Source organism: Ovis aries, chromosome 3 (assembly GCF_016772045.2).
Source record: "Ovis aries strain OAR_USU_Benz2616 breed Rambouillet chromosome 3, ARS-UI_Ramb_v3.0, whole genome shotgun sequence".
Classification (NCBI taxonomy): domain Eukaryota; kingdom Metazoa; phylum Chordata; class Mammalia; order Artiodactyla; family Bovidae; genus Ovis; species Ovis aries.
Genome location: NC_056056.1, coordinates 165248615 through 165320703, shown reverse-complemented (window position 1 = coordinate 165320703; position 72089 = coordinate 165248615). Strand labels below are relative to the sequence as shown.

At 37.7% G+C, this 72089-nt stretch overlaps 3 protein-coding genes and 1 pseudogene across 3 annotated transcripts; all 4 read left to right on the top strand.

The window, feature by feature from the left end:
- LOC101118264 (olfactory receptor 9K2-like) overlaps positions 1–418 on the top strand; it is a 971-nt pseudogene extending 553 nt beyond the window's left edge.
- A 20809-nt stretch (positions 419–21227) lies between these two features.
- Positions 21228–22226, top strand: LOC101118011 (olfactory receptor 9K2). Its single transcript, XM_012174817.3, has one exon. It carries the CDS (start codon positions 21285–21287, stop codon positions 22224–22226), a length of 942 nt encoding a protein of 313 aa, XP_012030207.2. The 5' UTR covers positions 21228–21284.
- A 16604-nt stretch (positions 22227–38830) lies between these two features.
- Positions 38831–39829, top strand: LOC101117750 (olfactory receptor 9K2-like). Its single transcript, XM_012174816.3, has one exon. It carries the CDS (start codon positions 38888–38890, stop codon positions 39827–39829), a length of 942 nt encoding a protein of 313 aa, XP_012030206.2. The 5' UTR covers positions 38831–38887.
- Positions 39830–55712: 15883 nt separating this feature from the next.
- Positions 55713–56648, top strand: LOC101117494 (olfactory receptor 9S13-like). Its single transcript, XM_027965961.1, has one exon. It carries the CDS (start codon positions 55713–55715, stop codon positions 56646–56648), a length of 936 nt encoding a protein of 311 aa, XP_027821762.1.
- Positions 56649–72089: the final 15441 nt, after the last annotated feature.

Here is a 72089-nt window from a genome sequence, read left to right as displayed (position 1 = left end):
GGCCATTGACCATTTTTACTGTGACACTTGCCCACTTCAGAGACTATCTTGTTCCGACCTCTTCATCCTGAGTATGGTTTCTTTCACCTTGTCTGGCCTCATTACCTTCCCTACCATCATAGTTATTATTGTTTCTTATTTGTATATTGTGTCCACAGTTCTAAAGATACCGTCCACCAAGGGACGTCAGAAAGCCTTCTCCACTTGCAGCTCCCACCTGGGAGTCGCAAGTGTACTGTATCGTGCTGTCTTTTTTATGTATCTCACTCCTGACACATATCCTGAGCTCAGTAAAGTGGCCTCCTTGTGTTACACCCTGGTCACTCCCATGTTGAATCCTTTGATTTAATCTCTGAGAAACAAAGACGTCAAAGAAGCTCTATACAAAATTTTGGAGAAGAAAAGTACTATTCTGTGATTATTATTTCTCTTCCACTAATGAGTGGTGTCTGTTTATTTTGTATTCCTCTGGTCATCAATGAAATTATTCTCCTGAGTATCATAGAAATATTATAAAAATCTTTTTAATGGTAGTGTATTATTTCCATACGGTACTTTTTTTTTTTTTTTTCCATCTTAGCATTGTCAATGGAGAAGGCAATGGGACCCCACTCCAGTACTCTTGCCTGGAAAATCCCATGGATGGAGGAGCCTGGAAGGCTGCAGTCCATGGGCTCGCTGAGGGTTGGACACGACTGAGCGACTTCACTTTCACTTTTCACTTTCATGCATTGGAGAAGGAAATGGCAACCCACTCCAGTGTTCCTGCTTGGAGAATCGCAGGGATGGGTGAGCCTGGCAGGCTGCTGTCTATGGGACTGCACAGAATCGGACACGACTGAAGTGACTTAGTAGCAGCAGCAGCAGCAGCATTGTCAAACATAAATATCTTGGATTTTGGAGATGCTCTGGACATTGCAGATACATTTTTCAAGATGAATCTTCATACTAATCTCAAATAACATTTTATTTTAAAAAACTAATATTTTTATGGCATACTGCAGAACACTGCTTTTATATATTATTATAGTTCTTAAGCAATTATTTTGTCTAGTTTAGTCTTTGGAATGGCTTCTTCTCTTACACACAGTTCCTAGTGGCTCAGACGGTAAAGAATCCCCCTGCAATGCAAGAGACCCTGGTTTAATCCCTGGGTCAGGGAAATCCCTGGAGAAGGGAATGGCTACCCACTCCAATATTCTTGCCTGGAGAATTCCACTGACAGAGGAGCTTAGCATGCTACATTCCACGGGGTCACAAAGAGTTGGACTTAACTGAGCAGACTTTGGGATCCAGACTTTGAGCGCAGCAGATGCCAGAGTTGGACTTGACTGAGTAGACTTTGGGACTTTGGGATCATCAGAGAATTGAAATTTGTGGTCTGTATTCATGGTGAGCCACATCCAAGTCTCTGCATGCCAAAGGAAGGAGAACAGTTCTATAAGAAGGAAGAGGAACTTCCTCTTGTGCACAAGACCATGGCTTTTCACTGGCTGAGACTTTGCTAGGTAAGAAGAGTAATCTTCTTGTAGCCCTTCAAAAGAACTAGACAAAAGGCTGAAAAGCCCAACATTGTTTCACAGAAATAAAAAACCTCTGTTCCTGAATGAATGGATTGAAGGCTAGCCACCTTAGAAGGAGCAGCCACTGTTCTGCAGAGTACAGGCTGAAGGCTAGTCAGTTTCATGAAATAGTCTGATCTCAAATCACATCAAAGTGCCAAACAACTACTAGCCTAAAAGCAACACCTTAACCAGAAAGGCAAAGTTTTAAATAGATCCCAAATAATGCCAGGAGAGCTTCAAATGCAAAGAGGGTGAAAGCTCAGTTCCAGAAGTAAGACATCCTTCAAACCCCAGGGTTGGTGAGAAAAACAGTAAACAACAATGACTCAAATGAGGATATTGGACCTATTTGCACACCAGCCCTAGAACTGTTGGGAGTCTTCTCAGGCCCCTGTGGAGTCCACTGAAATGTTGACCTGAAACAAATAGACTGGCAGATATTTCTCCACCAAACATGGAGGAGAAGCACAGAGTTGCAATTCAAGGTCTGCCACTGTGGCAAGACACATGCAAGTTCCCGAATGACAAGGGAAGGAGAACTCTTCTAGAGAAGAAAAAAGAAAGATTGACCATGTCAACTACAAACTGGCATTTGCCATCTACCTCTACAAGGGTTAAATCATATGCTGGTACAACTGTTGATTTTTAATACCCCTGAAAGGAGTTCAGGGTAGAGAGCAGAAATGAGGTATTACGTGCTCTGGGAAAAACTGGCAGAACAAGTCTTAAGATACTTTGATATTTTCAGGAGCTAATTTGATGAGCCCAATTCTTGTATCTCCTCATATCTAGAAAAAGCATTAAAATCCTTCATGGTGATGAATGTTCCTTGTGAGTAGTAGAAACCTTCCTCAAAGAATGTGTGCTTGATTGCATGTACTCCTGCTTCACCAAAATCACGTATATACTGACCATCTTTGGAGTAGTTTCTCAGAGCTATCTGAGATGTTGTCTCTTGGACTACAGTCCTGATTTTATCCCAAATAAAATTTGTCTCACGAGTCTCATGTTGTGTATTTTCTTTAAGCTTTGATCGGTGCTGTAGTGAAAAAAGTGCCCTTGACTTTTCATTGGCTGAGTCCTCGACAAGAAAGAAGAGTCTTTTTCCTTACAGCTGGGCTCTGCTTTTGTTGTAGGTGTGAAAGTCCCCCACTTTTACTTTCCAACTTTATCTCAGAGGTTTCGGTTTACTAATTTTTACAATCATTTTTGAATTTTCACTTGAAGCAACTATTTTATACATGTTCTATCAAGAGGAAGTAATAATAAGAAGAAACAAGCAATAAATAATCTTCATTACATACATGAACTTGCAAAATTGTATATTGAGTTTGTCAGGCATTGGGGAGTGCTCTGAGGACCTGCTTGTTTCTGGACACTAATAAAAAAAAAAACAAAGTGGGAGTCAGAGATATCAATTTTTTTTGAGGCAATCATTCCCTTGAATGAACTTTGATAATTGTTCCTATATTAATTATTTAAGAAATATTTAACAAAAGAATAGAAGATAGGTAATCACTAAAATTGGAGAAGGCAATGGCACCCCACTCCAGTACTCTTGCCTGGAAAATCCCGTGGACAGAGGAGCCTGGTGGGCAGCAGTCCATGGGGTCACAAAGAGTCAGACACGACTGAGTGACTTCACTTTCACTTTTCACTTTCATGCACTGGAGAAGGAAATGGCAACCCACTCCAGTGTTCTTGCCAGGAGAATCCCAGGGACGGGGGAGCCTGGTGGGCTGCTGTCTATAGGGTCGCACAGAGTTGGACACAACTGAAGCGACTTAGCAGCAGCAGCAGCAGCAGCAATCACTAAAATAGAAGGTGACCCAAAATTTACATGCCATGCCTCTGTATCTTCATTTATTCTATTAATTTTATTTAATGCCTATAAACTCCAGGAGATGATGAGGGACAGGGAGATGGTGAGGCATAGTAAGGCCTGGTGTGCTATAGTCCATGGGGTCACAAAGAGATGGATGCGACTTGGTGACTGAACAGCAACAGCATGTTCTGATCTTGTGGTAGCTGTGGGTACAGATAACCTTATTGTTCAGGAAACATACAATTTAATGTTGGAATCAGATCATTGGACATACAATTAAAATACAGAGATTTTCTTTTACTGTTTATTGTATGCAAGCAGTAAACATGGAGGTTGTAAGGTTGGATGCCTGAGAGTGGGTGTTGGTGATCAAGGAAAGTCTTAGGGATACACGGAAAATATATTTGAAGGACGTAGAATTGTAGTCTGGGAAACTGCTTTATCAGTTTATGTTATTGGTGGGGATTGAAATATGTCAATGTAATTTTAAAAAGCTTTACATAAAAACTACAAATAGGGGTTCCATTTCAAGATGGTGGAGTAGAAGGGGAGAAGGACATGCGCTCATACCCTTCTGCAAGAGCACTAAAATCACAACTAGCTGTTGAACAACCATCGACAGGAGGACACTGGAAAATACCAAAAAAACAGATACCCCACGTCCAAAGACAAAGAAGCAGCAGCAGTGAGATGGCAGGAGGGGCACAATCCTGATACAATCTAGTTCCATTCCCATCGTGGGGGTGACCCACAAACTGGAGAACAATAACACCAAGGAAGTTCTCCCACTGTTGTGACTATTCAGAACCCTACTTCAGGCTTCCCAGCCTGGGGACCTGACAAAAGCGCTGGGAACTCCCAGGGACTCCGACCTTGAAGCCCAGCAGGATTTGATTATAAGGCAGGACTGGGAGAAACAGAGACTCCATACTTGGAAGGCATAAACAAAACCTTGTGCGCACCAAGACTCAGAGGAAAGGAGCTGTCACTCCACAGGAAACTGAACCAAAACTACCAGCTAGGCTTGGAGGGTCTCCTTTGGAGGCATGGGTCAGCAGGGGTTCACTGCAGGGACCAGAGGACTGTCAGCAGCTGTCAGGGAAGGTTACCTTGGGCATAAACACTCTTGGAGGTCACCATTAACTTGACCACAGACCCTGGGTTACCTCAGGCCAAAAAAACTACCAGGCAGGGAGTGCAACCCTACCCAACAGTAGATAATTGGATTAAAGCTTTACTGAGCTAGGCCCTGCCCACCAGAGTAAGACCCAGTTTTTCTCACCACCACTCTCTCCCATCAGGAAGTTCTTATACAAGCCTCTTAGTCTTCTCCATCAGAGGGCAGACAGAAGATGCAAGAAGAACCACAATCCCACAGGCAACTGAAACAAAATTATATTCATTTCAGTTCAGTTGCTCAGTCGTGGCCAACTCTTTGCGACCCTATGGACTGCAGCATGCCAGGCTTCCCTGTCCATCACCAACTCCCGGAGCTTATTCAAACTCATGTCCATCAAGTTGGTGAAGCATCCAACCATCTCATCCTCTGTCATTTCCTTCTTCTCCCACCTTCAATATTTCCCAGCATCAGGGGCTTTTCCAGTGAGTCAGTTCTTTGCATCAGGCCAAAGTAGTGGAGCTTCAGCTTCAGCATCAGTCCTTCCAATGAATATTCAAGATGACTTCCTTTAGGATGGACTAGTTGGATCTCCTTGCAGTCCAAGAGACTCTCAAGAGTCTTCTCCAATACCACAGTTCAAAGCATCAGTTCTTCAGTGCTCGGCTTTCTTTATAGCCCAACTCTCACATCCATACACGACTATTGGAAAAACCATAGCTTTGACTAGACAGACCTTGGTTGGCAAAGTAATGTCTCTGCTTTTTAATATGCTGTCTAGGTTGGTCAGAGCTTTTCTTCCAAGGAGCAAGCATCTTTTAATTTTATGGCTGCAGTCACCAACGGCAGTGATCTTGGAGCCCCCCCAAATAAAGTCTGCCACTGTTTCCATTGTTCCCCCATCTGTTTGCCATGAAGTGATGGGGCTGGATGCCATGATCTTTGTTTTCTGAATGTTGAGTTTTAAGCCAACTTTTTCACTCTCCTCTTTCACTTTCAACAAGAAGCTCTTTAGTTCTTCTTCACTTCCTGCCATAAGGGTGGTGTCATCTGTGTATCTGAGGTTATTGATATTTTCCCCAGCAATCTTGATTCAAGCTTCTGCTTCATCCAGCCAAGCATTTCACATGATGCACTCTGCGTATAAGTTAAATAATCAGGGTGACAATATGCATTCTTGACATATTCCTTTCCTGATTTGGAATCAGTCTGCTGTTCCATGTTCCGTTCTAACTGTTGTTTCTTTACCTGCATACAGATTTTCAGGAGGCAGGTCAGGTGGTCTGGTATTCCCATCTCTTTCAGAATTTTCTAGTTTTTTGTATCCACACATTCAAAGTCTTTGGCATAGTCAATAAAGCACAAATATATGTTTTTCTGGAACTCTCTTGCTTTTTCAATGATCTAGCAGATGTTGGCAATTTGATCTCTGGTTCCTCTGCCTTTTCTAAAACCAGCTTGAACATCTGGAAGTTCACAGTTCATGTGTTGTTGAAGCCTGGCTTGGAGAATTTTGAGCATTACTTTGCTAGCACGTGAGATGAGTGCAGTTGTGCGGTAGTTTCAACATTCTTTGGCATTGCCTTTCTTTGGGATTGGAATGAAAACTGACCATTTCTAGTCCTGTGGCCATTGTCTGAGTTTTCCTAATTTGCTGGCATAATGAGTGCCACACTTTCACAGCATCACCTTTTAGGATTTGAAATAGCCCGACTGGAATTCCATCACCTCCGGTAGCTTTGTTCATAGTGATGCTTCCTAACGCCCACTTGACTTTGCATTCCAGGATGTCTGGCTCTAGGTGAGTGATCACACCATTATCTAGGTCATGAAGATCTTTTTTATATAATTCTTTTATGTATTCTTGCTGCCTCTTCTCAATATCACATTAAAACCACATTACAGAAAGTTAATCAGCATGAAAAAGCAGAAAGCTGCCTCCCAGATGAAGGTACAAGATAAAACCCCAGAAAAACAACTAAATGAAGTAGAGATAGGCAACCTTCAAGGAAAGGAATTCAGAATAATGATAGTGAATATGATTCAGGTTCTCAGAAAAGGAATGGAGGCAAAGGTTGAGAAGACACAAAAAATGTTTACCAAAGAGCTACAAGAACTAAAGAAGAAGCAAACAGAAATGAATAATGCCCTAGAAGGAATCCAGAGCAGAATAACTGAGGTGTGAACAGAGATAAATGACCTGAAGGACAGTTTGTTGGAAATCACTGCCACAGAGTAGAATATAGAATAAAGAATGAAAAGATATGCAGATAGCCTAAGAAACCTGGAACAACATTAAAGGCATGAACATTTGCATTATAGGGGCCCCAGAAGGAGAAGAGAGAAAGAGAGAGAAGACCTAAGAAAATATTTGAAGAGATAATAGCTGAAAACTTTCCTAACATTGGAAGGGAAATAATCAAGTCTAGGAAGAAGAGAGAATCTCAGGCAGGATAAACCAAAGGAAGAACACACCAGGACACATAGTAATCAAACTCACAAAAATTAAAGACAGATAAAATATTAAAAGCAACAAGGGAAAAATGACAACATACAAGGGAACTCCCATCAGACTGATTTCTTTCTTTCTTTTTTTCAAAATTTATGTATTTTAAGTGAAGGCTAATTACTTTACAATATTGTAGTGGCTTTTGCCATACATTGACATGAATCACAGGCTGATTTCTTATCAGAAACTCTATAAGCCAGATGGGAATGGCATGACATATTTAAAGTGATGAAACAAAAGAAACTTACAACCAGGAGTACTCTATCCAGCAAAACTCTTCTTCAGATTTGATGGAGAAATCAAAAGCATTCCAGATAAGCAAAAGCTAAAATAATTCAGCACCACCAAATCAGCTTTACAACAAATGCTAAAGGAACTTCTTTAGGCAGAAAACAAGAAAATGGAAAGCCCTATCCACAGAAAATAAGCCACAGACAATTAAGAAAGTGGTAATAAGTAATAGGATAATTACATTAAATGTAAATGGATTAAAAGCACCTATCAAAAGACACAGACTGGCTGAGCAGATAAACATGTGCATGTATGTGCTTCTGCTTACCACATCCTTCTGCTTGGTCCACCTAATTGTATGTAATTATTTTATATTGTTAGGCTGATTATGTTTCCTCCATGACTTGCAATTATAATTATCTTTTATTTTTTGTCTGGTTATTGATTGTGAAAACTGATCAACATCTTTTACTACTGTCGCAACCCAGGGATCGAACCCTGGTCTCCCGCATTGTAGAGAGATGCTTTACCTTCTGAGCCACCAGGGAAGTCCAATTATGTAACTATTACCCACTTAATACCACTGTATCATGACTGGTCAACAGAAAAATTATAAAATTCTATATAACCAAAACCACCATTGAATAGAAAAATATGTAATTGCTTTTTAAAATCCAGATGCATATCAGACTTACCTTGAAATTTTTTGAAAAATACAATTGCCCAGGTATTGCTTATTATTATTATAATTTTTTTGGCCAGGGCTCCAGATATGTTTATAATGAGCAACCATGTTAAAAACAACTGGACTATGTGAGGATATTTTACTTTTATCTAGTTTGTTTCACTTTTTCTATTTCATATTCAGTGCTCCTATTTCATTTAGGTTATGTTTTCCAATTTCTCCATCTCCTTTTTTATTGATATTCTTTCTCAAGCCTTCACAAGTGTAGTAGAAAAGTTTTAGTATACAGATATATAAATAATAGGTACAACATATATATTTTAGAAATGTATGGATTTTTGCCTAACTAAAAATTTATGACATTTTGATTCCATTTGTTTGACTTAGTATAAGTAGAATGCTAGATTCCTAATTAAAAAAAATTGATATGAAACAAGCAGAAAAGGTTTATTGTATAGCACAGGGAACTATAGTCAATATTTTGCAATAACCTATAATGGAGAAAAATATCATCTTTGTATATGTATAACTGTACCACACATAAAAAAAGAATTTTACTTTTTGAAACGTAGTAATTACTTTGGTCACCTCATGCGAAGAGTTGACTCATTGGAAAAGACTCTGATATTGGGAGGGATTGGGGGCAGGAGGAGAAGGGGACGACAGAAGATGAGATGGCTGGATGGCATCACGGACTCGATGAACGTGAGTCTGAGTGAACTCTGGGAGATGGTGATGGACAGGGAGGCCTGGCGTGCTGTGATTCGTGGGGTCGCAAAGAGTCCGACACGACTGAGCGACTGAACTGAACTGAACTGAACTGAATGCTTATCTTTTTGCCAGTTTTTCTAAATGTCCTACGGACTTCTAATAACACATGAGATACAAAATTCTAAATATATTTATGTAGGATATTGCCGGGGTCCAGCCCTGGTGGATCCAGGGTGATTCGAAGGTGGGGATGGAGTCAGCGTCCTTGGAAATAACTTATTTAATTACAGATAGAGAGGGATTAGAAAATTAGTGGAGAAAAGGAGGCTGAATAACTTGGTTTACATGGAATACCAATCACCACCTTCGTAGGCTGCAGGCGTCTTCCCGTTCTCCCTAAGGAGAGGAGGCACTGAGGCCCGCCCCCCCCACCCCCCCAGTCCGATCTTAGAAGCCCAGCAAAATTAGCAGGCTTGGTGGGTACCCATGCACCAGATAGGAATTCAGCCAAAAAAACGGAGAGCAAGAAAGAAGTGACATGGGAGAATCAGTCTTTCCAGAAACTGATCCCATTTCTTTATTTTTGGGTTTGCTTATATACCTTTTGTTACACATAGGGATGAATACAAAGTCACCTGGGGGTCAGCAGTCCTGACCTTTATCAAAATCAGGTGCTTCACATAAATGTATAAAAAAAGGTCTTAGGGGTTTTACATCATCTTCTGGCCATAAGACCTGCTGACATTTTATGATCCTTTCTTTCTGATAACCAAAAAACTTATTTTTTTCCAAGGGTGTTTTTTCTTAATACAGGCACCACCCTCCAAATAAAGTTGCATTCCTATAGGGTGAGGGTGTAGTGAGTTACAATCAAGAAAGGAATTTATTTAACCCAAGGTTAAAATGATTAATCTTAAAGGTTAATACTTATTTCTCCTATATGCTTAAAGGTTAATACTTATTTCTCCTAATATGTTAGTTATATTCATTATAAGGGCAGGGAACATGGAGGTTTAGTAGCAAACATCAGCCCAACAAATGAAAATCCTTTCACCAATGTTCCCCTTAAGATCTATTTAGTCTTAAGATAGTGATAAAGCTACATTTTTACATAGCAAGGACACAGTGATTTATAACAAAGTACAGTGATCTATTACAAAAGAGAAAATTCATTAACTCAAAAAGTCTAGTATTGCTAACCTTAAAAACGACTACATTTCCTTTTCTATATTCCAAATACATTGATTAATATATTCCCAGGTGCCTAAGGATATGGAGGCCTGGCGGCAATCATTGACTCAACAATGAGAAAAGCCCTATGCTAATTAAGACTCTCAAAATACTCCAAAACTCTCTGTGCTGTTTATGGTTGAGAGGTAGTAAACAATCATGTGCGTAGTGGCAGGAGTATGGATAATCCTGTCACACAAGCTAGTCTGTCATTAGAGAGGTTTGACCTGAGACACGCTTGTCACACTCAGGGCAGGGAATTAGCAGTAATTATTGGCACAACAAATGAAAAACCCTTCACCAATATAATTCCTAACCAGCCCACTATACTAATAATTTCTAACTTCCCAAAAGAATTTGCCTTTAGTAAGTCTAAAACATCTCATGGTCAGGAGGCTGTAAACAATCACATGTGGCCGGACAAACCTATACAGGCAGGCTAGATAATCTTCAGAGGAGTCCGTAAGTTGAAACAGTCTTGTCATGCCCAGGAATTTTTATTGACTTGAAGCTGCACGTTTACTCCTTCTCTGAGAGAACAGGTGGGGAACAGCCCCTCATAAAGTCAGAGGTGTAGGCGAGAGCATGAAACAGTAAAGTAGATAGACTCTGGTTTTGGGGGTAGATGCTTGGGAACAGGGGGTTTCCTGAGGCTTGATCATGCCTTTGCGTATGCAAAGCCTCCTTCCTCATGACCTTTGCCATGGGCGGAGTTCCTCATGCTGGCTCCTGGCAGGATATGATTCAGAGAAGGCAATGGCAACCCACTCCAGTACTCTTGCCTGGAAAATCCCATGGACGGAGGAGCCTGGTAGGCTGCAGTCCTTGGGGTCGGGAAGAGTTGGACACGACTGAACGACTTCATTTTCATTTTTCACTTTCATGTATTGGAGAAGGAAATGGCAACCCACTCCAGTGTTCTTGCCTGGAGAATCCCAGGGGTGGTGGAGCCTGGTGGACTGCCATCTATGGGGTCGCGCAGAGTCAGACACGACTGAAGTGACTTAGCAGCAGCAGCAGGATATGATTAATACAAATTAATTCCATAAATATATATTATATTAAATTATTAATGACATCCTTCAGAATCTCCTATTCTTGTTTTTTCTACAGTTGATAAAATATTCTTAGAGAAATGTTAATATGTCTCACTATGATTATATATTTTTGTTCTTTTTTTCTTATGTTTCTCCTGTATTTGCTTTATGAATTTTTGTTTTTTTGTTGTCAAGGGGTCTAATGGTTTATGATGTCTATCTTTGTGAATTGCACCTTTTATCATTACAAACATTTATCTTTTCATTTAAAATAAATAAAGTTAATAAAAATTATGAGTAAAATACGTAGAACATAATAACTTATTAGTATGAGACAGATACAGCAAAGAAGATGAGTCTCATCATTTTAAATCTGAATAATATGTGTGGTGATGGTACAAACACATAAAAAGTAAAGGAGCTCTTAGCAAGCGAGGAATAGAGAATTTCCTTAACTTGAAAAGTAACATCTACCAAAAGTCTAGAGCTAAGATCATATTTAAGGTGAGAAGCAGAAGCTTTCCTGATAAAATTAGGAACAAAGCAAGGAAGTCCCCATTGCAAAACCTTTTCAACCTTCAACTACAGTTGAAGTCTTAGCTAAGCAATAGACAAGAAAAGAAAGCGTTATGGGCTGAATTATGTTTTTCAGAATTAATATATTGAAGACTTAACCCTGGTATTATAGTGTATGACTATAGAGTTGATCCTTGAACAACAATAGTTTTAAATGTGCAGATTCACTTGCACACAAATTGGTTTTAATAAATGTATTAGAAGTTGTTTTTGAATATTTGCAACAATTTGAAAAAACTTGCAGATGAACTATGTAGCCTAGAAATATTGAAAATAATTAAGAAAAATTTGGTATGTCATGAATGCATAAAATATATATAGATACTACTCTAGACCATACCTGGCACCATTTTCAGTTGAGAGAAATTTTAAAAATGTAACATTGGAGTATTAAATAATAATTACAGGAAATTGATTGTAGTACATATTGTACTACTATAATATATTTGTAGTTACCTCCTGTTGCTATTGTGGTGAGCTCAAGTGATGTGAGTATCCACTTAAAACACTACAGGACACTAATCATCTCTATGTGAGCTATTAATCTTTCCGAAAAACTGGGTACCACAATAAAAAGTGATCTCTCCCAGTTCTTGTAAATTTTTCATTATGTTTAGTGGAATACCTTACATAACAACATCTCAGGACTCCTATGAAGTGCCACTAATGATGCAGGAAGTGCTCCTAAGAAGCAGAGAATAGTCATAACCTTATAAGAAAAAGTTGAATTGCTAGGTATCTACTGAAGATTGGGGTCTACAGCTATGGTTGCCTGCCACTTTAAGATGAATTAATCCAGTGTAAGGACTCATTTTTTTTTTTTTTAAGAATTTGTGAAGCTGTAGCTTGCTGTGGCTACACCAGTAGGTATGAAAATTTTGTACTTTTGTGAATACTTTATCTCATATTAAGAATGCATATTTTACTGGATGCAGGATTGCTGGTAGAAAGACATATCTATATATTCTAATATGATTTGAGAAAAAGTAAAGTTATATGCCAACGTAAAACAAAAACAAGATGAAGGACTAAAACTGGAGAATTTGATGAAAGCAAAGGATGGTTTGATAATTTTAGAAAGAAGTTTGGCTTAAGAAGTGATAAGAAAATTGGGGAAGCAGCTTCTGCTGATCAAGAGGCAGCAGATAAGCTCCCAAATGCCAGTAAGAAAATCTTTGAGGAGAAAGGATATCTGGCTGAACCAGTTTTTAATGCATAAAAAAAGTGCCCTATTCTGTGAAGAAACTGTCATAGAGGATACTTATTAGAAGGGGAAGGAAGTGAGCCCCAGGATTCAAGGCAGGAATGGATAGGCTTACCCTACTGTTTTGTGCAAATGTGTTTAGGTTTATGATCAAGAATGTCCTTATTTATAAAACTACTAATCCCCAAGTTTTAAAGGGAAAAGATAAACTGCAGCTGCTAGTCTCTTTTTGTAAAGCAAGAAAGACTAGACAAGTAACCTCTTTCTCCTGAATTGGTTCCACTGATGCTTTTGGAAGCACCTTGCAGGAGAGGTCTGTCTTAAATTTTTTTTTTTTTAATATTGGACCATGTTCCTGGCCACCCAGAACCCCATGAGTTAAACACCAAAGGTGTCTACTTGTCCCTGAACACAACATCTCTAATTCAGCCCCTAGATCAGGGGGTGTAAGGATCTTTAAGGCTCATTACACGTGATAATTTAGGGAAAGATGGTCAGTGATATGGAAGAGAAATCTGATAGAGAGATCATGAAAGTCTGAAAGATTATACCATTGAAGGTGTCATCATTGTTACAGAAAATCTGTGAAAGCCATCAATCCTGAAATAGCAAAGTCCTGCTGAAGAACTGGTTCAAGATGTTGTGCATGACTTCACATGATTTAGAACAGAGCCAATCAAGAAAATCATGAAGATATGACAAAAAAAGGTGGTGAAGTGGTAAAGTATTTCAAAATATGGATGTTGGAGAAATTCAAGAACTGATAAATACCACAACAAAAGAATTAGCAGAAGATTTGATGGAGATGAGTGGCTCTCAATCAGTGCCAGATGACTAGGAAGAAGATACAGAAGCAGCAGTGCCAGAGACAAGTGACATCAGGCAATTTGGCAGAAGGACTCCAATTATTAAAGACTGCTTTTGATTTCTTTTATGACATGAACCCTTCTACTACTGGGCTGACCAAAAATTTCGTTTGGGTTTTTCTGTACTCTGTTATGAAAACCTGAATAAACTTTTTGGGCAATGCAATACATTATGAATTACACTATGGTATAGTATTGGTGGGCTTCCCAGGTGTCTCAGTGGTAAAGAATCTGCCTGACAATGCAGGAGATGCAAAAGACGCAGGTTTGATCCCTCAGTTGGGAAGAGTCCCTGTAGTAGGAAATGGCAACTCACTTCAGTATTCTTTCCTGGAGAATCCCATGGATGGAGGAGCCTGGCGGTGACAGTCTAGGGAGTGCAAATAATGACATGACTCAGTGAATTAGAATGCATGCATTGTATGTGCATGTCACTCTCCAATAATTAGAGAAACTACATGAGAACATCATAGGTAGGTGGGTTTTAAAAAAAAATAACAATGTTTCTAATGCTGTATTGTGAATATGATTATAACACTCTATGTAACAAAAGTCTATAATGATTCATTCATTAATTGTGTAGGTTGCACTACCATGAAGCAATTAAATTGAGTACACAGTTCTCATAAAGCAATCACATTGCTACTTCTTAATTATCAATACAAGAATCCTTATACCAGTAAATAAATATGAATTTCTTTTTCTCATCATTTCATTTTTTGTATCTTTTTATATTTTCATTTTTGATGTCTAGTGTTAGCAATATGTATAATATATACAATATTTTGTATTATGTAAGATGTATTGATATAGGCACTGACAGTTGATTTGACAGATGGTCTTGCTTCTTGGAAGAAAATCTATGACAAAGCTAGACAGTGTATTAAAAACCAGAGACATCATTTGCTGACAAAAGGCCATATAGTCAAAGCTATAGTTTTTCCAGTAGTCATGTATGGATGTGAGAGTTGGACCATAAAGTAGACTGAGTGCTGAAGAATTGATGCTTTTGAATTGTGGTGTTGGTGAAGACTCTTGAGAGTCCCTTGGACTACAAGGAGATCAAACCAACCAATCCTAAAGGAAATCAGCTCTGAATATTCATTGGAAGGACTGATACTGAAGCTGAGGCTCCAATACTTTGGACACCTACTGCGAAGAGCTGAATTATGGAAAAAGACCCTGATGATGGGAGAGACTGAAGACAGGAGGAGAAGCGGGTGACAGAGGATGATATGGTTGGATGACATCATTGACACAATGGACATGAGTTTAAGCAAAATCCAGGAGATGGTGAATGACAGGGAAGCCTGGTGTGCTGCAGTCCATGGGGTCACAAAGAGTTGGACAAGACTGAGCGACTGAACATTTGTTGACTGTGAGATTCACTACTCAGCAAATTGCCTCCAGTAATTCTTGTTGTATCATTTTCTAAAAATTCTGGAACATATATTATCTACATTCTAATCTAATTAAATTTGTCCTTTTGGTGGAGAATATCCACATATGTGAATGATGCATATAACTCAACAATAAAAAAACCAAACAACCCGAATAAAAAATGGGCAAAGAGACAATCAGGACTTGTGGACACAGAGGATGAGGGAGAGGGAGACAAACTGAGAGAGTAGAGTTGACATATATACTCTATCAAGTGTAAAATAACTAGCTAGTGGAAATAGTGGAAAGTGGCTGTTTAGCACAGGGAACCCAGCTCCATGCTGAGAGGGCTGGGATGGCGGGGGTGGGAGAGAGGTCTTGAAAGGAGGGGATATATGTGTACTTATAGCTGGTTCATGTTGTACAGCAGAAATCAACACAACATTGTAAAGCCATTATTCTCCAATTAAAAATAATTCTTTAAAAAAGGTAAGCTCTTTAAGGGCTTACTTTTTCTCTGCTTCCATCACTGATTTTTCTTTTACATTTACAACAGTGTGTGTTTCAATAATAAATGAGTGAAATAAGAAAAGTGGTCAAAGGACTTGAATATACATTTTTCCAAAGGAGACAGACATATGGCCAACAGGCTCATGAAAGACATTCAACATCACAAATTAATGCAAATCAAAGTCACAATGAGATACCACCTCCTGCCTGTTAGAATGGCTATTATCAAAAAGGCAAGAAATGACAAGTATTGGTGAGGATGTGGAGAAAAGGAAACAGAGAGTTTCGGTGAGAATATAAATTGGCTTAGCCACTATAAAAACAGTCTATGTCTGATGCAGGATGCAGCATGCTTGGGGCTGGTGCATGGGGATGACCCAGAAAGATGTTATGGGGAGGGAGGTGGGAGGGGGGTTCATGTTTGGGAATGCATGTAAGAATTAAAGATTTTAAAATTTAAAAAATAAAAAAGAAAAAAAGATGAAAAAAAAAATAAAAACTATGCAGATGACACCACCCTTATGGCAGAAAGTGAAGAGGAACTAAAAAGCCTCTTGAAAGTGAAAGTGGAGAGTGAAAAAGTTGGCTTAAAGCTCAGCATTCAGAAAATGAACATCATGGCATTGGGCCCCATGACTTCATGGGAAATAGATGGGGAAACAGTGGAAACAGTGTCAGACTTTATTTTTTGGGGGCTCCAAAATCACTGCAGATGGTGATTGCAGCCATGAAATTAAAAGATGCTTACTCCTTGGAAGAAAAGTTATGACCAACCTAGATAGCATGTTCAAAAGCAGAGACATTACTTTTCTGACTAAGGTCTGTCTAGTCAAGGCTATGGTTTTTCTGTTAGTCATGTATGGATGTGAGAGTTGGACTGTGAAGAAGCCTGAGCACCGAAGAACTGATGCTTTTGAACTGTGGTGTTGGAGAAGACTCTTGAGAGTCCCTTGGACTGCAAGGAGATCCAACCAATCCATTCTGAAGGAGATCAGCCCTGGGATTTCTTTGGAAGGAATGATGCTAAAGCTGAAACTCCAGTACTTTGGCCACCTCATGCGAAGTGTTGACTCATTGGAAAAGACTCTGATGCTGGGAGGGATTGGGGGCAGGAGGAGAAGGGGACGACAGAGGATGAGATGGCTGGATGGCATCACTGACTTGATGGATGTGAGTCTGAATGAACTCCGGGAGTTGGTGATGGACAGGGAGGCCTGGCGCGCTGCGATTCATGGTGTCGCAGAGTCAGACACGACTGAGCAACTGAACTGACTGACTGACTATAAAAACTTATGGATATTTCTCAAAATATTAAGAACAGAGCCAGTATATGATTCAGTCATTCCACTTCTTGGTATTTACCAAAGAATATGAGAGTACTAATTGTAAAGATATATGCATCCTTATGTTCATCACAGTACTATTTACAATAACCAAGATAGAAAAACAACTTAAAGGCCCACTGATCGATGGATAAAGAAGATGCGGTGTATATATAGAATAGAATTATATTCAACCATATAAAAGATGAAACCTTGCCAGTTGTGATAACACGGATGGACTTCAAGGATATTATAAATTAGACAGAGAAAGACAAATACCATATGACTTCACTCATACATGGAATACAAAAAACAAACAAGCAAAAATCAAAATAAGTAAGCAAACCAAACCAAACAAAAACAAACATGTAGATACAGAGAAGAGAATAGTGATTATCAGAGAGAAAGAGGTGGGGGAGTGAAGGGTGAAATAGGTAAAGGAGGTAAACTATATGATGATGGAAATGAAATTTTCAGTGGTGAGCACTGTGCAGTGTATACAGGAGTAGAAATATAATGTATTCATGAAACTTGCATAATATAAACCAGCGTTCCTTAATAAACAATAAATTAAAAAATAATATATCTTGAAATGCAACAGATATCAAAAAAATTTTTTTTGGTCTCCTTTACAAGGATCGTCTTTAAGGCCAGTTTTTTTTTTATGCTTGTTCAAAAGTAGAGAAGGCATTTCTTAGCTGTCTCCTTCTCTACTTCTCTCTGGTAAATTTCTAGTTGGTCGACAGTTAGCTTTTTGCTCTTTTGGAGCTAACCATCTCTACTCCATTGCTTATCACCAAATTATTTTTAAGTTTCAGAATTCACTTATACTTGAACTTTTCCACGCTTCTAAATACAGTTCACTTGGAGCTCTCTGTTACAGTACACTTTTCATTCTAAGAAAAACCTGTGGTTCAGTTCTCTGAGTGACACCTCTGATTTAGGAGCAGGTTTCTGGGTACGGTCAGTAGCCAATGATATTATCACTCTTGGTGTGCCAAGACCAAACTTCATGCTTTGAACTGAGGCTACTTAAATCAGAGCTCCAGTAGTCTTGGTGTAACATGACAGAGGTCAAGCTTCTACCCTATGAATGGAGGCTGGATAAAAAGAGAGATCTTCAAGATATTTTAGCCTGCTTTGAATAGACCTTCTGCATTATTTATACCTTGGGGATAAGATATATTTGCTGCCTGATACTCTCAAGGTGATGGGCTTCCCAGGTGGCGCTAGTGGTAGAGAACTCATCTGCCAATGCAGGAGACAAAAGAGTGGTTCAATTTCTGGCTTGGGAAGATCCCCTGGAGGAGGGCACAGTAACCCATTCTAGTAGTCTTGCCTGGAGACTCCCATGGACAGGGGAGGTTGGTGGACTATAGTCCATTGGGTTGCAAACAGGTGGACATGAATAAAGCAACTTAACTCTCAGGGCAATATGATAGCCTTTGTCTGGTACCTAGGGGAAGAGAAATCTGTGTATTTTTTCCTGCACTTGCTTGAGTGTAGGAAAGTTATGCTGCTCTGAAAGAGGAGAGGAAGGAAGTGGGTCCTTGATCAAATAAGTGTGTGTGAATATTTATATTGACTTTATTCACAATATCTGAAATCAGAAAACACCTCAATTGCCCAAGATTTAATAGTATCAAAATTTGGTACATATGTAAATGGAATACTCATCAATAAAAAGAATGAGTTACTTATAGATATTACAAAATGAATAAATCTCAAAATCATTTTACTCAATGAAAGAAACCTGAGAGGAAAGGGTGCATACTATATGCAAACATATTTATATGCAAAAAAAATCATATCACTGATTAGCTGAAAATGGAGTTGGAAGCAGGCATGGTTAAAAAAGGGCATGATAAGTCTCATGGAAATGCTCTGTATCTTGATATGGTGATGGCTTCATCGATGTATAAAACTGGTAAAAACTCACAGAAATGTGTACTTGGTGAATACAGTGTATTTCACACTAATTATTTCTCAATAAAGTGTTAGAGAAAAAATAATGAGTAGAGCTGCATTTTTAGATGCAAGGAATTGTGTTTTAGGACTCTGACTCAGATATGTCTCTTTTTGGATTGATGATTTTAAAAAAGACCTTTTTGGTCCTTCCCAAAGGATTCTCACAAGAAAATAGCTCTTGTATGTATGCTGACTCCTATTAGACTCAGGCTGCTTATATACACTCCCACCTCTAATTTCTTTCTTTTCTTCTTTTCTTTTTTAAGTCTGGAGTTCCTATGTTCCTCATGGATCTTGACTCTGGAGTCTAGACATCTTAATAATAAATTTATACTTCTTTCTTTCCCAGGAGGACTATATCCCAGAAGGTAAAGAAAAGCTCAATGCTGCAATTATAAAAATTTATACTGTTATGCCAAAGCCATTATGATAACTGTTGCTTTTATTTGAGCAGATTATCAGAGATTCCAGATGACTCAGGACCTCTACTTGGATGTCTAAGACAATCTACTTTTGCTTCTTAAAAGCAGTCAAGCACTAGAAAATGCAGAAGAGGAGCTATCCTATTGATTGATTCCTCAGATTCATTTTGCATAACTACAGAATATAATTCCTGGAAGCATTTCAGAGTTAACCAAGTATCACTGGAAAATACACTTGTTTGTCTTCTACAAAGGACAATGACTTTTTCCAATGTTAACCACTAAAGGAAAGTTCAGTAGTTTACATAGAGCAGTAAGAAAAATAAGGCTATTTTCTCTAAGGGAAGAATATAAAACTGGGAAAATGAACATGTATCTGGAAATTTTGAGAGGAAGGGTTCATTTTATTTTGACACAAAGATTTTAAAAATTATTTTTGTAACATAGTCATTAAATTTGTTTACTCTTTCCAAAATTAAAACAATAACAAGACAAAACATTAGAATTCTGCTGCTTATTTTTACAGAACATGACAAATTACCAAACAATATAAGGTAAGAGTAAATTTGAAGGCATGTGAGTTTTTGACAAATAATAAATCACCAACTGACTACTTGTCTATTGGATACTCTGGGAAAAACACTCTCATTTTTCCAGATATGTGTCTTTAGCTGTAAACTTATTAACATTAGAATGAGTTTGATAGGAATAAATCTCAAAAATTAAAGTAATCTGGTCCCTTGGTTCTAGGCAGGATTTTAAAGAAATATAAATAAGATACATTATTTTTCAAAAAACATTTTACAACTACTACAGTGTTTCCTTTCACTGTTTAAATAATGTATTCTCCCAAGACCCTAACTCTGATCTATTTAAAATCTTGCCCCTTTATAATTATCTTCATATTTAATTTTTGATGTATCTGGTGGATAACAAAAATATATCAAGACAACATCATACCATTTTACTGAAAGTCATCTGTTCCTCACCAAAATATTAAACTTCTCTCATATTTCTTTATCAAAGAAAAAGGTGATAGATATCACACAGTGATTAGAGCATGGGTTCTGGAACCAGATTTCTTGGCTTCAGATTTAAATTCTGACCCTAGAAGATGTCTTTCAACATATTTTATTTCTTGGTACTTCATTTTCCTTACTGTAAACTGGGGAATACAATAACACTCACCGCCTATTGTTGTTGTATGTATTAAATGAGCTATTATGAAAGCATTTAGAGAAGTGGCCTATAAAAGATGCCGCATAATGTTTGCTATTATTGTTGTCTACACAGATTCATGTATATAAAGCTGTGAGGAAAAGAGTGATCTTATTTGAAGTGTCTAGTAAATGGACTAATGATGACTGTGAAAGTTATATTCCAGGTAAATAAGAATGCAATCAACAATTTCTTTATGTATCTTTTGTTCAGTATCCATTTCTAAATAATTATATCTAGAGAGAATAAGTCTCTTTCTTTACTATGAGCTGTCAGTTGAGGAAATGAAGGAAAATTGTTTTTAGGAAAGAAATTTTGAGGCTCATCTGGAGAAATTCTAGCATACAAGTGCTGATAATTTTTGTGTTTGGTTGTGCACAACTTTTTCTTTGTGAGTATACAAATTATATCAGAATCCATGGTTTCCATTACCCACAAAAAAGAATGGCATCTTTTTGGTATCTTAAAATTCAAATTCATTTCCTTTGTATCTGCTGGTACTCTATGCTTGGCAAGCTAAATTTTCCTAAACTAGACTACTGAAGACCTTATCTCCAAACCCAGACTTCAAAATTACTTCCAAAATATTATTTATTGAAATATTTGTGCTCTCCTGTAATCACTATTTTCTGGCATTACATTTATTGCATAAAGCATGAGTTGGAAATATATACAGAAGTGATACATGCACTGTGAAAGGTATTTGGGGGAAAGACACCGTATTAGATTCAGAAGGAAAAGATCTAATTCCACCACTTGTATAAATTAGTAACTTTTAAAGTTAAAATAAATAATGATTTTAGAATAGTTTTGTGACTCCTAATACAGTAAGAGATGATTTGTAACTAGGATGACAGCCAAGAGTTAATTTGCTTATTTTGCTTTGTGCCTCTCCGCAGGTTTCTGCCATGGGTGACAAGGGAACAAGCAACTACTCAGACGTGACTGACTTCATTCTTGTCGGCTTCAGGGTCCGCCCAGAGCTCCATATTCTCCTCTTCCTGCTTTTTCTTCTTGTCTACACTATGATCCTTCTAGGGAATGTTGGCATGATGGTCATTATTATAACTGATCCCCGGCTGAACACACTAATGTATTTCTTCCTAGGCAACCTCTCCTTCATTGATCTCTTCTATTCATCTGTTATTGCACCCAAGGCTATGATCAACTTCTGGTCTGAGAGCAAGTCCATCTCATTTGCAGGCTGTGTGACCCAGCTCTTTCTCTTTGCCCTCTTCATTGTGACCGAGGGGTTTCTCCTGGCAGTCATGGCTTATGACCGCTTCATTGCCATCTGCAACCCACTCCTCTACACTGTCCAGATGTCAACACATCTCTGTGTTCAGTTGGTGGCTGGTTCCTATTTTTTTGGCTGCATCAGCTCAATTCTTCAGACCAGCATGACATTTACTTTATCCTTTTGTGCTTCTCGGACCATTGACCATTTTTACTGTGACACTCGCCCACTTCAGAGACTATCTTGTTCTGACCTCCTCATCCTGAGAATGGTTTCTTTCACCTTATCTGGCCTCATTACCTTGCCTACCATCATAGTTATTGTTATTTCATATTTGTACATTGTGTCCACAGTTCTAAAGATACCCTCCACTGAAGGACGTAAAAAAGCCGTCTCCACTTGCAGCTCCCACTTGGGAGTCGTGAGTGTACTGTATGGTGCTGTCTTTTTTATGTATCTTACTCCTGACACATATCCTGAGCTCAGTAAAGTGGCCTCCTTGTGTTACACGCTACTCACTCCCATGTTGAATCCTCTGATTTACTCTCTGAGAAACAAAGATGTCAAAGAAGCGCTATACAAACTTTTGGAGAAGAAAAGTACTGTTCTGTGATTATTATTTCTCTTCCACTAATGAGTGGTGTCTGTTTATTTTGTACTCCTCTGGTCATCAATGAAATTATTCTCCTGAGTATCATATAAATATTATCAAAAGCTTTTTAAAAGTAATACATTCTTTCCACATAGTACTTTATTTACATGTGAGCATTGTCAAACGTAAATGTCTTGGATATTGGAAATGCTCTGGAGATTGTCCAAGCATTGTCCAAGATGAATCTTCACACTAATCTCAAATAACAGTTTATTTCACAAAATTGATTTCTATTTGTTTTTATGACATTCTGCTGAACACTGTTTTTTTTTTTTTTTTTACATTATAATAGTGTTTAAACAATTATTTTGTCTAATGTTAGTTTTGGAATGGCTTCTTCCTGTATACACAATCCCGGATGGCTCAGACTATAAAGAATCTGACTGCAATGCAGGAGACCCAGGTTTTTTTTTTTTTTTTCTTTATTTTGCTTTACAATACTGTATTGGTTTTGCCATACATTGACATGAATCAGCCACGGGTGTACATGAGTTCCCAATCCTGAATCCCCCCTCCCACCTCCCACCCCATATCATCTCTCTGGATCATCCCCGTGCACCAGCCCCAAGCATCCTGTATCCTGTATCGAACATAGAATGGCGTTTTGTTTCTTACATGATAATATACATGTTTCAGTGCCATTCTCCCAAATCATCCCACCCTCTCCCTCTCCCACAGAGTCCAAAAGTCCATTCTATACATCTGTGTCTCTTTTGCTGAGACTCAGGTTTAATCCCTGGGTTGAGAAGATCTCATGAAGAAGTAAATAGCCACCCACTCTAGCATTCTTTCCTGGAGAATTCCATGGACAGAAGAGCCTGGAGGGCTACAGTCTATGGGCCACAAAAAGTCAAACACGAGTGAGTGAACAGCACATTTTACACACCATCATTAGATATTGACAAAAATGTCCAACTTACTTTTTAAAAATAAATGATTCCTGAATTATCACTAATTTCTCTAACATGCTAAATGGTTTTGACCTGAAACAAACAGACTGCCAGGTCTTTTTCTAGCAAATATGGGCTTATTTGGGATCAGCAGAGAATTATAATTTATGGTCTGTAATCATGGCGAGCCATATGCAAGTCTCTGCAGGCCAAGGGAAGGAGAACCATTTTATAGAAGAAAGAGGAAGTTGGGAACTCTGTAGTGAACACAGTCCTTGGTTTTTCACTGGCTGAGTCTTTGCCAGGGAAAAAGAGTAATATTCTTGTAGCCCTTCCAAAGGAATGTATCAAAGCCTGGAAAACCCAGCATTGTTTCAGAGAAAAAAGCCCTCCTGTTCACATTGATGTATGGCAAAAACCATGACAATACTGTAAAGTAATTAGCCTCCAATTAAAATAAATAAATTAATTTTAAAAATGGGTTGAAGGCTAGCCACCTTAGGAGAAGCAACCTCTGTTCTGCAGGGAACAGGCTGGTCAGTTTCCATGGAAGAGTCTGATCTCAAATCACACCAAAGTGCCAAATGACTAATAGCCTAAAGAACCACATATTAATTCGAAAGTCAAAACATTTAAATAGATCAAAAATAAAGCCAGAGTGCTTCAAATGCAAACAGGGTGAAAGCTCAGTTCCAGGATAAACACATCTTCACTCTCCAGAGTTGGTGAGTAAAACAGTAACCAACAATGGGCTCAAAAGAGGGTACTGCACCTGTTTGCACACCACCCCTCGAGCTGTTGGCACTCTTCTCTGGTCATGTGGGGGCCACTGAAATGTTGACCTGAAACAAATAGACTGCCAGACATTTCTGCAGCAAACATGCAGGAGAAGCACAGAGGGGCAATTCAAGGTCTGCCACCATGGCAAGACACATTCAAGCTCCCGAATGACAATGGAAAGGGAAATCTTTTAAAGAAGAAGGAAAGATTGAGCATGTCAACTATAAATTGGCATCTGCCATATACCTCTACAAGGATTAGATCAAGTACTGACACAGCTGCTGATTTTCAACACTCTCTGAATGGAGTTCAGGGTAGAGAACAGAAATGAGGCACTCTGTGCTCTGGGAAAAACTGGGAGAACAGGTCTTCAGATAGTTAGATATTTTCAGGAGCTGATTTTATGAACTCAATTTTTGTGTCTCCTTACATCTAGAAAAACACTAAAATCCATGGTGATAACTGTTCCTTGTAAGCAGCAGAAACCTTCAAAAAACGCGTGCTTGATTTTTGAACAAAAAAATATGTGCAAAAAATATGTACACGCCTTCAACAAAATCACATATGTACTGACCATCTTTGGAGTAGTTTCTCGGAGCTATCTGAGGTGCTGTCTCCCAGACTATAGACTTCATTTTGCCCCAAATACAGTTCGATTCTTGACTCTCAGGTGTGTAAATTTTTTTAAGCCAACAGGTGCTGCAATGAACAAAGAGTCCTGATTTTTCATTGGCTGAGTCTTTCATAGGAAAGAAGAGGAGTCTTTGCTTTTCCCATTGGGCTCTGCTTTGTTGTAGGTGTGAAAACTCCCGACTTTGAGCCTTCTATTTTAATTACTTGAGGTTTCTGGTTACTAAATTTTTATAACCATTCTTAAATTTTCACTTGAATCACCTATTTTATATATGCTGTATCAAAAGGTAATAATAATAAGAAATAAACAATAAATAATCTTCATTTTATACATCAATTTGAGAAGTTGTGTGAGTGTGTCAGCCATAGGGGAGTGCTCTGAGGACATGCTTGCTTCTGGGTCCTAATATAAAAAACCAAAGTGGGAGATAAAAATATACAAATTTTTTGAGCAATCATTTCCTTAAATGAACCTTCATAATTTTTCCTATATTAATTATTTAAGGAATATTTAATAAAAGAATAGAAGCTAAGCAGTTGTCAAAATAGAATGTGATTCAAAATTTTCTTACTTGCCTCTGTATCTTCATTTATTCTATTAATTTTATTTAATCTCTAACATCATCTGATCTTGTGGTAGGCTTAGGTATAAATAACCTTATTTTTTAGAGAACTTACAATTTAATGTTGGAATCAAATCATTGAACATGTAATTGAAATCCAGAAATTTTATTTTATTGTTTAATGCACACAAAGAATAAATATGGAGATTGTAAGGTGGGGTGCCTGAGAGCGGGTGTTGGTAATCAAGGAAAGTCTTCTTAGGGCTATATAGAAAATATATTTGAAGGATGTAAGATTGGAGTCAGGGATACTGCTTTATCAGTTTATGTTATTGATGTGGCTTGAAATATGCCAATGTAATTTTAAAATGGCATATTTAAAAATATAAGTATAATACCCAGAACACAGTAACTGATTAGTATGAGAAGGATGCAGCAAAGAAGATGTGTCTCATCATTTTGAACCTGAATAATACGTGTGGTGATGGTACAAATCATGAAAATAAAGGAGCTCTTAGCAGGCTAGGAATAGAGGAGAATTTCCTTAACTTGAAAAGTAACATCTACCAAAAATCTAGAGCTAAGATCATATTTATCATGAGAAAGCAAAAACTTTCTTGCTGGAATTAAGAACAAGGCTAGGGAGTCCCCACTACTAAACCTTTTCAACATCCAAAAGTAAGTCTTAGCTAATATAATAGATAAGAAAAGGAATGAAAAGTGGTACGGACTGAATTATGTTTTTCAAATCTCAAATGCTTAAGCCCTAAATCCAGTACTATAGCGTATGACTATAGTGTTGACTCTTGAACAACAATGATCTGCACTGTGCAGGTCCACTTACACATAAACTGCTTTCAATAAATGTATTATAATTTTTAAAAATATTTGCAACAATTTGAAAAAAAAATTGCAGATGAACTATGTAGCTTCAATTCAGTTCAGTTCAGTCGCTCAGTCATGTCCGACTCTTTGCGACCCCATGTATCACAGCATGCCAGGCCTCCCTGTCCATCACCAACTCCCAGAGTACACCCAAACTCATGTCCATTGAGTCGATAATGCCATCCAGCCATCTCATCCTTTGTCGTCCCCTTCTTCTCCTGCCCCCAATCCGTCCCAGCATCAGAGTCTTTTCCAATGAGTCAACTCTTTGCATGAGGTGGCCAAAGTATTGGAGTTTCAGCTTTAGCATCATTCCTTCCAATGAACACCTAGGAATGATCTCCTTCAGAATGGACTGGTTGGATCTCCTTGCAGTTCAAGGGACTCTCAAGAATCTTCTCTAACACCACAGTTCAAAAGCATCAATTATTTGGTGCTCAGCTTTCTTCACAGTCCAACTCTCACATCCATACACGACCACTGGGAAAACCATAGCCTTGACTAGATGGACCTTTCTTGGCAAAGTAATGTCTCTGCTTTTGAATATGCTATCTAGGTTGGTCATAACTTTCCTTCCAAGGAGTAAGCATCTTTTAATTTCATGGCTGCAATCACCATCTGCAGTCATTTTAGAGCCCCCCAAAATAAAGTCTGACACTGTTTCCACTGTTTTCCCATCTATTTCCCATGAAGTGATGGGACCAGATGCCATGATCTTAGTTTTCTGAATGTTGAGATTTAAGCCAACTTTTTCACTCTCCTCTTTCACTTTCATCAAGAGGCTTTTTAGTTCTTCATTTTCTGCCATAAGGGTGGTGTCATCTACATATCTGAGGTTATTGATATTTCTCCTGGCAATCTTGTTTCCAGTTTGTGCTTCTTCCAGCCCAGTGAGAAATACTGAAAAAATTAAGAAAAATAAGGTATGTCATGGATGTATAAAATGTATGTAACACTGCTCTATTTTGTCACTTATTAACATCAGTTCAGTTCAGTCCCTCAGTCATGTCCAACTCTTTGTGACCCCATGGACTGCAGCGCGCCAGGCTTTGCTGTCCATCACCAACTCCCAGAGCTTGCTCAAAATCAGGTCCATTGAGTCAGTGATGCCATCCAATTATCTCATCCTCTGTCATCCTCTTCCCCTCCTGCCTTCAATCTTTCCCAGCATCAGGGTCTTTGCCAATGAGTCAGTTCTTCAGCTTCAGCATCAGTCCTTCCAATGAATATTCAGAACTGATTTCCTTTAGGATGGACTGATTGGATCTCCTTCCTGTCCAAGGGACTCTCATGAGTCTTCTCCAACACTACATTTCAAAAGGATCAATTCTTTGGTTCTCAATTTTCTTTATAGTCCAACTCTCACATCCATACATGACTACTGGAAAGACCATAGCTTTGACTAGATGGACCTCTGTTGGCAAAGTAATGTATCTGCTTTTTAATATGCTGTCTAGGTTGGTCATAGCTTTTCTTCCAAGGAGCAAGCATCTTCTAATTTCATGGCTGCATTCACCATCTGCAGTGATTTTGGAGCCCCCCCCAATATAAAGTCTGTCACTGTTTCCATTGTTTCCCCATCTATTTGCCATGAAGTGATGTGACCAGATGCCATGATCTTTTTTTTTTGAATCTTGAGTTTTAAGCCAACTTTTTCACTCTCCTCTTTTACTTTCATCAAGAGGTGCTTTAGTTCTTTACTTTCTGCCATAAGAGTGGTATCACCTACATATCTGAGGTTATTGATATTTTCCCCAGCAATCTTGATTCCAGCTTGTGCTTCACCAAGCCTGGCATTTCCCATGATGTACTCTGCATATAAGTTAAATAAGCAGGGTGACAATATACATCCTTCCTTGAGGTACTCCTTTCCTGGTTTGGAACCAGTCTATTGTTCCATGTCCAATTTTCTAAATGTTGCTTCTTGACCTGCATACAGATTTCTCAGGAGGTTTCCTATCTCTTGAAGAATTTTCCATGGTTTGTTGTGATCCACACAGTGAAACAGTCAAAGGTTTTGGTATAGTCAGTAAAGGAGAAGTAGATTTTTTTCTGGAACTCTCTTGTATTTTCCATGATCCAATGGATGCTGGCAATTTGATCTCTGGTTCCTCTGCCTTTTCCAAATTCAGCTTGAACATCTGGAAGTTCTCAGTTCATGTACTGCTAAAGCCTGGCTTGCAGAATTTTGAGCATTACTTTGTTGGTGTGTGAGATGAGTGCAATTGTGTGGTAGTTTGAATATTCTTTGGCATTGCCTTTCTTTGGGATTGGAATAAAAACTGACCTTTTCCAGTCCTGTGGCCACTGCTGAGTTTTACAAATTTGCTGGCATATTGAGTGCAGCACTTTCACAGCATCATTGTTTAGGATTTGAAACAGCTCAACAGAATTCCATCACCTCCACTAGCTTTGTTCATAGTGATGCTTCCTAAGGCCCACTTGACTTCACATTCCAGGATGTCTGGCTCAAGGTGAGTGATCACACCATCGTGGTTATATGGATCATGAAGATCTTTTTGCATAGTTTTGTGTATTATTGCCACCTTTTCTTAATATCTTCTGCTTATGTTATGTCCATACCATTTCTGTCCTTTATTGTGCCCATCTTTGCATGAAATGTTCCCTTGGTATCTCTAATTTCCTTGAAGAGATATCCAGTCTTTCCCATTCTATTGTTCTACTGTACTTTGCATTAATCGCTGAGGAAGGCTTTCTTATTATCTCTCCTTGCTATTCTTTGGAACTCTGCATTCAAATGGGTATATCTTTCCTTTTCTCCTTTGCTTTTTGCTTCTCTTCTTTTCTCAGCTATTTTTAAGGCCTCCTCACACAACCATTTTGCCTTTCTTATTTTTGGGGATGGTCTTGGTCACTGTCTCCTGTACAATGTCATGAACCTCCATCCATAGTTCTTCAGGCACTCTATCAGATCTAATCCCTTGAATCTATTTGTCATTTTCATTGTATGATCATAAGGAATTTGATTTAGGTCATACCTGAATGGTCTAGTGGTTTTCCCTACTTTCTTCAACTTAAGTTTGAATTTTGAAATATGGAGTTCATGATCTGAGCCACAGTCATCTTTGATGATCTTTTTTTTTTTTTTGCTACTGTATGGAGTTTCTCCATCTTCGGCTCAAATATTACAATCAATCCGATTTTGGTATTGACCATCTGGTGATGCCCATGTGTAGAATCTTCTCTTATGTTGATGGAAGAGGGTGTTTGCTATGACCAGTGCATTCTCTTGGCAAAACTCTATTAGCCTTTGTCCTGCTTCATTTTGTACTCCATGGCCAAACTTGCCTTTACTCCAGGTATCTCTTGACTTCCTATTTTTGCATACCAGCCTCCTATGATGAAAAGAATTTCTTTTTTTTTTTCTTTTTCTTTTTTTGGTGTTAGTTCTAGAAGGTCTTGTCTTCATAGAACCATTCAACTCAGATTCTTCAGTATTAGTGGTTGGGGCATAGACTTGGATTACTGTGACACTGAATGGTTTGCCTTGGAAACAAACAGAGATCATTCTTTTGTTTTTGAGATTGCACCCAAGTACTGTATTTCAGACTTTTTGGTTGACTATGAGGGCTACTCCATTTCTTATAAGAGATTTTTGCCCACGGTTAGTAGATACAGTGGTCATCTGAACTAAATTCACCCATTCCAGTCCATTTTAGTTCGCTAATTCCTAAAATGTCTATTTTCACTCTTGCCATCTCCTGTTGGATCACTTCCAATTTACCTTGATTCATGGACCTAACATTCCAGGTTCCTATGCAATATTGTTCTTTATAGAATTGGACTTTACTTCCATCTCCAGTCGCAACTGAGCATTGTTTTTGCTTTGGCTCCATCTCTTCATTCTTTCTGGAGTTATTTCTCCACTCTTCTCTAGTAGCATATTGGGCACCTGCCAACCTGGGGAGTTCATCTTTCAGTGTCCTATCTTTTTGCCTTTTCATATTGTTCATGGTGTTCTCAAGGCAAGAATTCCAAAGTGGTTTGTCATCCCCTTCTCCACAAGACCACGTTTTGTCAGTACTCTCCACTATGACCTGTCTGTCTTGGGTGGCCTTACAGGGCATTGGTCATAGTTTCATTGAATTAGACAAGGCTGTGGTCCATGTGATCAGTTTGATTAGTTTTCTGTGATTGTCATTTTCATTCTGTTTTTCCTCTGATTGATAAGGATAGGAGGCTTATGGAAGCTTCCTGGTGGGAGAGACTGACTGTGGGGGCAACTGGATCTTATTCTGATGGGCGGGGCCATGCTCAATAAATCTTTAATCCAAGTTTCTGTTGATGGGCAGGGCTGTGTTCCCTCCCTGTTGTTTGACCTGTGACCAAACAATGACAGGGGTAATGAAGATAATGGTGACCTCTTTCCAAAGGTCTTTTGCATGCGCTATTGTATTCAGTGCATGCAGAAGGCCACTGTCGAACCACGTCTCCGCTGGAAATTCCTGGACATTCACAGACAAGTCTTTATTAACACAAAACAAACACAAACCTATCACAAGATGTTAAAATTTCCCAAAACCAATGGACACAAATCCTTATAGACCATACCTGCCTGGTACATTCCAAGTTGAGAGACATGTAAAAACCCTAATAATGCAGTATTATAAGTACAGGACATCGACTGTAGTGCATACTGTACTACTGTCATAATTTTGTGCTACCTCCTGTTGCTGTTGTCATGAGCTCGAGTGCTGTGAGTATCCACTTAAAACACGACATGATACTAATCATCGCCATGTGAGTTGCTAATCTCTCCAATAAACTGAGTACCACAATACAAAGTGATATGTCCCACTTCTTGTATATTTTTTCATCATATTTAGTGCAATACCTTGAATAGTAACACCATTAGACTCCTATGAAATGCTACTAGTAATGCTGGAAGTGCTCCTAAGAAGCAGAGAATAGTCATGACCTTAGAAAAAAAGTTGAATTGCTAGGTACCTACTTGGTAGACTAGGTCTGTAGCAATAGTTGCTTGCCATTTTAAGATGAATGAATCCAGTGTAAGGACTATTAATTTTTTTTAAAGAAATTCGTGAAGCTGTAGCTTGTTGTAGCTATGCCAGTAGGCATTAAACTTTGCATTTTTGTGAAATACCTTATCTCATATTAAAAATGCATTTTTTCTGGGTGCAGGATTGCCAGGAGAAAGACATATCTATACATTCTAATACGATTTGAGAAAAAGTAAAGTCATTATATTACAATTTTAAGCAAAAGGAAGGTGAAGGATCGAAAACTGGTGAATTTGATGACAGCAAAGGATGGTTTCATAATTTTAGAGAGAGGTTTGGCTTAAAAAGTGTCAAGATAACAGGAGAAGCAGCTTCTGATGATTAAGAAGGAGCAGAGGAGTTCCAAATGCCAAGAAAATCATTGAAGAGAGAGGATATCTGCCTGAACCAGTTTTTAATGCAGATAAAAGTACCCTATTCTGGGGGAAAAAAATCACAAAGGATATTTATTAGTGAAGAATGGAAGTGAGAACCAGAATTTAAGGCAGGAACAGATAGGGTCACCCTACTGTTTTGTGCTAATGTATTCAGATTTATTACCTATAAAACTACTAATCCCCAGGATTTAAAGGCAAAATGTAAACTTCAGCTGTAAGTCTTCAGGGTGTACAGCAAGAAGAACTAGACAATTACCCTTTTCTGCATTGGTTTCATGGATGCTTTGGTGCTAAAGTAGGAAGTACCCTGCAGGTATGCCTTAACCTTTTTTTTTTTTTTTTAATTGGACAGTGTCCCTGGCCTCCCAGAACTCCATGAGTTAAATACCAAGAGTGTCTACTTGCGTGTCCCTTAACACAACATCTCTATTTCAGCCCCTAGATCACGAGGCATATTGATCTTTAAGGCTCATTTCACATGATACTCTACAGAAAATATTGTCAATGATATGGAAGAGAACTCTGACAGACAGAACATCCTGAAAGTCTGAAAGGATTATACCACTGAAGATGTCATCATTGTTATAGAAAAAGCTGTGAAAGCCATCAGGCCTGAAACAGTAAATTCCTGCTGGAGAAACTGTGTCCAGATGCTGTACATGACTTGACATGATTTACAGCAGAGCCAATCAAGAAAATCATGAAAGATATTGAGGATAGGGTAAGTGGTAGAGTGGGTATTTTGTTTCAAGATATGGAAGTTGGAAAAATTCAAGAACTGCTAAATACCATAACAAAGGAATTAACAGAAGATTTGACAGAGATGAGTGGTTGTGAATCAGTGCCAGATGACAAGGAAGAGGATGCAGACCTTTGAAGCAGTGCTAGAGACACGTGACATTAGGCAATTGGGCAAAAGGACTCCAATAATTTAAGACTGCTTTTGACTTCTTTTATGACATGAAGTTGGCTAAAAAGTTCATTCCGGTTTTTCTGTACACTGGTATGGAAAGTGGAATGAACTTTTTGGTCTACCCAATACATTATGAATTACATTCATAATGAATTACACTCATAGTGAATTATACAATGGAGCTTCCCTTGTAGCTCAGTTGGTAAAGAATCTGCCTGCAATGCAGGAGACTCAGGTTCAATTCCTGGGTCAGGACAATCCCCTAGAGAAGGAAATGCAACACATTCTTGTATTCTAGCCTGGAAAATCCTATGGACAGAGGAGCCTGGCAGGCTACAGTCTGTTGGGTCACAAGGGTCAGACACGACTTAGCGACTAAACCACCACCACAGTATATGTGGGCTTCCCAGGTGGAAGCCCTGAGTTGAGAAGATCCCCTGGAGGAGGAAATGGTAACCCACTCTAGTATTCTTGGCTGGAAAATCCCATGGACAGAGGGACATGTGGGGCTACAGTCCACGTGGTTGCAAGGAGTCAGACATGACTTAGCAATTGAGTATGAATGCATGGTATGTGTACTGTCTCTTGTAATTAGAGAAACTGCATATTACCATCATAGGTAGGTGGGTTTTAAAAAATGTAACAATGTTTCTGATATTGTATTATGACTCTGTCTATAATACTGAATGTCTTAAAAAGTTTATAATAATTCATTGATTAGTTGCATAGGTTGGGCTAGCATGAAGCAATTATACTGACTACAGAATTCTCATAAAGCATTCATATTGTACTTTAGTTAATAATACACCTGCACTGATACAGGTGTAAGAATCTTTACACCTGTAAATAAATGAAATTTCTTTTTTTACATTATCATTTTTATCTTTTTATCTTCTCATTTTTGATGTCTAGTGTTAGTAGTATGAATAATATATACAGTGTTTTGTATCATATGGAACTATACTGATGTAGAATTGAGAGATTATTTGACAGATGATCATTTGTTGATTAATGTGCATCTATAAGTTTCCCTACTTGGCAAATTGCCTCCAGTAATTCTTGCTATAGCATTTAAAAAATATTCAGGGGCATATTTTGCTCTACAGTCTAACGCAATTACATTTGTCCTTTCAGGGGACAATATAAAGAATGCATGAAATTCAACAACAAAAAACAAACAAATCGATTAAAAAATGGGCAGAGGCATAGAAAAGGACTTGTGGACCTATCAGGGAAAGGAGAGGGAGACAAACTGAAAGAGTAGCATTGACATATATACACCACCATGGGTAAAATAGCTGGAAACAGCTGTATAGCATAGGGAACCCAACTCGGTGCTGAGAAGGCTGGAATGGGGAATTGCGAGGGAGGTTCCAGAAGAAAGGGATATACATATACTTATAGCTGATTCATGTTGTTGTACAGCAGAAACCAACACAACATTGTAAAGTAATTATCCTTCAATTAAAAATAAACTTTTAAAAAATGTAAGCTCTTTAAGGGCTTGCATTTTCTCTGCTTCCATCACTGATTACTTTGCATTTACAAACAACAGTGTGTGTTTCAACAATAAATGAGTGAAATAAAATCATGAGTAAAGGATTTTAATGTACATTTTTCCATAGAAGTCATACAGATGGTCAATCGGCACAAGAAAACATGTTAAACATCACAAATTATTAGGGAAATGCAAATAAAAGCCATAATGAGATACCACCTCATGCCTGTTAGAATAGCTATTACCAAAAAGGCAAAAAATAAGAAGTGATGGTGAAGATGTGGAGAAAAGGAAACTCTCATAACATTCTTGGTGAGAATATAAATTGGCTCAGTGAAGATAGAAAAAAGTATGGAGATTTCTCAAAATATTAAGAATAGAGTTACCATATGATCCAGCTATTCTGATTCTGGGTATTTATCCAAAGGATATGAAAATACTAATTTGAAAAGATAAATGCACCCCTGTGTTAATCACAGCATTATTTACAATAACCAAGATAGAGAAACAACTTAAATGTCCACTGATGGATGGATAAAGAAGAAATGGTGTATATAGAGAATAGAACCATACTCAACCTAAAAAAAGATGAAACCTTGCCATTAGTGATAACATGGGTGGACTTCAAGGGTATTATTCTAAGTGAAATAAGTTAAATAGAGAAATGACTTATTCATATGTGGAATACAGAAAACAAACAAACAAAAGCCAAAATAAGTGAGCAGACCAAACCAATCAAAAGCAAGCATGTAGATGCAGAGAACAGAATAGTCACTATCAGAGAGAAAGAGGTGGGGGAGTGGAAGGTGAAATAGGTAAAGGAGATCAACTATATGGTGATGGAAACTAAATTTTCAGTGGTAAGCACCGTGCAGCATATAAAGAAGTAGAAATATAATGTACTCATGAAACTTGTATAATATAAACCAGTGTTACCTAAATAAACAGTATATTAAAATAATAATAAATCTTGAAATATCAGCTATCACAGAAAAAAAAAACTTTTTGGTTCCCTTTGCAAGGATAGTCTTTACAGCCAGTTTTTTATGTTTGTTCCAACTCAAAGAGTGCGTTTCTTATTTGTCTCCTCACGTTTTCTCTGGTGTACTTGCAGTTGGTCTACAGCTAGCTTTTTGTTCTCATGGAGCTAATGGTCTCTTCTTCTTTGGCTATCACCAAATTATTATTACATTTCAGAGTTCACTTGTGTTTGGACTTTCCCACACTTTGTTTCACTTGGATCTCTCTGTTACGGTACACCTTTCATTCTGGGCAAATCCTGTGTGTGGTTCAGTACTCTCAGAGTGACCCCTCTGCTTTAGAAGCAGGTTTCTGGGTGAGGTCAGTAACCTAATGTATTATCTCTCTTGTCATAGAACCTCCATCCTTTGAACAGGGGCCACTGAAACTAGTTTATCATGCCAGAGGTCAAGCTTCTACCCTATGAATGAAGGCTGGTAAAGAAAGAGATCTCCAAAATATTTTAGCCATTCTTGCTTTGAATAGAGCTTCTGCATGTTTATATCCTAGGGAGTGAGATACGTTTGCAACATACTACTCTCAAGGTGATGGGCTTCCCAGATGGTACTAGTGGTTAAAAACCCACCAGTCAGTGTAGCAGACATAAGAGATATGGGGTTTGATTCCTGGCTTGGAAAATCCCCTGGAGAAGGGCATAGCAACCCACTCCAATATCCTTGCCTGGAGAATCCCACGGACAGAGGAGCCTGGCAGGCTACAATCCATTGGGTTGCATAGAGTTGGACGTGACTGAAGCGACTTAGCATGCATGCATGCAGTCTCAAGTTGATATGGTAGCCTTTGTCTGGTACTGAGGGGAAGAGGAATCTGTATATTTTTTCTTATACTTGTCTACAAGAAAATCATGTTGTGCTGAGAGAGGAGAGGAAGGAAGTAGGCCTTGGATCAAATAAGTATGTGTGACTATTTATATTGGCTGTATTCACAATATCTGATAACTGAAAACACCTCAACTGTGCAACAATTTAAGAGTACCAAAATTTGGTACATATGTAAATAGAATACTCATCAATAAAAAGAATGAGTTACTTATAGCTATTACAACATGAATAAACCTCAAAATAGTTTTACGCAGTGAAAAAAGCCTGAGATAAAAGGGTGAATACTGTATGCAAACATATTTATATCCAAAAGAAAATCACATCACTGGTTATTTGAAAATGGATTCGGAAGGAAGCATGGTTAATAAAGGGCATGATACATCTTTTGGAGGTGATGGAAATGATCTGTATCTTGATATGGTGATGATTTCACTGATGCATAAAACTGGCTAAACTCACAGAAATGTATACTGAATGAATACAGTTCATTTCACACTAATTGTTTCTCAATAAAGTATTTGAGAAAAAATCATAAGTAGAGCTTCATTTTTAGGTGCAAGGAGTTGCGTTTTAGAGCACTGACTCACATATATCTTATTTTGGATTGAAGATTTTAAAAAGATCTTTTTGGTCCCTCCCAAAGGATTCTCACAAGAAAACAGCTCTTGTATATATGTTGACTCCTATTAGATTCAGTCTGATTTTCCCCCCATTTTCTTTCTTTTCTTTTCTTTTCTAAGTTTGAAGTTCCTGTTCCTCATGGACCTTGGTTCTGGCGTCTAGATATCTTAATAGCTAATTTATACTTCTTTCTTTCCCAGGAGGACTGTTTCCCAGAAGGTAAAGGAAACCTCAATGCTTCAATTATTAGAAAAATTTATATTGTTATGCCAAAAGCATAGCTGTTATGAATAACTGGTGCTATTTTGGCAGGTTATCAGATATCCCAGATGACTCAAGGCCTCTACTTGGATATCTAAGACAATCTATTTTCCTTCTTAAAAGCATTCAAGCACTAGAGAATGCAGGAGAAAGACTATCCTGCTGATTGATTTCTCAGGTTTGCTTTGCATAACTACAGATTATAGTTACTGGAAGTATTTCAGAGTTATTCAAGCATCACTGGAAAATTCACTTCTTTCTCTTCTACAAAGGATATCACATTTTTCAGTGTCAAATACTAAAGGAAATTTCCTCATAAAGGAATTTATAAGCCAATAAATATCCTTATTACATAGTGTGATAAGGAAAGTAAGCCTATTTTCTCTATAGAAAGAATATGAAACTGAGATACTGAAAATATATTTGGAAATTCTGAGAGGAAGGGAGTTCATTTTATTTTGACATAATGATTTTTTTCAGTACTTGTAGTTGTAACATAGACATTAACTTTGTTTACTCTTTTTAGAATGAAAACAATAAAAAGGCAAAAACATCAGAATTCTGAGGCTTCTTTTTACAGAATATGCAAATTATCAAACAATATAAGGTAAGAGTAAATTTTAAAATGTATGAGTTTTTGACAAATAATAAATCACCAACTATTTATCTATTGACTACTCTGGGAAAAACACTCTTCTTTTGTCAGATCTAAATGTCTTTAGCTGTAAACATTAATATTAGAATGAGTTTGTTAGGAATCATTTCAGTTCAGTTTAGCTGCTCAGTCCTGTCCAACTCTTTGTGACCCCATGGACTGCAGCATGCCAAGGCCTTCTGGTCCATCACCAACTTCTAGACCTTGCTCAAAATTTAAAATGATCTGGTCCCTTGCCCCCAGGCAGGATTAAAGGAATATAAATAAGATACATTATTTTTCAAAAAACATTTCACAACTATTATTGTGTTTCCTTTCACTGTCTAAATAGTTTATACTTCCTCAGATCCTAAGAATGATCTATTTAAAATCTTGTCCCTTTAATATAATTATCTGCATAGTTAATTTTAATGGAGCTGGTGAATAACAAAAATATATCAAAATGACATCATACCATTTTACTGAAAGCCATATTTTTCTCATGTAAAATATTATATTTCTCTCAGATTTCTTTATTAATGAAAAAGGTTATAGATTAAGAGCACAGATTTGAGAGCCAGATTTCTGGGCTTCAGATTTCAATTCTGACCCTACTAAGGTGGCTTTCAACATATTTTATTTCTTGGTACTTCATTTTCCTTACTGTAAACTGGAGAATACAATAATACTCACCTCATATTATTGTTGTATATATAAAATGAGCTACTAGGAAAGCATTTAGAAAAGTGGTCTATAAAAGATTCCACGTAATGTTTGCCATTATTATTGTTGTCTAGGCACAGTCATGCACATAAAGCCTGAGGAGAAGGAGTGATCTTATTTGAACTGTCTAGTAAATGTACTAATGATGACTGTGAAGTTTATATTCAGGATAAATAAGAATGCAGTCAACAATTTCTTCATATGTATCTTTTGCTCAGTATCCATTTCTAAAGTAATTCTACGTAGATAGTATAAATCTCTTTCTTAAACACTATGAGCTGTTAGATGAGGAAATGTGAGAAAATTGCATTTATGAAAAAGAATTTGAGGCTTATCTGAAATTTGAAGAATTTGAGACTCATGCATGAAATTCCAGCATGCAAGTGATAACAATTTTTGTGTTTGGCTGTTCACAACTTATTCTTTGTGAGTGTATAACTTACATCAGAATCCAAAGTTTCCATTACCCACAAAAAGTAATCGCAACCTTTAAGTAGTCTTAATTCAGTCATTTTCTTTGTATCTGCTGGTAATCTAAGTTTGCCAAGCTAAGTTTTACTAAACGAGACTACTGAAGCCCTTAACATAACCAAACTAAGATACCCAAATTGCTTCCTAAATGTTATTTATTGAAATATTTGTGCTCTCACAATTGGTCTCATGACATTGCATTTATTGCATAAATCATGAGTAGGAAATATATACAGAAGTGATACTTGCAAACATGAAAGGCATTTGTGTTTGAAGTCACTGTATAAGTTTCATAAGGAAAAGATCGAATTCCAGCACTTTTATGAATTAGTAATTTTTAAGGTTAAAATAAATAATGATTATAGAATAGCTTTATGACTCCTATACTAAAAGAGATTATTTGTAGCTAGGATGACAGCCAAGAGTTCATTTGTTTATTTTGCCTTGTACCTCTCAGCAGGTTTCTGCCATGGGTGACAGGGAAACATGCAACCACTCAGAAGTGACTGACTTCATTCTTGTAGGCTTCAGGGTCCGCCCAGAGCTCCATATTCTCATTTTTCTCCTATTTCTCCTTGTCTATGCCATGATCCTTCTCGGGAACATAGGCATGATCGTCATTATTATATTTGATCCCCGGCTGAACACACCAATGTATTTCTTCTTAGGCAACCTCTCCTTCGTTGATCTCTTTTATTCTTCTGTTATTGCACCCAAGGCTATGATCAATTTCTGGTCTGAGAGCAAGTCCATCTCCTATGCAGGCTGTGTGACTCAGTTCTTTCTCTTCGCCCTCTTCATTGTGACTGAGGGATTTCTGCTGGCAGCCATGGCTTATGACCGCTTCATTGCCATCTGCAATCCTCTCCTCTACACTGTCCAGATGTCAACACGTCTCTGTGTTCAGATGGTGGCTGGTTCCTATTTTTGTGGCTGCATCACCTCAGTTCCTCAGACCATCATGACATTTACTTTATCCTTTTGTGCTTCTCGGACCATTGACCATTTTTACTGTGATATTCGCCCCCTTCAGAGACTATCTTGTTCTGATCTCTTCACCCTTAAAATGGTTTCTTTCACCTTCTCTGGCCTCATTGTCTTCCCTACCATCATAGTTATTATTGTTTCTTATTTGTATATTGTGTCCACAGTTCTAAAGATACCGTCCACCAAGGGACGTCAGAAAGCTTTCTCCACTTGCAGCTCCCACTTGGGAGTCGTGAGTGTACTGTATGGTGCTGTCTTTTTTATGTATCTCACTCCTGACACATATCCTGAGCTCAGTAAAGTGGCCTCCTTGTGTTACACGCTACTCACTCCCATGTTGAATCCTCTGATTTACTCTCTGAGAAACAAAGATGTCAAAGAAGTGCTACACAAACTTTTGGAGAAGAAAAGTACTATTCTGTGATTATTATTTCTCTTCCACTAATGAGTGGTGTCTGTTTACTTTGTACTCTTCTGCTCATCAAAGAGATTATTCTCTTGAGTATCATAAAAATATTATCAAAAGCTTTTTAAAGGTAATATATATTTTCCATATATTAATTTTTATTTTCATGTGAGCATTGTCAAACCTAAATGTCCTAGATATTGGAGATTATCTGGATACTGTAGAAGCATTTTTCATGGTGAATCTTCAGACTAATCTCAAATAAAATTTTATTTCACAAAATTTATTTCTATTTTTATGGCAAACTGCTGTACACTATTTTAAGATATTATTACAGTGGTTAAGCAATTATTTTGTATGGTGTTAGTCTTTAGAATTGGTCCTTCCCTTACACACAGCCCCTGGTGACTCAGACCATAAAGAATCTGCCTGCAGTGCAAGAGATCCAGGTTTGATCTCTGGGTCGCGAAGATCTCAAGAGAATGAGTGGCTACCCACTCTAGTATTTTTGCCTGGAGAATTCCATGGACAGAGGAACCTGGCAGGCTATAGCCGATGGGGTTACAAAGAGTCAGAGACAACTGAGCGACCAACAGATTTTACATACAATCAATCACTGGACATCGACAAGGATGTCCATCTCATTTTAAAAGTATATTATTTCTCAGTTTAATCACTAGTTTCTCTGGTATGTTAAATGGTATTGAAACAAGCAGACTGTCAGTAATTTCTCTAGCAAAGATGGGTTTATTTGGGATCAGCAGAGAATTGCAATTTGCGGTATGTAATCATGGCTAGCCACATGCAATTCTCTGCATGCCAAGGGAAGGAGAACAGTTTTATAGAAGGAAGAGGAATTTGGGAATGTTCTAATGAACAGTCTATGGCTTTTTAATTACTCAGTCTTTGCCAGGTAAGAAAAGCAATCTTCCTGTAGCCTTTCCAAAGGAATAGATCAAAGCCGGAAAATCCCAGCATCATCTCAGAAAAAAAGCCTTGTTCCTGAATGAACAGGTTGAAGGCTAGCCACCTTAGGAGAAGCTGCCTCAGTTCTGCAGGGAACAGGCTGAAGGCTAGTCAGTTTCCATGGAACAATCGGATCTCAAATCACACCAAAGTGTCAAATGAGTACTAGCCTAAAGAACAACACCTTAACCAGAATGTCAGAAACTTTAAACAGATCTCAAATAAAGCCAGGAGGGCTTCAAAGGCAAAGAAGGTGCAAACTCAGTTCCAGGAGAAAAACATCTGCAACATCCAGGGTTGGTGAGAAAAACACTGTGCAAAGATGGGCTCAAATGAGGGTACCACACTTGTTCGTTCACCTGCCCTAGAGCTGTTGGGAGTCTTCTCTGGTCCCTGAGGGAACCACTGAAATGTTTACCTGAAACAAAGACTGCCAGATATTTCTCCAGCAAACATGTAAGAGAAGCACAGAGTTGAAATTCAAGGTCTGCAACCTAGGCCAGACACATGTAAGTTCCTGAATGACATGGGGAGGAAAACTCTTAAAGATGAGGAAAGAAAGACTGACCATGTCAACTACCAATTGCCATCTACCTCTATAAGGATTAAATCATATGCTGGTACAGCTGCAGATTTTCAACAACCTCTGAAAGGAGTTAGGGTAGAGTACAGAAATGAGGCATTCTGCGCTCTGGGAAAAACTGGCAGGATAGGTCTTCAGATAGATATTTTCAGGAGCCTATTTGATAAGCCCAATTCTTGTATCTCCTAATATCTAGAAAAGCACTAAAATCCTTCATGATGTCGAATGTTCCTTGTGACTAGCAGAAAACTTCTGCAAAAAATTTGTGCTTGATTGCATGTACTCCCCCTTCAACAAAATCACATACATGTACTGACCATCTTTGGGGCAGTTACGCAGAGCTACCTGAGGTGCTGTCTCCCAGACTATAATCTTAATTTTGTTCCAAATAATATTTGACTAATGAGTCTCATGTTGTGTATTTTTTTTTTTAAGTTTTGATAGGTGCTGTAGTGAAAAGAGTCCTTGGCTTCTCATTGGCTGTGTCCTTGACAGGAAAGAAGAGCACTGTTTGTCCTTCTCATAGGGCTCTGCTCTGTTGTAGGTGTGAACACCTACACTTTGGCTTTCAACTCTATTTAATTCAGGTTTCTGTTTACGAATTTTTTTTACAATCATTGTTGAATTTTCACTTGAATCAACTATTTTGTACCTGTTCTATCAAGAGGAAGTAATAACAAGAAGAAACCAACATCATATGCATGAACTTGAGAAATTGTATATTGAGTGTGTCAGGCATAGGGGAGTGCTCTGAGGACCTTCTTGCTCATGGATCCTAATATAAAAAAAAAGTGGGAGATAGAGATATACAAATCTTTTTGAGTAATCATTTCCTTAAATGAACCTTCATAATTTTTCCTGCATTAATTATTTAAGGAATATTTATTAAAAGAATAGAAGTCAGGCAGTTGTCAAAATAGAGTATGATCCAAAATTTACTTACTATGGCTCTGTATCTTCATTTATTCCATTATTTTTATTTAATCTCTGTCTAACACGTTTGATCGTGTAGTAGGTATGAATAAACTTATTCTTTAGGGAATTTATAGTTTAATGTTGGAATCAGATCATTGGACAGGTAATTAAAATCTAGAGATTTTATTTTATTGTTTAATGTATGTAAACAGTAAACATGAAGATTGTAAAGTGGGGTGCCTGAAAGTGAGCTTTGGTCATCAAGAAAAGTCTTCCTATGGTTGCATGGAAAATATATTTGAAGGACGTAAGACTGGAGTCAGCAAAACTGCTTTATCAGTTTATTTTTTTTATGGGGCTTTAAGTATGACAATGTAATTTTTAAAAGGCTTATTTAAAAATTATAAGTAAAATACACAGAACATAGAAGCTGATTAGTATGAGAGGGATGCAGCAAAGACAGTGGGTCTCATCATTCTGAACCTGAATGATATGTGTGGTGATGGTACAAATAAAAATAAAGCTCTTAGCAGGCTAGGAAGAGAAGAGAATTTCCTTGAAAAGTAACATCTACCAAAAATCTAGAGCTAAGGTCATATTTATGGTGAGAGAGCCGAAGCTTTCTTGATAAAATTAGGAACAAGGCTAGGAAGTCCCCATTACAAAAACCTTTCAACATACAATTGTAAGTCTTAGCTAATGCAATAGATAAGAAACAGAAAGAAAAGTGGTATGGACTGAATTATGTTTTTCTTTTTAAAAAAATTTTTTTTTATTTTTTTTTTAAATTTTAAAATCTTTAATTCTTACATGCGTTCCCAAACATGAACCCCCCTCCCACCTCCCTCCCCATAACATCTCTCTGGGTCATCCCCATGCACCAGCCCCAAGCATGCTGTATCCTGCGTCCGACATAGACCGGCGATTCGATTCTTACATGATAGTATACATGTTAACTCATATTTTCAATTCCTAACCCCATTATTATAGTGTATGACTATAGAGTGGACCCTTGAATACACTGGTTTGAAATATACAGGTCGTCTTATACACAAATTGTTTTCAATAAATGTATTATAAGTTCTTGAATATTTGCAGCAATTTAAAAAACTTGCAGATGAATCATGAGGCCTAGAAATATTTTAAAAAATTAAGAAAAAGTTAGATGCATCATGAATGCATAAACTGTATGTAAGTACTATTCTGTCATTTATTGTCATAAAATATACACAAATTTATGATAAAAAGTTAAAATTTACCCAAACAAATGCACAAAAATACTTACAGACCATACCTGGAACCATTTCCAACTGAGGGAAATGTGAAAACATACGAACAATATTAAATCATAATTATAGGAGGTTGATTGTAGTACATACCGTGCTACTGTCATAATTTTGTAGCTACCTCCCTGTTGCTGTTGTAGTGAGCTCAAGTCCTATGAGTAAGCACATAAGGCTCCACATGACACTCCATGTGAGCTTCTAGTCTCTCCAATAAACTGGATACCACAATAAAAAGTGATCTCTCCCACTTCTTGTATATTTTTCATCCTGGTTAGTGCAATTCCTTAAATATAAACACTATAGGACTCCTAGGAAATGCCACTAATGATGCTGGAAGTTCTCCTAAGAAGCAGAGAACAGTCATGACCTTAGAAGGAAAAGTTGAACTGCTTGGTATATTCAACTGATTGAGGTCTATAGCTATGGTTGCCCATCATTTTAAGATGAATGAATCCTGTGTAAGGACCACTAATTAAAAAAAAAAGAAATTTGAGAAGATGTAGCTTGCTGTAGCTATTCAAGTAGGCATGAAAACTTTGAACTTTTGTGAAATACTTTTATCTTGTATTAAAAATGCATCTTTTATTGTGAGCAGGATTGCTATAAGAAAGACATATCTATAGATTCTAATACAATTTGAGAGAAAGTAAAGATATTAACCTAGATAGCATATTCAAAAGCAGAGACATTACTTTGCCAACTAAGGTCCATCTAGTCAAGGTTATGGTTTTTCCAGTAGTCATGTATGGATATGAGAGTTGGACTGTGAAGAAGGCTGAGCACAAAAGAATTGATGCTTTTGTTTTATTTATTTATTTATTTATTTAATTTAAAAACCTTTAATTCTTACAGGCATTCCCAAACATGAACCCCCTCCACCTCCCTCCCCATAACATCTCTCTGGGTCATCCCCATGCACCAGCCCCAAGCATGCTGTATCCTGCGTCAGACATAGACTGGCGATTCAATTCTTACATGATAGTCTACATGTTAGAATGCCATTCTCCCAAATCATCCCACCCTCTCCCTCTCCCTCTGAGTCCAAAAGTCCATTATACATATCTGTGACTTTTTTCCTGTCTTGCATACAGGGTCGTCATTGCCATCTTTCTAAATTCCATATATATGTGTTAGTATACTGTATTGGTGTTTTTCTTTCTGGCTTACTTCACTCTGTATAATCGGCTCCAGGTTCATCCATCTCATCAGAACTGATTCAAATGAATTCTTTTTAATGGCTGAGTAATACTCCATTGTATATATGTACCACAGCTTTCTTATCTATTCATCTGCTGATGGACATCTAGGTTGTTTCCATGTCCTGGCTATTATAAACAGTGCTGCGATGAACATTGGGGTACATGTGTTTCTTTCGATTCTGGTTTTCTCGGTGTGTATGCCCAGAAGTGGGATTGCTGGGTCATAAGGTAGTTCTATTTGCAATTTTTTAAGGAATCTCCACACTGTTCTCCATAGTGGCTGTACTAGTTTGCATTCCCACCAACAGTGTAGAAGGGTTCCCTTTTCTCCACACCCTCTCCAGCATTTATTGCTTGCAGATTTTTGGAGAATTGATGCTTTTGAACTGTGGTGTTGGAGAAGACTCTTGAGAGTCCCTTGGACTGCAAGGAGATCCAACCAGTCCATTCTGAAGGAGGTCAACCCTGTGATTTCATTGGAAGGAATGATGCTAAAGCTGAAACTCCAGTACTTTGGCCACCTCATGCAGAGTTGACTCATTGGAGAAGACTCTGATGCTGGGAGGGATTGGGGGCAGGAGAAGTAGGGGATGACAGAGGATGAGATGGCTGGATGGCATTACTGACTCAATGGACATGAATCTGAGTGAACTCTGGGAGTTGGTGATGGACAGGGAGGCCTGGCATGCTGTGATTCATGGGGTCGCAAAGAGTCGGACATGACTGAGTGACTGAAATGAACTGAACTGAACTGAAAGTTACTACATGACAATGTAAAGCAAAAGGAAGGTGAAGACCTTATGACCCAGCAATCCCACTTCTGGGCATACACACCAAGGAAACAAGAATTGAAAGAGACACATGTACCCCAATGTTTATCGCAGCACTGTTTATAATAGCCAGGACATGGAAACAACTTAGATGTCCATCAGCAGATGAATGGATAAGAAAGCTGTGGTACATATACACAATGGAGTATTACTCAGCCATTAAAAAGAATTCATTTGAATCAGTTCTGATGAGATGGATGAAACTGGAGCCTACTATACAGAGTGAAGTCAGCCAGAAAGAAAAACACCAATACAGTATACTAACACATATATATGGAATTTAGAAAGATGGCAATGACGACCCTGTATGCAAGACAGGAAAAAAGACACAGATATGTATAACGGACTTTTGGACTCAGAGGGAGAGGGAGAGGGTGGGATGATTTGGGAGAATGGCATTCTAACATGTAGACTATCATGTAAGAATTGAATCGCCAGTCTATGTCTGACGCAGGATACAGCATGCTTGGGGCTGGTGCATGGGGATGACCCAGAGAGATGTTATGGGGAGGGAGGTGGGAGGGGGTTCATGTTTGGGAACTCATGTAAGAATTAAAGATTTAAAAAAAATGAAAAAAAAAAGGAAGGTGAAGGATCTAAAACTGGAAAATCTAATGTCAGAAAAGGATGGTTTCATAATTTTAGAAAGAGTTTTGGCTTAAAAAGTATCAACATAACACAGGAAGCATCTTCTGCTGATCAAGAGGTGGCAGATAAGTTCCCAAATGCCATTTAGAAAATCATTGAGGAGAGAGGATATCTGTCTGAACCAGGTTTTAATGCAGATAAAGTGCCATTTTCTGGGAAAAAAACTGTCACAAAGGATATTTATTAGTGAGGAAGGGAAGTAAGCACCAGGATTTAAGCCAGGAATGGATAGCCTCACCTTATTGTTTTGTGCAAATGTGTTCAGGTTTATGTTCAAAACTGTCCTTACCTATGAAACTACTAACCTCCAAGATTTAAAGGGAAACAATAAATGGCAGCTGCCAAATTTTGGTTGTACAGCAAGAAGGACTAGACAAGTACTCTTTTCTTTTCTGGATTGGTTCCACTAAGGCTTTATCCCTAAATTAGGAAGTACCTTGCTGGAGGGGTATGTCTTAAATTTATTTATTTATTTTTGATATTGAATAGTGTTCCTGGCCACCCAGATCCCCATGAGTTAAAAACCAAAGGTGTCTACTTTCCGCCTGAACATAACATCTCTATTTCAGCCTCTACATCAGGGGCCATATGGATCTTTAAGGCTCATTACACACGATACTCTGGAAAATATTGTCAATGATATGGAAGAGAACTCTGATAGAAAGAGAACATCATGAAAGTCTGAAAGGATTATACCACTGAAGATGCCATCATTGTTAAAAAAAAAAGCTGTGAAAGCCATCAAGTCTGAAACAATAAATTCTTGCTGGAGAGACTGTATCCAGATGTTGTATGACTTCACATGATTTACAACAGAGCCAATCAAGAAAATCATGAAAGGCATTAAAGACAGGGCAAAAAAGCTGGTGAAGTGAGTAAGGTGTTTCAAGATATGGATGTTGGAAAAATTCAAAAGCTGATTAACACAACAAATGAATTAACAAAAAAATGATTTATTTTTACTTTTGTTACCCTTGTTAGAGGAGATTGATCCAAAAAAATAGTGCTAAGAGTGATATCAAGAGTGTATTGTCTATGCTTTCTTCTAAGCGTTTTATTATTTCAGATCTTACATTTGAGTTTTGAATCCATCTTGAGTTTATTTCTGCATATGGTATGAAAAAATAAACTCTTTTGTATGATTCTTTTGCATATGGCTATCCAGATTTATCAACACCATTTGTTAAAGAGTCTGTCTTCTCTCTATTGTGTATTTTTTTTTTCTCCATTATTGTAGATTAATTGAGGTGTAAACCTGGATTTACTTCTGGGCTTCCTATTCTGTTCCATTGATCTATATGTTTGTTTTTGTGCCAGTACCATGCCATTTTGGCTACTTTGCTTTGTAATATAGTATGAAATAAAGGATCATGACATTTCCAGTTTTGTCCTTCTTTCTCAAGATTGGTTCAGCTATCTGGGAGATTTTGTTCCCATAAAAATTTTAGAATTACTTGCTGTCATTTTGTTTAAATACGTCATTGGTAGTTTGATAGGGATCACACTAAATCTGTAGATTGCCTTGGGTAGTATGGCTATTTCTACAATATTAATTCTTACAATTCAGGAGATGACAGATATTTGTTTGTTTTGTTGCCTTCAATTTCTTTCATCAGTGTCTTACAGGTTTCCAACTCCAGATCTTTTATCTCATTAGTTAGATTAAAACTTAGGTACTTAGTTCTTTTTGAACCAATTATAAATTGAATTTTTCTTAGTTTCTCTTCCTGATAGTTTGTTGTTAGTGTACAAAAGCACTATATATTTATGTATGTTAATTTTTATTCTGTAACTTTGATGAATTCACTTATTAGTTCTAATAGTATTTTTGGTGGCATCTTCTAGGATTTTCTATGCATAGTATTATAACATTTAAAAATACTGATAGTTTTATTTTATTCTTTCCAGTTTGAATTCTTTTTCTTGTCTGATCATCCTTATTTTATTCCTAATTTAGAGGAAATGTTTTCAGCTTTTCAGTCATTGTTGATCATTTAAATCATAAATGGATGTTGAATCCTGTTCAAAGCTTCTTGTGGATCTACTGAGATGATGATATAACTTTTATTTTCAATTAGTTAATGAGATGAACACATGGACTGAATTGTTGATTTTGACCCATCCCTTCATTCCAGGGATAAATCTCACTTGAAGATGGTATATGATCCTATTCATGTATTGTTGAAATTATTTTTTTTTTGCTAATAAGTTGTTGAAGATTTTTGCATCTATATTTAACAGTGATGCTGGCTTGTACTTTTGTTTTATTTGTGTTATGTCTGGTTTTGTCATCAGGGTGTTGGCATCATAGAATGATTTTGGAAGCTGTTCCTTCCTCTTTAATTTTTTGTAATAGTTTGAGAAAGGATAGGTGTTAAGTCTCCTTTAAATTTTTGCAGTATTCTTGTGAAGCTGTATGGTCTGGCTGTTTGTGGGGTAGTTGCTATTACCGATTCAATTTCATTCAGTTCAGTTCAGTTAATTTCAGTCACACAGTCATGTCCGACTCTTTGCAAACCCATGAGCCGCAGCACGCCAGGCCTCCCTGTCTATCACCAACTCTCGGAGTACACCCAAACCCGTGTCCATCGAGTCGGGGATGCCATTCAACCATATCATCCTCTGTCGTCCCCTTCTCCTCCTGCCCTCAATCTTTCCCAGCATGAGGGTCTTTCCAAATGAGTCAGCTCTTTGCATCAGGTGGCCAAAGTATTGGAGTTTCAGCTTCAACATCATCCTTCCAATGAACACCCAGGACTGATCTCCTTTATGATGGACTGGTTGGATCTCCTTGCAGTCCAAGGGACTCTCAAGAATCTTCTCCAGCACCACAGTTCAAAAGCATCAATTCTTCGGTGCTCAGCTTTCTTTATAGTCCAACTCCCACATCTATACATGACCACTGGAAAACCATAGCCTTGACTAGACGGACCCTTGTCGGCAAAGTAATGTCTCTGCTTTTCTATATGCTATCTAGGTTGGTCATAACTTTCCTTACAAGGAGTAAGGACTTTTAATTTCATGGCTGCAATCACCATCTGCAGCAATTTTGGAGCCCCCCAAAATAAAGTCTGACACTGTTTCCCCATCTATTTCCCATGAAGTGATGGGACCAGATGCCATGATCTTAGCTTTCTGAATGTTGAGCTTTAAGCCAACTTTTTCACTCTCTTCTTTCACTTTCATCAAGAGGCTCTTTAGTTCTTCTTCACTTTCTGCCATAAGGGTGGTGTTATCTGCATATCTGAGGTTATTGACATTTCTCCTGGCAATCTTGCTTCCAGCTTGTGCTTCCTCCAGGCCAGCGTTTCTCATGATGTACTCTGCATATAAGTTAAATAAGCAGGGTGACAATATACAGCCTTGATGTACTCCTTTTCCTATTTGGAACCAGTCTGTCAGGTTCACGAATCAAGGCAAATTGGAAGTGGTCAAACAGGAGATGACAAGAATAAATGTCGACATTCTAGGAATCAGTGAACTAAGATGGACTGGAATGAATGAATTTAACCCAGATGACCATTATATCTACTACTGTGGGCAGGAATCCCTTAGAAGAAATGGAGTAGCCATCATAGTCAACAAAAGAATCCTAAGTGCAGTACTTGGATGCAATCTCAAAAATGACAGAATGATCTCTGTTCATTTCCAAGGCAAACCATTCAATATCACGGTAATCCAAGTCTATGCCCTGACCAGTAATGCTGAAGAAGCTGATGTTGAACAGTTCTATGAAGACCTTCGAGACCTTCTAGAACTAACACCCCCAAAAGATGTCCTTTTCATTATAGGGGACTGGAATGCAAAAGTAGGAAGTCAAGAAACATCTGAGTAACAGGCAAATTTGGCCTTGGGGTACAGAATGAAGTAGGGCAAAGGCTAAGATAGTTCTGCCAAGAGAATGCACTGGTCATTGCAAACACCCTCTTCCAACAACACAAGAGAAGACTGTACACATGGACGTCACCAGATGGTCAACACTGAAATCAGATTGATTATATTCTTTTCAGCCAAAGATGGAGAACCTCTATACAGTCAGCAAAAACAAGACTGGGAGCTGACTGTGGCTCGGATCATGACCCCCTTATTGCCAAATTCAGACTAAAATTGAAGAAAGTAGGGAAAACCACTAGACCCCTCAGGTATGACCTAAATCAAATCCCTTATGACTATACAGTGGAATTGAGAAATAGATTTAAGAGACTAGATCTGATAGACAGAGTACCTGATGAACTATGGATAGAGGTACGTGACATTGTACAAGAGACAGGAATCAAGACCTTCCCCAAGAAAAAGAAGTGCAAAAAAGCAAAATGGCTGTCTGAGGAGGCCTTACAAATAGCTGTGAAAAGAATGGAAGCGAAAAGCAAAGGAGAAAAGGAAATATATACCCATTTGAATACAGAGTTTCAAAGAATATCAAGGAGAGATAAGAGAGCCTTTATCAGCAATCAATGCAAAGAGAGGAAAACAATAGCATGGGAAAGACTAGAGATCTCTTCAAGAAAATTAGAGATACCAAGGGAACATTTCATGCAAAGATGGGCTCAATAAAGGACAGAAATGGTAGGGACCTAACAGAAGCAGAAGATATTAAGAAGAAGTGGCAAGAATACACAGAACTATACAAAAAAGATATTCACGACCCAGATAATCATGACTGGTAATCAATATGTTCATATTTTCTATTTCTTCTTGATTCAATCTTGGGAGATTATACATTTTTAGTAATTTCTCCCTTTCTTTTACTTTTTGCATTTTATTAGCCTTTACTTTTTCTTAGTAATATTTTATAATTATTTGTATTTTGGTGGTGTTGTTTGTGACTTCTCTTTTATTTCTGAGTATACATACTTGTGTTCTCTCTCTTTTTTTCTGACAATTTTGGCTAAACATTGATCAATTTTCTTTATCTTCTCCAAGAAACAGAACTTTGTTTCATTGGCCTGTTCTATTGTTTGTTAATTGCTATTTTACTTATTTGTGCTCTGATCTTTATTATATCTTTCCTCCTACTCACATGTAGTAGTTGGTTTTTATTTTCATGTAATCTTTCTTACCCCTAACTTCCTTTAGGAATAAGATTAGAGTGTTTATTTGAGATATTTTTCTTTCCTGAGGTAGGATTGTGCCAGTAAAAACTTCCTTCTTTCGATCTCTTTTGTTGTTTCCATAATTTGGATCATTGCTTTTCATTTTCATTAGTCTCCATTTAATTATGACTTCCTTCTTGATTTCTGCACTGACCCATTGGTTATTTAATAGTGTACTGTTTCATCTTCACATGCTTATGTTTTTGTCGCTTTTGCTTATAATTGATTTCTAGTTATATACTATTGTAGTCAGTAAAAATGCTTTATATGATTTCAATCCTTTAAAATTTACTGAGACTTACTTTGTAGCCTAGCATGTGATCTATTTTGAAGAATGTTCTGTGTACACTTGAAAAATGTGTTCTGCTGTTTGGGGATGTGTGTGTGTGTGTGTCTGTGTGTGTGTGTGTGTGTGTATATATATATATATATATATGTATATATTCCATAGTGAAAGTGAAGTCACTCAGTCGTGTCCAACTCTTTGTGACCCCATGGATGGTAGCCTACCAGGCTCCACCATTCAGGGGATTTTCCAGGCAAGAATAATGGAGTGGGATGCCATTTCTTTCTCCAGGGGATCTTCCCAAACCAGGGATCGAACTTGGGTCTCCTGCACTGCAGATAGATGCTTTACCATCTGAGCCATCAGGTAATTATATATATATATATATATATATATATATATATATATATCCCATATATATACTTATGCATGTATAGAAATAGAAGAAAACAACGGAATGGGAAAGAATAGAGGTCTCAGAAATATGGAGATATCAAGGGAACATTTCATGCAAGATGAGCACAATAAAGGATGCATAAGTAACTTTTCTAGCTAAAGGGAAATATTATTAGAAGAAACAAGAATCTCAAGGAACATTTTGAAATGCACAGAACATAACTGTGAAGTCTTAAATATATTTTATGTAAGATTTCTTCTTTTCCAACATATTTATTGAGGAATCTTTATATATGCTAGAGTCATTCAACTATAGCCTCTAGGCCAAATGTTTGCATTTGTTCATTTACCTATTGTCTATGGCTGGTTTCACACTATAAAGGCAGAACTGAGGATACAGGAATACAAGACATATGTTTCTTTTTCAATTGGATTGTTTCTCTTTTCTGGTTCTATCACCTAGTGTTCAAACTCCACCATGGTTCTCAGTCTTGAAGAGATTTCCAGGCTTCTGAGGTCCTTTAACACCTCCTCTTTTAGTGCCTTGAAATCATAGGTGGATCTATAATCTCCTGATCTTGCTAATACCTATGTTACTTCAAAATCATCCCCACATTTCCCCTCAGCTCTTCCATGGACTATTTAGATTATTCTGTGCATTATTAAAAGCATGATGTATTTACAGTAGAGATAAGAAATTAATTTCTAAATGGTTGTAACCCATTCAAATGAAAAATTATGAATACCCTTCTGTGTAAATCATGAAATAAAAGAAGAATCAAACATTTCTCATCCAAATGTGTTTTTTAAAATTATTAAGTTTCCAACCAGTCCATTCTGAAGGAGATCAACCTTGGGATTTCTTTGGAAGGAATGATGCTAAAGCTGAAACTCCAATACTTTGGCCACCTCATGCGAAGAGTTGACTCATTGGAAAAGACTCTGATGCTGGGAGGGATTGGGAGCAGGAGAAAAAGGGGACGACTGAGGATGAGATGGCTGGATGGCATCACTGACTCGATGGACATGAATCTGAGTGAACTCCAGGAGTTGGTGATAGACAGGGAGGCCTGGCATGCTGCGATTCATGGGGTCGCAAAGAGTAGGACACGACTGAGCGACTGAACTGAACTGAAGTATAACTCTTGTCCTTATGTCCTCTAGAGAGAGTATCTAACTCTCTAATGGTCTTGTGAGCTTACTAATTAATAATTTTTTCTCTCATTTTTCTTTTTTTCATTATGATATCAATAGAAAAATACATCATAGGTGAGAAAGGCCTTAATCCCCGAAGAATACCTTGCAGAGGGAATGCTCACCATCAAGATTCCCCTTCCCATGAAAGAATTTCTCTCAGGACCCATTTCTAGTATATTTGTTGGTTTAATAAATGAAAAGTATAGTAAAAGAAAGAGAGAGATAAACCATAATTTGTTTTAACACCTGTTCACCTTAGCAATTTGAGATATGATCTTAACAGTGATGAAATGCAATCTACGTTGCAGAAAAACTTCCTGTTAAACAAAGATTTGTTTTTTTTCATACTTTTGTTTCTTCATGAATGTACAATACAGTACTCATCATAGAGGATATACTAAGATGAGAAGTAGTATCCATTCTTGTGAATATATTTTATACGTAAGTTGTTCTCAACACTTTTCCTGATAACTTCTTTTCTGTTGAAATCAGAAACTTTATATATGAATTTTAAGGAAAGTAAGCATTTTGTAGTTGACAGTCTTAACAGAGGTTTTCTTTCTTTTTTATTTTTAACCATTCCTCTGCCTTCTAAAATCTATCAGTGAACACTTCTAATAACCTTTACAATTTTCAAAAAAGTTAATACTGTAACTGTGCTGAATTGATTTTAATATACTTTTGCAATTCTAAATAGTTTGAGAATAATGTCACAGGAATAAAATCATAGTAGTGGCAACAAAAAATATAAAAAAATTTAGGAGACATTTCTTAATTTAGATCATATGTGATTTTATTTATTTACTGTAATTATTTTATGTATATAAAATTATAAATTTTTATTATAAAAGATATTTCTATAGTACATGAGTTTTTTATGTATCATTTTTATAGTATGTGAGGTTTTAAATTTATTGTCAGTTTTATTTAGTATTTTATGATTATTGAATAACAAGTCACTATGCTGCTCAACCTCACGACTCTAAATAAACCTCTTGAATATGTGTCTCAATATCCCCATTCACTAAATTATAAGAAAAGCTATTTTCTTTCTTTACCTCTCAGTGTATTTTATCTGAGGACATTTTATAGTCAAAATAGCATAACTAAATAAATATAGTACAAGCTTGTTCAAATACATAGTTTTTCTTTTGCGGCTATCTCTAAATTGTTCTATGTGCCTTCCTTACTTTGTATTTGTAATTAAATTTTTTCTTCTTCTGAAAAGACAGAAAAATATGTCAAAGATCTTTAGAATTCTTCACTTGCATTCTAATCTGCAAAATCCAAACTAAGCAAAAGAGAGAAGAAACGAAGAAAATTATGAATGAAAGAAGGTGGAAGGAAAACAATAAAGTCTGATTTCATTGTGTTTAGGAAATATAAGCAAAAATCATTCTGTTTTCAGCAAACTGTGCCATTAAGAGTGTATGTCACCATAGGCACAAAAATAATGGAGAAACAGGATATGATGCAAATGTGTAAAGATGCATTTAAGTCAGTTCTAATGAGGTGGATGAAACTGGAGCCTATTATACAGTGTGAAGTAAGTCAGAAAGAAAAAAAAAAAACCAATACAGTATATTAACACGTATATATGGAATTTAGCAAACGGTAATGATGACCCTATAGCAAAAGAGGCACAGATATAGAGAACAGACTTTTGGACTCTGTGGGATAAGGCAAGGGTGGGATTATTTGAGAGAATGGCATTGAAAAATGTATATTACCATATATGAAATAGATGACTAGTCCAAGTTTGATGTGTGTAACAGGGCACTCGAAGCCGGTGCACTGGGACAACCCAGAAGGATGGAATGGGGAGGGAGGTGGGAGTAGAGTTTGGGACAGAGGAACACATGTATACTGATGGCTGATTCATGTCAATGTGTGGCAAAAACCATCACAACATTGTAAAGTAATTAGTCTCCAATTATAATAAATGAATTAATTAAAAAATTTTAGAAAGGATCATACTTTTGTCAGGATCTGAAGTGTTTCTTCTAAAGATATAAAGACAGGTACAATATTTACATATTATTTTTCTAAAGCAGATAAACTAATCATTAACAATAAAATGAGATTATAAATTAAACAGATTTTACTCCTGGTAAAATCTTAAGTGGGAAACACCATTCATTAAAGGAGGCAGCTTTCAACACCAGCAAACTGATATTAAATCCAGGGGGAAAGGGCTCTTATTTCCAAACATTTTCTTAGAATCTCCACTTTACCAAAGCACATTTGGAGAGCGAATCCATAATATTTGTAAATAAGCATATCTGAAAAAGGATAGCCAGTCAGATTTAACTCTTCACTAGGAAGACTTTTTAAAAATAGTTATCTTTTTTTTTTCATTAATGATTTGTAAAATATTGGGAACAATATAGTATGAAATGATTTTCTCCCATGCTGGTTTCTTCCTATTTTTACTGCAACATGTATTCTGATTGTTCATTTCTTTCATGTTATTTTCTCTCCAGCCCTACCCTTATCTCAGCTATGAACAGTAAGTTTAATAGGAACTTCTCAGAGGTGACTGAGTTTATTTTGCTGGGATTTAGAACCCCTCCAAAGCTACATATCCTCCTGTTTCTAGCATTCCTGCTGGTCTATGTGGTCACTCTGGTGGGAAATATCAGCATGATAGTTGTCATTAAGATGACCTCCAGACTTCACATGCCTATGTATTTCTTCCTTAGAAACTTGTCCTATTTAGATCTCTGCTACTCCACAGTCATTGCTCCCAAAACTTTAGCTAACTTCTTGTCTAATGAAAAGAAAATTTCTTACAAAGGCTGTGCAGTCCAATTTTTCTTCTTTGCTCTGTTTGTCACCACTGAGGGCTTTCTTCTGGCTGTAATGGCATTTGATAGATTCTCAGCCATTTGCTCCCCGCTCCTGTATCCTGTGCATATGTCTCCAAAACTCTGTGTTCAGTTGGTAACTGGCTCCTATATCTGCGGCTGCATTAATGCTGTAGTCCAAACAAGTTTCACCTTTAGTTTGCGTTTCTGTGGAGAAAACAGATTGGACCACTTTTTCTGTGATGTCCCAGCCCTGATCAAGATCTCCTGTGTGGACACCTTTGTGAACGAGGTTGTACTGTTTATTCTTTCTGCTCTCATCATCATCACCACCACAACTGTCATTCTGGTTTCCTATGCATATATCCTCTCTACTGTACTAAAGATCCCTTCAACTCATGGCAGGAGTAGGACTTTCTCCACCTGTGGCTCCCATATAGCAGTGGTTAGCTTATTCTACGGGGCTGTGTTCTTCATGTATGCCCAACCTGGAGCCATCTCCTCACCAGAGAAGAACAAGGTTGTAGCTGTGCTCTACACCCTTATAATACCAATGTTAAATCCTCTAATATACAGTCTGAGAAATAGAGATGTGAAAGATGCTGTGAAAAGAATATTATACAGTAAATGATTCTCTCACTGATATTTGTAATGCCTTTATAATATATAATGGACAAACTGTGTTTTCTAAGTGTCTTAGTTATTCTCGTTTTTATAAAATTACTATACCAAAGATAGTTATATATATGACAACAAATGTTTTTCTAAGCTTTATAATACAATATGTCTAACAGATACAGATATATGATCATTATTTTATTTCCTTAAAATGTATAAAAACATTGTATGTTCTCAACTTGTGATGTGATGTGACAATATTTTCATTTCAGTGTTACTTTGATTGGGAATTAAATATTAAGAGTTTCTCTTACTCATTAAAATAATATTATATCAGTGTGAATAATATTATATCATAGTTTCTATAGATAAAATAACTATTCTTTAATTCAAAGCAAGTGAACTGATATTTCTTTGGACAAGACAACAGCCCCATGTGTATTAGTAATGATTAGTTACATAGAATACTTTTGATATGAAGTCTATCCTTCTCCAAATTTCCAGATTTGTATTCTGAGGAGTATCATCCATAGAGTTACCATTCCTATAAAACAGAGGCCCATAATATAATATTTGAGGATGATTCTTCATATGGAAATATGTCAACATTCTACTGATTTTTTGCCGCATTTTCTTAATATAAAATGATATATCTTATAATAATAAAAGCTGATACATAAAGAACAGGTACTATATGCCATAATCATTTTTATTCACTATTTTCAAATGAGAAAACTAATATTAAACAACTTGGTGTACCTAAAACTCTATACCAATATGGGCCTAAAATTTTAATTATGCAAATATATCTTTCAAAGCATGTGGTTTCTTTAAAAAAATGTAATCTCACAACCTAAAAACAACCATTTCTGAATGGAGGTATCAATATGGAGCCAGTCTGGGAACTAGAATAAATTTGATGGTTTTCCTTTTATTATGTGTGTAAATCATATTCTGGGTTTCTATTTCAACATTTTAATCAACATTTTGGTGTAGAGCAGTACAATTCTTTTTATTAGTCTTTTCTCTTTTAAATTATATATATTTATACACTGAAAATCAAATATTTTCTAATGTCAGTTTTAAAATTTATTATCAATATTTTATTTTAATTTTGGCCATGGTACGAGGCTTGTGGGATCATCACTCCCAATCTGTGGTCAAACCCACACCCCCTGCATTTGAAGCACAGACTCTTAACTGTGACTGCCAGGGAAGTCCCTTATATATTATTTTAAACTATTGGTTAATATAAAATACTTTTTCTATATGATGTAAACTGAGGTTTTTACTCAAGTTTTTTCTATCAACTAACCATTTTTTTTCTAACACTTAAAAAATATAGAGAGGAAAGGAAAGTTTTTGCCCTACTTTTTCTTGTTTTATTTCTTTTCTTTAAAGATATGTGAATACTAAATTAGAATTTAGGAATCTATCAAGTAAAAAGTATTAATGGGTGTGAATCACTTGTTTTAAAACTGTATATGTGTGGTTTGTCACTGTTCTGATACTTATCCACATCGGGTCAGACCAGAAGTTTAGTTCTTTAATTTCTCTTCCTCTCACACATGAGTTATATTCAATTTCATAGGGCAAGGTTGTTTTTTCCCCCTTACTTAGTATATCGACAATGGAACTTAGGCAGAAAGGGCATGTCTTCCAAGATCTCACAGTTTCCCCAAATACTTTAGTTCAAACTGATAATCAGTTCCCATCAATTAAATAATTTGCTTCTAACTTTCTACTGTACTTTGAGCAAATAAGCTTTACAGATAAATCATGATAGGATGCATAGCCAAGCAGGATCAAGAAATTGCTGGTATTCTGATAAAATATTAGCCAATAGGGTACTATATATATATATATATATATATATATATATATATAATTCCTAATAAATTCTAATTTCTTTTAGTTTATGGAACTTATTGTATGACCATGTATTAATAGTACATTTTATACATACTAGATATATTTCAAGCTTTTTGTTTCTTTCATTGATTTGCTCTCTCTTTCTGCTTGTATCACATGCTTATTGAAAAATAAGATTTAATGCCTGAAACAGCTACATCTTTTTCAAAAATTTCTCAGCTAGTATTACTATTTTAGTGAACTTCAAAATTGTTTTGCATTAAAAATAATTCTTATTTGCATTTTAGCAGAGTTGCGTTTAGGAAATCACTGATTTGTTTACAACCCTCATTTGTAAGAACACGGTAAGAGTACTGCTTTGATATCAGACAACCTAGCTTTGAGGCCCTGCACTACTACTAAGCATAGATTTTGAAAGGTTCTTGAATGGTTTTAAGGTTGAATGAACTCTATCAGTTTACCTACTTCATTCGATAGATGTAAGCAAAGTAAAAGAGTTAGTCGCCCAGTCCTGTCTGACTCTATGCCACCCCATGAACTGTAGCCAGCCAGGCTCCTCTGTCCAATGAATTCTCCAGGCAAGAATACTGGAGTAGGTAGCCATTCCTTTCTCTAGGAGATTTTCCGACTTAGGGATCAAACCCGTGTCTCTTAGGTCTCCTGCCTTGCAGGCAGATTCTTTACCATTTGAACCATCAGGGAAGCTCATAATATACTATAATCAAGCTTTTGGCATAAGGAAGTTTTCAATTAATAGTAGCTTTAATTATTATTATTACCATTATCGTCATCACCTATTTTAAATTTGCTTTTTATTGTGGCACCATTGGTTTGTAACATATTATTATATAGGTTTCATAAATACAGCATTACATTTCCACTTCTATATACTACAGCATGTGTGTGTGTGCGTGTGTGTGTGTGTGTATGCACGCACATGTGCGTGTGTGCTCAGTCGTGTCCAGCTGTTTGTGACCCTTTGGATTGTAGCCTGCCAAGATCCTCTGTCCGTGGAATGTTTCAGCAAGAATACTGGAGTGAGTTGTCATTTCCTCTTCCAAGGGATCTTCCCGACTCAGGGATCCAACCCCCATCTCCTGTGTCTCCTGCACTGGCAGGCAGATTCTTTACCACTGTGCCACCTGGCATGCTCACACAAAAAATTTAGTTTCCACCCATAACCATACAGTTGACCCACTTTACTCATTTCATCTTCTCTGTCGACCTGTTCCCCTCAGATAACCACTTATCAGTTCTCTGTATCTATATGCTTGTTTTGTTGATTTGTGGCATCATCTTTTCTATAAGTTTTAGTAGTATTGTGAAATTTCTATATTTGAGAGCCACAGGTTTTTCAGTAAACATATTACTATATATTTCATCTATTGGTTGTTATTATGGCAAGAATCTTCATCACCTTGTGTGCCTAATGGATAACTCAAGGATTCAAAGAACATTTAAAATTATTAACTTCCCTGATAGCTCAGTTGGTAAAGAATCCATCTGCAATGCAGCAGAACCCAGTTCGATTTCTGGGTTGGGAAGATCCACTGGAGAAGGGATAGGCTACCCACTCCAATATTCTTGGGCTTTCCTTGTGGTTCAGCTGGTACAGAATCTTCCCATAATGTGGGAGACCTGGGTTTGATCCTTGGGTTGGGAAGATCCCTTGGAGAAGGGAAAGGCTACCTACACCAGTATTCTGGCTTGGAGAATTCCATGGACTGTATAGTCAATGGGGTTGCAAAGAGTCAGACACGACTGAGCAACTTTCACTTTAAAATTATTATCTTGCTAAACTTTCACTCAATACTTAGATTTTTGAAATTATGTATTAGATTTGAGGCCTGCCTGGAAAAGAGTCAAGTTTCAGAAAGCTTCCATGAGTATTCTCTCAGAGTTGATATTAAAGAAAAATACTTTCTATGTATTGCAGTCACATTGCCAATAACAATCAAGAAGGAAATGGCAACCCACTCCAGCACTCTTGCCTGGAAAATCCCATGGATGGAGGAGTCTGGTAGGCTACAGTCCATGGGATTGCAGAGCTGGAAACAACCAAGGCCAGGGCTAGACACTGAACTTTCTGATCCTACAGCCCATAGAGGTAAATATTATGCGGCAGTGACTCAGAGAAAGTTTTGTCCTCTATAAGTTTTCACGTTGTGAAGATATTTATTAACTAAAATATATTAATTTTATTCATATGTCATTAACACTTGCTTTCTTGATATATCATAAACTGTGTTAAAATATTGCATGAGCTTTACTTTGGTTATTTTATCCATTGCAATAATTTTTGCTTTACTGTATTATATATGCCATTTAGTTACATATTTTATTAATATAGATGTATTTCTTGCATATATAGATGCTTATTTATAATCTCATTAGACTGAAATCTACTTTATTTAATACTGACATGACACTTGATTTATTTAAAAGTTTTATCTGGTATGGGAAGAACTAAAGAGCCTCTTGATGAGGGTGAAGGAGGAGAGTGAAAGAGCTGACTTAAAACTAAATATTAAAAAACTAAGATCATGGCATCTGGCCCCATTACCTCATGACAAATAGAGGGAGAAAAGGTGGAAGTAGTGACAGATTTCCTCTTCTTGGGTTCTAAAATCACTGCGGATGGTGACTGCAGCCATTAAATCAGAAAATGTTTGCTTCTTGGCAGGAAAGCTATGACAAACCTAGACAGTGTGTTGAAAAGCACAGACATTACTCTGCCAACAAAGGTCCATATAGTCAAGGCTATGGTCTTCCCAGTGGTCACATATGGTTGTAAGAGTGGGACCATAAAGAAGGCAGAGCACTGAAGAATTGATGCCTTCAAACTATGGTGCTGGAGAAGACTCCTGAGAGCCCTTTAGACAGCAAGGTGATCAAATCAGTCAATCTAAAGGGAAATAAACTCTGAAAACTCATTGGAAGAACTGATGCTGAAGCTGAAACTCCAGTATTTTGGTTATCTGATGCAAACAGCTGACTCACTGGAAAAGTGCCTGAGGCTGGAAAAGATTGAGGGCAGAAGGAGAAGAGGGTGTCAGGATGAGATGGCTGGATGGCATCACTGATGCAATATACATGAACTTAGGCAAGCTTTGGTAGGTGGTGAGGGACAAGGTGGCCTGGTGTGCTGCAGTCCGTGGGGTTGCAAAGAGTCAGACATGACAGGGCAACTGAACAACAACAAAATCTGTTATGTATTATTAAAATGTTAATTTAAAAAATTTTATATAGCTTTTTACAGCTGTGACTTTTTAAAACTCATGAATGGAGATTCAAAAACATGCAAATCAGGAAGGATAATTATCATACATTAAAATATGAATGCAAGAGGAGATATTTTGTTAAAAATATAGTAAGCATTTGATGAAACTACTTGTTATAATTGAATATACTCAATCATAGGATATTTCTCAACTTCAGAAGATAACAACAAATCATATCCAAATAGGTTTAGCCAATTTATATTCCCACATCAGCATATGAAATGCCACATTGATTCTCATCCTTTCACATCTCATTCTTGACCCAAAGGTATTTAACAAAATGAGAAGGTGCAAGAAGGCCTCTGAGACTCTTTTTCTTCCTGGAAGCAGGAGATAAACCCTCATGACATTCTTATGATCAAGGATGGAGAATTGAGACTGAGAGAATTCTGTGCAACACAGACTTTGTTAAAATAATTTTAAACTTCCTTTATCCTCAGTCCCTTGGACTGCAAGGAGATCCAACCAGTCCATTCTGAAGGAGATCAGCCCTGGGATTTCTTTGGAAGGAATGATGCTAAAGCTGAAACTCCAGTACTTTGGCTACCTCATGCAAAGAGTTGACTCATTGGAAAAGACTCTGATGTTGGGAGGGATTGGGGGCAGGAGAAGAAGGGGATGACAGAGGATGAGATGGCTGGATGGCATCACTGACTCAATGGACATGAATCTGAGTGAACTCCGGGAGTTGGTGATGGACAGGGAGGCCTGGCGTGCTGCGATTCATGGGGTTGCAAAGAGTCGGACACGACTGAGTGACTGAACTGAACTGAACTGAACTGATCCTCCCCATATAGTTTACTACTTCTCCACAATTGACTCTTTTTTGGTTCAGCTTAGTATAAAGCATTTAGGTTTTGTCACTTTGGGTCTTCATGCTTTTATAAATGCTCCTGTGTCATGTTAAATATACTGAATAAATTTGTATGCTTTTCTCTATTTTTCTGTCTCATGTAAATATACTTACCAGGCCCAGCCAAGCCCCTAGAGGATAGAAGTAAAATTTTGCCTCTTATCAGGCTCAGCCAAGACCCTAGAGGACAGGGTAAAATTTTGCCTCTTCTGCATTATCAGAATGTCCCTTGTAGCTCAGCTGGTAAAGAATCCACCTGCAATGCAGGAGATCCTGGTTTGATACCTGGGTCAGGAAGAACCCCTGGAAGAGGACACAGCAACCCACTCCAGTATTCCTTCCTGGAGAATCCCCCATGGACAGAGGACCCCGGCAGGCTACTAGTTCATGGGGTCACAAAAAGTCAGACATGACTGAGCAACTAACATACAACATGACATTATCAAGTGTTTTTAATAACTCTATTGAGATAATGATTTCCTCCATGTTTTTATGAGTATGAGCTACATTAGTTGATTTTCTAATATGAAATCAGCTCTGGAGAAGAATTGGAAGATGGCAGAGGAATAGGATGGGGAGACCACTTTCTCCCCCACAAATTCATCAAAAGAACATTTCAACGCTGAGTATATTCCACAAAACAACTTCTGAATGCCAGCAGAGGACATCAGGCACCCAGAGAAGCAGCTCATTGTCTTCGAAAAGAGGTAGGAAAAAATATAAAAGATAAAAAAAGGGACAAAACAGGTAGGGAGGGAGCTCCATCCCAGGAAGGGAGTCTTAAAAAGAGAAATTTCCAAACACCAGGAAACACTCTAACTGCCGAGTCTGTGGTGAGCATTGGAAGCACAGAGGGCAACATAACAGGGAAGAAAAATAAATAAATAATTAAAACCCACAGATTACGAGCCCGACGGTAACTCCCCCAGCGGAGAAGCAGCACAGACGCCTGCATCTGCCACTAGCAAGCGGGGGCTGGGCAGGGAGGCGCGGGCTGTATTGTTTTTTTAAGAATCCGGCTGGAATGCCCCAAGGGTAACCAGAGCGAACTAACTTGGGTTAGTAAACCAGACTGTGGGATAGCTACCACAGGAAAAGCTCTAACATAAGACACCGCCAGGACCGCGCACAGAACAAAGGATGAAACAGAATTAGCCGGCTGCAGACCATCCCCCTCCAGTGACAGGCAGCCAGAGCCATAAGGGCTGGAAGGGGGCAATCGTAGCCCAAGAGAGACATTACCTACCAAACTGCAAGCAGGCTTCTTTGCTAACTAAGAGTTCTTGGGGTTCTGGACAGTCATCATCCGCCTGAGAATGTGCGCCAGTTGTACACCCAGAAAAGTGAGCAGCAGGAACAGGAGAGGTGATAAGTCACAGCGACCGTGCTCACCAAACACCTGAGCTACTTGGACCGGGGAAGGGCAAAAAACGCAGGCCCAAATGAGTCTGTGCCTCTGAGGACTACCCGAGTGCCTGAGCCTGAGTGGCTTAGACCTGGGAGGTGCATGCAGCCCAGGGCCGGCCTCAGACGGTTCCCGGCGGAGCAACCTAGAGCCTGAGTGGTGTGCGCCGTGAGTGAGGGCAGGCCCAGCATGGTTGAGACACTGCGAGCACACGCCAGTGTTATTTGTTTGCAGTGTCCCTCCCTCCCCACAGTGCGACTGAACAAGTGAGCCTAAAAAAAGTGTCCACCACCGCCCCCCTTGTGTCAGGGCAGAAATCAGACACTGAAGAAACCAGCAAAGAGAAGCTAAAACAGAGGTAACCGCCTTGGAAGTGACAGGTGCAATAGACTAAAACCCTGTCGTTAGTACCAACTACATAGGAAGGGGCCTATAGCTCTTGAGAAATAGAAGCCGGACCAAGGAACTATCCGAAAATGAACTGACTCCACACTGCCCACAACAACACCAGAGAAAGTCCTAGATATATCTTTACTATTTTTAAGATCATTCTTTTTTTGTTTGTTTTCTTTTTTCTTTTTTTTAACACTTTTTAATTTTAAGTCCTCTATTACTCCTTCAATTTTCTTTTTTATAACCTACTATTACTTGTCAAAAAAAGGGCCCTATTTTTAAAGCAAACTTCATATATATATATTTTAATAATTCTTGTGACTTTTTTTTTCCTTCTGCTTTTCTTTAATATTGTATTTTTGAAAACCCAACCTGTACTCTAGATTTTTAATCTTTGCTTTTTGGTATTTGTTATCAATTTTGTACCTTCAAAAACCCAATCTTCAGTACCCATTTTTACTTGAGAGTGAGATTACTGGCTTGACTGCTCTCTCCTGCTTTGGACTCTCCAGGTCATCTCTGTCTCCTCCCTCCCTCTTCTCTTCTCTACCCAACTCTGTGAATCTCTGTGTGTTCCAGATGGTGGAGAACACTTAGGGAACTGATTACTGGCTGGATGCCGGGAGCCAGCATGGGAGATCCCACCCATGGTGAAGGTCATGAGGAAGAGACCTGACAGGCAAAGGCGGATCAGGACTGGAGGGACTCCCCGACCCCATCCATGACAAGGTCATGAGGAAGAGGCCTGGCAGGCAAGGCGGATCAGGACTCAAGGGCTCCCCTGGATCTGCTCGAGCATCTACCCCCAAAACCATAATCTGAAGAACTACACTCTTCTGACATTAACAGGGGCTATCCCCGACCACCTTTCTCTGGAAAATTAACTTAGAGCTCCAGTTAATAGTCTCCTGCATATAAAAGGAGTGTTTCAGCTCAAACCACTCTGCTGGCATCTAGCTTGTGTGACAGGTTTATCCATACTCTTGCTTCTACACACATGATTGTTCACAACCTCTCAACCATAAACAGCACAGAGAGTTTGGAGTATTTTGAAAGTCTTAGCTAGCATAGGGTTTTTCTAAAGATAAAAATCATGTTGGTGAAGGGTTTCATTGCTGAGTTAATGATTGCTGCCAGGCCTCCATACCCTTAGGCACCTGGGAGTATGTTAATCAATGTAATTGGAATGTAGAAAAAGAAATATAGTAGTTTTGATGTTAGCAATACTAGGCTTTTGAGTTAATGAATTTTCTCTTTGTTATAAATCACTGTACTCCTCTTTCTTTGTTATAAATCGTTGTATCCTTGCTATGTAAGACTGTAACTTTATCACTATCTTAAGACTAAGCAGATCTTAAGGGAAAACAAGTTTTCTGATTGACTAACCTTTATCAATAGAAAGAAAGATGGAGCCATAAAATGTTAATTGGTCTTCAGACCAGAAGATATTGTAAACAAATGTAAGACCCTTGTAAGAACAAAGGTATGCAAAGAATACTCTGTCTTTAGATAAGGGTCAGAGCAGCTGACCCTGCATGACTCTGCTTCTCACATTTATCTCTATGTACAACTTAAAGTATAAAAGCTTCCCTAAAAAATAAAGAGATGGACCAGGATCAGTTCCATGAAAGCCTGGTTCCCCCGTGTCGTTCTTTCTTTCAATTCTTTCTTTCTCTCTCTCTCTCTCTCACTCTCCTTTTCAGGCTGATCCCTTGGGGCATGGAGGCTCTCTGCATTCACTTTTTTTGCCTGGGCTTCTAAGACCTCACCGGGAAGGCGCTCTGCGTCTTCACTCCTTCGGGAAACTGAGAGGGTGCCTGCGGCCTAACAAGGCCCTTGTCTGAGGCTTTATTGGCTTTCTGTGTAAACCAAGGAATATCAGCCTCTTTCTCTCCTTTATTCTCTTAACTGCAAATTCTTTCCTTATCTCTCTCTCTATATATTTCTCTCGCCTCGCCGTCCACGCTTTGGATACCCTGGATCCAACCGGGTCTTGACCTCGGTAGCTGGATCTGTCTCTCTCCTTTTCATCCCCCCTTTTATCCTCCAGGTCACCTCTGTCTCCTTCCTCCATCTTCTCTTCTCTGTATAAATCTGTGAACATCTCTGAGCGGTCCAGACTGTGCAGTGCACATAAGGAAGTGATTACTGGCTAGCTTGCTCTCTCCTCTTTTGATTCCACCTCATCTCATTCGGGTCACCCCTAACTCCCTCCTCCCTCTTCTCTTCTCCATGTAACTCTGTGAACCTCTCTGGGTGTCCCTCAATGTGGAGAAAAATTTCATCTTTAACCTAGATGTTTCATCAACGGTGTGGTATAGAAGAAGTTTTGAGACTACTGTAAAAATAAGATGGAAAACAAGAAGCAGGAGGCTTAAGTCCAAATCCTGAGAACATCAGAGAACTCCTGACTCCAGGGAACATTCATCAGTAGAAGCCCATCAAACGCCTCCATACCTACACTGAAACCAAGCACCTCACAAGGGCCAACAAGTTCCAGAGTAAGACACCACACAAATTGTCCAGCAACACATGAACACAACCCTCAGCTTCAATATACAGGCAGCCCAAAGTTACTCCAAAACCAATGACATCTCATAACTCATTACTGGACACTTCATTGCACTCCAGAGAGAAGAAATCCAGCTCCACCCACCAGAACACCGACACAAGCTTCGCTAAACAAGAAACCTTGACAAGCCACTGATACAACCCCACCCACAGTGAGGAAACTCCACAATAAAGAGAACTTCACAAACTTCCAGAATACAGAAAGTCCACCCCAAACACAGCAATATAAACAAGATGAAGAGACAGAGGAATACCCAGCAGGTAAAAGAACAGGATAAATGCCCACCAAACCAAACAAAAGAGGAAGAGATAGGGAATCTACCTGAAAGAATTCTGAATGATAGTGAAAATGATCCAAAATCTTGAAATCAAAATGGAATCACAGATATAGCCTCGAGACAAGGATTGAGAAGATGCAAGAAACGTTTGACAAGGACCTAGAAGAAATAAAAAAGAGTCAATATATAATGAATAATGCAATAAATGAGATCAGAAACACTCTGGAGGCAACAAATAGTAGAATAATGGAGGCAGAAAATAGGATTAGTGAAATAGAAGATAGAATGGTAGAAATAAATGAATCAGAGAGGAAAAAAGAAAAACAAATTCAAAGAAATGAGGACAATCTCAGAGACCTCCAGGACAATATGAGACACTCCAACACTGAAATTATAGGAGTCTCAGAAGAAGAAGACAAAAAGAAAAATCATGAGAAAATAGTTGAAGAGATAATAGTTGAAAACCTCCCTAAAATGGGGAAGGAAATAATCACCCAAGTCCAAGAAACACAGAGAGTCCCAAACAGGATAAACCCAAGGTGAAACACCCCAAGACACATATTAATCAAATTAACAAAGATCAAACACCAAGAACAAATATTAAAAGCAGCAAGGGGAAAACAACAAATACCACACAAGAGGATTCCCATAAGGATAACAGCTGATCTTTCAATAGAAACTCCTCAGGCCAGGAGGGAATGGCAGGACATACTTAAAGTGATGAAAGAAAATAACCTAAAGCCCAGATTACTACACCCAGCAAGGATCTCATTCAAATATGAGGGAGAAATCAAAAGCTTTACAGACAAGCAAAATCTGACAGAATTCAGCACCACTAAACCAGCTCTCCAACAAATGCTAAAGGATCTTCTCTAGACAGGAAACACAGAAAGGGTGTATAAACTTGAACCCAAAACAATAAAGCAAATGGCAATGGGATCATTCTTATCAATAATTACCTTAAACGTAAATGGGTTGAATGCCTCAACCAAAAGACAAAGACTAGCTGAATGGATACAAAAACAAGACCCCTATATATGTTGTCTACAAGAGACACACCTCAAAACAAGGGACACATACGGACTGAAAGTGAGGGGCTGGAAAAGATATTCCATGAAAATAGAGACCAAAAGAAAGCAGGAGTAGCAATACACATATCAGATAAAATAGACTTTAAAACAAAGGCTGTGAAAAGAGACAAAGAAGGACACTACATAATGATCAAAGGATCAATCCAAGAAGAAGATATAACAATTATAAATATATATGCACCCAATATAGGAGCACCACAATATGTAAGACAAATGCTAACAAGTATGAAAGGGGAAATCAACAATAACACAATAATAGTGGGAGACTTTAATACCCCACTCACACCTATGGACAGATCAACTAAACAGAAAATTAACAAAGAAACGCAAACTTTAAATGATACATTAGATCAGTTAGACCTAATTGATATCTATAGGACATTTCACCCCAAAACAACGAATTTCACCTTTTTTTCAAGTGCTCATGGAACCTTCTCCAGGATAGATCACATCCTGGGCCATAAATCTAAACTTGATAAATTCAAGAAAATCGAAATCATTCCAAGCATCTTTTCTGACCATAATGCATTAAGATTAGATCTCAATTACAGGAGAAAAACTATTAAAAATTCCAACATATGGAGGTTGAACAACACACTTCTGAATAACCAACAAATCACAGAAGAAATCAAAAAAGAAATCAAAATATGCATAGAAACGAATGAAAATGAAAACACAACAACCCAAAACCTGTGGGACACTATAAAAGCAGTGCTAAGAGGAAAGTTCATAGCAATACAGGCATACCTCAAGAAACAAGAAAAAGTCAAATAAATAACCTAACTCTACAACTAAAGCAACTAGAAAAGGAAGAGTTGGAGAACCCCAGAGTTAGTAGAAGGAAAGAAATCTTAAAAATTAGGGCAGAAATAAATGCAAAAGAAACAAAAGAGACCATAGCAAAAATCAACAAAGCCAAAAGCTGGTTCTTTGAAAGGATAAATAAAATTGACAAACCATTAGCCAGACTCATCAAGAAGCAAAGAGAGAAAAATCAAATCAATAAAATTAGAAATGAAAATGGAGAGATCACAACAGACAACACAGAAATACAAAGGATCATAAGAGACTACTATCAGCAGTTGTATGCCAATAAAATGGACAACGTGGAAGAAATGGACAAATTCTTAGAAAAGTACAATTTTCCAAAACTGAACCATGGAAGAAATAGAAAATCTTAACAGACCCATCACAAGCACGGAAATTGATACTGTAATCAGAAATCTTCCAGCAAACAAAAGCCCAGGTCCAGATGGCTTCACAGCTGAATTCTACCAAAAATTTCGAGAAGAGCTAACACGTATCCTACTCAAACTCTTCCAGAAAATTGCAGAGGAAGGTAAACTTCCAAACTCATTCTATGAGGCCACCATCACCCTAATACCAAAACCTGACAAAGATGTCACAAAAAAGAAAACTACAGGCCAATATCTCTGATGAACATAGATGCAAAAATCCTCAACAAAATTCTAGCAATCAGAATCCAACAACACATTAAAAAGATCATACACCATGACCAAGTGGGCTTTATCCCAGGGATGCAAGGATTCTTCAATATCCGCAAATCAATCAATGTAATTCACCACATTAACAAATTGAAAAATAAAAACCATACGATTATCTCAATAGATGCAGAGAAGGCCTTTGACAAAATTCAACATCCATTTATGATAAAAACTCTCCAGAGAGCAGGAATAGAAGGAACATACCTCAACATAATAAAAGCTATCTATGACAAACCCACAGCAAACATTATCCTCAATGGTGAAAAATTGAAAGCATTTCCCCTAAAGTCAGGAACAAGACAAGGGTGTCCATTTTCACCGCTACTATTCAACATAGTTCTGGAAGTTTTGGCCACAGCAATCAGAGCAGAAAAAGAAATAAAAGGAATCCAAATTGGAAAGAAGAAGTAAAACTCTCACTGTTTGCAGATGACATGATCCTCTACATGGAAAACCCTAAAGACTCTACCAGAAAATTACTAGAGCTAATCAATGAATATAGTAAAGTTGCAGGATATAAAATCAACACACAGAAATCCCTTGCATTCCTATACACGAATAATGAGAAAGTAGAAAAAGAAATTAAGGAAACAATTCCATTCACCATTGCAACGAAAAGAATAAAATACTTAGGAATATATCTACCTAAAGAAACTAAAGAACTATATATAGAAAACTATAAAACACTGATGAAAGAAATCAAAGAGGACACTAATAGATGGAGAAATATACCATGTTCATGGATTGGAAGAATCAATATAGTGAAAATGAGTATACTACCCAAAGCAATTTACAAATTCAGTGCAATCCCTATCAAGCTACCAGCCACATTTTTCACAGAACTAGAACAAATAATCTCAAGATTTGTATGGAAATACAAAAAACCTCGAATAGCCAAAGCAATCTTGAGAAAGAAGAATGGAACTGGAGGAATCAACTTGCCTGACTTCAGGCTCTACTACAAAGCCACAGTCATCAAGACAGTATGGTACTGGCACAAAGACAGACATATAGATCAATGGAACAAAATAGAAAGCCCAGAAATAAATCCACACACATATGGACACCTTATCTTTGACAAAGGATGCAAGAATATACAATGGAGTAAAGACAACCTCTTTAACAAGTGGTGCTGGGAAAACTGGTCAACCACTTGTAAAAGAATGAAACTAGATCACTTTCTAACACCGTACACAAAAATAAACTCAAAATGGATTAAAGATCTAAATGTAAGATCAGAAACTATAAAACTCCTAGAGGAGAACATAGGCAAAACACTCTCAGACATAAATCACAGCAGGATCCTCTATGATCCACCTCCCAGAATTCTGGAAATAAAAGCAAAAATAAACAAATGGGATCTAATTAAAATTAAAAGCTTCTGCACAACAAAGGAAAATATAAGCAAGGTGAAAAGACAGCCTTCTGAATGGGAGAAAATAATAGCAAATGAAGCAACTGACAAACAACTAATCTCAAAAATATACAAGCAACTTATGCAGCTCAATTCCAGAAAAATAAACGACCCAATCAAAAAATGGGCCAAAGAACTAAATAGACATTTCTCCAAAGAAGACATACGGATGGCTAACAAACACATGAAAAGATGCTCAACATCACTCATTATTAGAGAAATGCAAATCAAAACCACAATGAGGTACCACTTCACACCAGTCAGAATGGCTGCGATCCAAAAATCTGCAAGCAATAAATGCTGGAGAGGGTGTGGAGAAAAGGGAACCCTCCTACACTGTTGGTGGGAATGCAAACTAGTACAGCCACTATGGAGAACAGTGTGGAGATTCCTTAAAAAATTGCAAATAGAACTGCCATATGACCCAGCAATCCCACTGCTGGGCATACACACCGAGGAAACCAGAATTGAAAGAGACACATGTACCCCAATGTTCATCGCAGCACTGTTGATAATAGCCAGGACATGGAAACAACCTAGATGTCCATCAGCAGATGAATGGATAAGAAAGCTGTGGTACATATACACAATGGAGTATTACTCCGCAGTTAAAAAGAATTCATTTGAATCAGTTCTGATGAGATGGATGAAACTGGAGCCGATTATACAGAGTGAAGTAAGCCTGAAAGAAAAACACCAATACAGTATACTAACACATATATATGGAATTTAGGAAGATGGCAATGACGACCCTGTATGCAAGACAGGGAAAGAGACACAGATGTGTATAG

Excerpts from the sequence above, each read along its gene's own strand:
- LOC101118011 (XM_012174817.3), top strand. The coding sequence starts at position 21,285 with ATGGGTGACAAGGGAACAAGCAACTACTCAGACGTGACTGACTTCATT.
- LOC101117750 (XM_012174816.3), top strand. The coding sequence starts at position 38,888 with ATGGGTGACAGGGAAACATGCAACCACTCAGAAGTGACTGACTTCATT.
- LOC101117494 (XM_027965961.1), top strand. The coding sequence starts at position 55,713 with ATGAACAGTAAGTTTAATAGGAACTTCTCAGAGGTGACTGAGTTTATT.